The sequence below is a fragment of the Mixophyes fleayi genome, chromosome 7 (assembly GCF_038048845.1).
Source record: "Mixophyes fleayi isolate aMixFle1 chromosome 7, aMixFle1.hap1, whole genome shotgun sequence".
Lineage (NCBI taxonomy): Eukaryota > Metazoa > Chordata > Amphibia > Anura > Limnodynastidae > Mixophyes > Mixophyes fleayi.
Genome location: NC_134408.1, coordinates 1,627,299 through 1,699,387, shown reverse-complemented (window position 1 = coordinate 1,699,387; position 72,089 = coordinate 1,627,299). Strand labels below are relative to the sequence as shown.

Below are 72,089 nucleotides of genomic sequence, written 5' to 3'. Positions count from 1 at the left end.
AATATAAAAATTACATAAAACCAGGACTGACTGATTAGCTATTGTGAACTATTTCTCATGTGAGTTATTATTATTATTATTATTATTATTATTACTATTATTATACAGTACATACATTAAACAGGGAAATATAAGGTAGACAAAAGAAATTCAGACATGGAAACAATGGGTACGGAGGACCCTACTCATTACAGAGCTTACATTCTAAGTGTTACCATATATGAATTTTTTGAATTAAAATACATCATAGATGGTAATGAATTTATGTAACTCACAGTTGATTGTTTATATATTTTACAGTGAAGGTAGATGTGTTACGATATAGTTTATACACATAAATGTGTCGAAAAGAGAATTAGCTAAATAATAAAGTTTGTGTGTGTGATTCACAGTAAATAAACATATTAGAAATAGTTGTAACAAATTAGGCCACCAAACACGGGTGAACATCCATTGTACTCAGCTACCCCCAAAACGTCACTGACATTTACATTAGGGATCCCAAGAAAAATACTATTTACACATCATAGTCAGCCCAAAAGACAACTAGTGATGAACAGACGTCCTATGTTTTATGGTGCCCTCGTTCCTAAGCACCTTATTTAGGACATTTGCACTTATTTACACATCAAAGCCAACCCAAAACTTAATTAGGACGTTCTGGAAAATAACTCAGTCAAAGATTGATTAGACTATGGGGAAATTCAGGGGAGGTCTGGTATAAAAATTGGGCAGTTTGAAGTCAGAGTTCAGTAAGTTCAGCTGGTGAGGGGACAGAATGAAGGATTCTATGACATCTAAGGAAAGGTAATTCTGTATTAACCCTCATATCATTCTTCCAAGTATGTATTAATTGTTTAGTGCTCATACAATAGTTTTGTGTTTGTGTTACCATTGTGTTTCCTTATCTTGTATTCTGTATAACCTATAATAAATATATTAGTGAAACAGAGCTGAATTTTAATTTCTGAACTTACTTTGGATATATAGATAATATATTGTTGTATATAGTATATCTATTGTCACATACATATAATTCTTGGACTGTAGCTATATACAGTATTTCACATGAGCCAGTCACATGCACACATAGGTATAAATGTATTTATATAAATGTGTGATTGGATTAGTTATTTATGAGCCAACCAATTGTAAGCCTGATATAATATAGTTGAAAACATATATGTGAGACATATAAGATATATTAATATAGATATATATTATTTATATGGTAAATAGAATAAATATCGTATTGGAAGGGGGCACAACTGAAACAAGAAGACCCCCATTTTTCATTTCTGCCACTGCTGTGTGGCAATGTGTCCTAGATGTGCTAGGAACTGCCGTGTGTTTGAGTCATTGCTCTGTCGCTTACCATCCAGCCAGGTCGCTGCAGTATTTGTCCGAAAGTGTATGAAAATAATATTGTGATCTGTGTGGTGGTCAAAATTGACTGCAAATGACTAGAAATTAGTGTCATTGAGGTTAATAATAATGTAGAAACAAAAAAAGAGGAAAATTATGTGGTTTTAGCAAATTTTAGGATTGTTTCTAAAATATCCAAAACCAAAACCAAAACACACGAGAGTGGTTTTGCCAAAACCAAAGCCCAAACATCAAGCTAATCCAGATCCAAAACCAAAACCAGTTCACGGGGGTCAGTGAGCATCTCTAGTTAGAAGTCAATGACTCTGTCATTCAGTGCACTGGAAGAAACCTTTTTTAATCTGAAATTAAGCATTTCAAGCTTGATGAGTACCGTACTTCTGTCTGTGCGTCCATGATATCTCTCTGATAGCGGGTGGTAATATGCCGTTCACACATTTCCACGTCTATAGGGCTCATTTACTAAAACTGCATTTAGACGACATTTACTTCCTGTAAAATGTGAGCTGTTTCCTTTCTTCTTTAAAAGGAGCTGCAGCAATTGTTTATGTAGAATTATTTGGAGGAGGGAGGATTATTTTGTTAATAAAGCTGCGGGAGATAAATCTTACGATGTTGGCTGTGGTATTGGACAACTGGTTTCATGAGCACAACGCACAATAATAATCAGATAGACATTGATTGGATTATTCTGGGACGTATCGGTAAACAGGGATTAGTAGAGTGTTTGTCGATCTGCGAGTCTACTGGCTATATTCTAATTCTGCCTATAATATAATATGGTGAGACATTGGGGTTCCACCATATTATAGGGAGATATAATTTGTAGGCACTACCTTTGTCGGCAGGGTAAATCTAATCAAAATGATTACCTTTCTTAAAATATTGTACCCTTTACAAGTTCTTCTAGTATTTTTATCTATACGAGATGAAGAATTTTTGAATATTCTAGTTGTGCCTATAAAGACATAGGGTCCCACCATATTATAGACAGATATACTTTGTAGACCTTAGATGTAAAAAATAATCTCATTTAGAAAAAGTACATTGTAATTTAATATCTATTAAAATCATTTTGAGAGCATTGTAATTGTCTAAAAACCCTTTTTAGCTCATTTATGGTATATATGGTATTTATGGTATTTATGGTATATATGGTATTTATGGTATATATGGTATATATGGTATTTATGGTATATATGGTATTTATGGTATATATGGTATTTATGGTATATATGGTATATATGGTATTTATGGTATATATGGTATATATGGTATTTATGGTATATATGGTATATATGGTATTTATGGTATATATACACACTTATATATAAATAATCACAGGACACATGCACAGGTAATAATCAGTGATGACGGCCCCATTGTTATATAACAGTGATACCACACAACCTGTATCAGTATAATATACATACTGCTCTCTCTGCTGAACGGATACTGGCAGAGAACAGTGACAGCCAGGCTATATTTGTCCGATATGAGTAAAGATCCAGTAACAGCCGACAGTATGTTCAGAGTGTGGTGTAATGGAAGCATACAGAGTTCTACAGATGGAGGGAGATGTAGTGAAAAGGGCAGAGAGTCTCAATTGTAAGGCGCTACGGAATTTGCTGGCGCTATATAAATAAATGTTGATGATGATGATGATGATTAATTGCTCAGTAGTACTAAATAGGTGGTAGGGTTAGGTGAGCGGGGAGAATTCCCGGGGGTACCTCTATCACAGATTGTCCCACAGACAAATAGCTCTGGTTGTGATGTGGTGCAATGTTAGAGAAGTTACTCACACAGGAAGAGATGTTAGCGGATAATTGTAGGATTCTCTGAACACAAATCAAAGATCTGGGATGTACATATACAGGACCTGGACTCTGGGGGAATATTTACTAAACTGTGGGTTTAAAAATTGCAGATGTTGCCTATAGCAACCAATCAGATTCTAGCTGTCATTTTGTAGGATGCACTAAATAAACGATAACTAGAATCTGATTGGTTGCTATAGGCAACATCTCCACTTTTTCAAACCCTCTGTTTAGTAAATATTTCACCTGGACTCTGACTGTCTCCCTTGCAGCTTGTCTTATACAGGACCTTTGCATGTCTAATCTGTGGTATTAAAGTAATTTCATTGTCTTCCAATAATTATTGTCTATGCGATTTTTCTGGTTCCAATGCACAAGCAATTTATTTAGCAAAAGTATTACAGTTCAATAAATAAAGACAGAACAGCCGATACATACGCTGCGCGGTGCTGCGCAATGCTGGGTCCAGCATACAGTCATTTAGTCCTGAAGTCTGTGGTCAATGTGACTGCATGCTGGTCCCAGAGCCCCTGTTATATACACTCACTGATACAGTGAAAACAATACAGATGATTTGGCATGTTTCCATAGGTTCAGGCTTCAGGAGGGTCCTGTGTAAGGCAGTCCATAGATCAGTTCAAACGACACCCTCCAAGGGTGGGAGTCAACTTTCCAAGGGGGTGGGGGGGGGGGGATCAGCTCTCCAATGGATGAATACTAATTTTCCCACCAAGGACTAGTTTAAACTGGTCTATTAGCATTACACAGACATACATAGTAACATAGTAACATAGTTGATGAGGTTGAAAAAAGACACCATATCATTCTAACCATGTATTCCCTATCATCCATAACTAGCATAAAACATTACAATATTTCACTATAAACTAAATAACATTTGTTCATAAATGACTGTGGATTGGAACTATAATAAAAATGAACTATATACAAGTGAATGTGTAAATGCGAGTGTATGTGTTATTTTTCATGCGATTGCGACATGACACGTGGAGTACTGATTGCAATCGCAAAGTAAAACAATATTAATCAACATACTTTCATTCATCCAATTATTCGACTTTGACAGTGGCTATGGAAGGTTTATGTGATTAGTACTCCAATATAAAAGTCTTGCAGCATGGCCTCAAAGATTGATAGCCTTGTCTATTAGTGTAGAGGCTTTGTCTATGGTTATGGCATATGATCTCTGATATTGGAGACTGCAGGGTGTAATATGTCTCCTATCTCTTACTGTCTCTAAGGGTTAAATTTATCAAGCTGCAGGTTTCAAAAAGTATAGATGTTGCCTATAGCAACCAATGAGGCACCCATCAAGTGTTAAAGTGGCATTGATGTTCAGAAGTCTGCCTACTTAATAGACTGGCAGCCAATCAGAAGAGCCCTCACATTCTGATCAGGCTTAAAGAAGTCATGTGTCAAATAAGCTTGGTTAAGTTACATTTAAGCTGCATTTATGCAAGTAATTATTTGGCTTACAGTAATTGTCATTTATGTTATGGTCTCCTTTTGAGATAAGTCATTAAGCAATTAAAGACAGTGTCTGCTTTTGGATGAAAACTTAGTGACGACAAGATTTTGGGGTAGATTTGCTAAGGCTTCTAGAAAGGAAAAATAGGGGTGCTGTCCATAGCAACCAATCAGAATCTAGCTGTCATTTTCTAGATTGGACTATATAAATGATAGCTAGAATCTTATTGGTTGCTATGGGCAACACCTGCACTTTTCCTGTTTTTAGCAGATTTAATTTATCTACCACTTTGTGTTTAATACTGACTGTAAGATTAATTTAGGGGGGTGTTTATTCATATTTAGACAGAGCAGGTGGCTTTTTGTTGGTTAAGCTTTTCACACTCACAGCTCACAAATGCCCAGATGGGTCTTGTATATGTCTTACTCTGGACAAGTAGTTATAACAAATTGACATGCAGAATATAAATGTAAAACAGATTTGTAAAATAAAACAGGCATAAAATACACAAATGGAAAAACTGCACTCACAAATTATTCCATACAATCGGCCATCTACGGAAGGCTAATTGGCTGGACAATTTCCCAGCAGTAGATTGATCCCAAAAAGCTGAAAATTTCCTAAATCATTTCACTACTTTTAAAATGTTTCCATTTCTTGCCCAAATCACTTCTTTGACACCGAAAGATGTGTTCTAGTACGCTAATCTGTTTTACAGGGCTTTGTTGCCCTCTTGGAGAGTTCAAGTAATTACTAAAAATATTTCTTAACTCTATTGTTGAACAAAACAAGATATGGTCTTAATTCCACTAAACATGGTCTGGCTCTCTGCTCAGAGACATATAAAACATAGTTATGTTATGTGAACGCCTAGAAGAGATAAATCAACGCTATAAGATCCTTAGATGGCTTCTATATATCATGGATATGTTATTTGGTCAATTTCTGATGTTAGAAATGTGTACAGAGATCTTTGCAAACATGTATTAAAAATGTGTCATGGAACTGTCATTTGCAGGAGAGTTTTCATGGGGAAAATCATACTCAATGTTAATACTATCAGCATTTACAGTGGCATTGCCCTAGTTGTATGGTGCAGTGTATTTGTGTTCATTCTTCCTGGTCAGCCAGGTCAGGGTTTTGAGATCTGTGATCCATGTAATATGTGACTAATATTAATAGCATTGTAAGTCTTCATCTGCCCCGTCTCTGACTCATACTGACCCCTGAAACCATGATAACATATCTCTTCTGCGTTTTCCTTGGTGTGTAGTGGGAGAAGCCTGGAGGCAACCTCCTATGAACCTCTTGTACCTATCTTTACCTGATTCTCCTCCTGGGGGCCCTCCCCTAGACACCCCAGCACTAGTATCAGGTACAGCAGATTGATTTTAGTTTATTTTTTTCTGCTGGTTGTCGGGCCAGTTTGTCCATAATAGCCTTTTAGGACTCATAATGTGGACATAAAAGCCACTTGAAAATTATTTTATTTCCCATAAAGCCTTAACTTTGCTCTATAATAATCCATAATCACTACTTGGTCAACTGAATAAAAAAAAGTAAAAGTTTTTTGTGGTAATTACCTGAACAATCTCAGATTTTAAATAGAAATTTGAGCTGTTTTTAAAGCTCACGTTGACACCTGGTTGGATCTACCACCTGCGTCAGGCCCGACAATCTAAACACCTGAGTGATTTGCGTATCTTTCAAGACTATTATTCACTGTCGTAAAAAACACGTCTCAGTTTCACCTGAGAGTATCATCAGTTTGTGAAACACATCTTACAAGTCAGAGAGTAGGACGCCACAATGCCGTCTCTTTACTGGGAGGTTGTATTTGCCTTTTCAATCATTGAATCTGTTACTGGGATTCTTCTTAACTCCTTTATTGTAATAGTAAATATCTTAGACTGGAGACAGGGGGTCAGGTGGAGCCTGTGTGATAAGATGCTGGTTCTCATAGCTGGAAACAATATCTTCCTGCAGTGTGATTTGAACATCTGCACTTTTCTCTACATCGTATTCCCCCAAACAGTTCATCATACAAATATATATTCTGCAACTATTTCAGCACTTATCATATTTCAGGTGTACTTCAGCTTCTGGATTATGGCCTGTCTCTGCATCTACTACTGCTTGAGAATCGTCAGCTTTAAAAAGCGCCTCTTTGTCCATCTGAAACTGAAGATCTTTGTTGTGGTTTCACAGCTCTTGATGGTGTCTGCAGTGGGATGCTTTGCTATCAGTGTCCTGAGCATTTGGAATATTGACATAACATCTTTTGGGAATCTCACAAACACTTCTGAAATGACCAACATCAGCATCCACTTTAATCCATTCTTTAGAATTCTGACTATTTTGCTGGGCTGCTGTTTACCTTTTGTGCTTGCCATCCTTTCCATTGTTCTCACCTTGTCCTCTCTGTATACACATACCTGTAGTATGAAGCACCGGAATTCTGGTTTCAGCATCCCCAGACTGGATGCTCATTTGAGGGCAGCACGAATTATGGTTCTCCTAACAATCTTGTTTGCAGTCTTTTACATCTCTCAAGTCTACCTCCTGTCATCTTCAATGACTATTGACTCCTTCTGGGAAGTCATGGCATTGTTATTCATTTTAATCTATCCCAGTGTACAGTCTTCAACTCTCATCCTAGGGAACTCCAAACTCCGCTCAGCATGCATGAGGATCAATCGCTGTAACACGCGTTAGCTGTTATCTTCTGATACATAGACAAGGACTGACCAACTATTGTTGAGTGTTTCTCCTGTGAGCTGAAGTCTATATGATACTTTGGACTATGTGACAAGTTGGTCTATTTGAGAAGATCTGAGATTATAGATAGTTATAGAGATCAGTCACGTTGTCTTGTGCTATTCAGTAATATGATGTCTTAGTTATACCTCAGTCTGCATGCATTTTAATTGTTATAAAGAAATTAAAGTAGATGTAACTTCTAAACAGGAACTGTTTATGAAACAGGTAATAGTTGTATTTCATCAGCTAAATAATAACACTGCACTTGAATGATGGAGCAGAAAGAGTCATGACATTTAGAAAGACATTACTGTAAATAGGGAGACATGGTATAGTGACCGGTGGGTATAGGGAAACTAAGTAGTATTGATGGGGGTATTATGATATTGTGTGGAAATAGTTGTAGGAAGACAACGACTCCACCTTTGGGTTTGCTGGAAATATCATCATCATCATCATCATTTATTTATATAGCGCCACTAATTCCGCAGCGCTGTACAGAGAACTCATTCACATCAGTTCCTGCCCCATTGGAGCTTACAGTCTAAATTCCCTAATATAGACACACACTCACACACAAACAGACAGAGAGGGAGAGACTAGGGTCAATTTTGATAGCAGCCAATTAACTTACCAGTATGTTTTTGGAGTGTGGGAGGAAACCGGAGCACCCGGAGGAAACCCACGCAAACACAGGGAAAACCTACAAACTCCACACAGGAAAGGCCATGGTCGGGAATCGAACTCATGACCCCAGTGCTGTGAGGCAGAAGTGCTAACCACTACGCCACCGTGCTGCCCTAAATAAATAATTTTTGTAAGTGGAAATTAAGCATTTTACATTTAGTCATTTCCCTCTGTTTTAAAATCTAATATTGTGCCTCCATGATATTCCCCTGATAGGGGCAGATTTAGTTCAACGCGATGTGCCAGCGGGCATCTCCTCAATGTCCTGATATGAACATTCGCTCGTTTTTCACTGCACCTCTATGGGGCAAAATAAACGAATATTTCAGCTTGAGCATCATATCAATGTGTCTCCTCAGGGGTTGGAAATGTCGGCAGTTAACCTGTTGACGTGACAATGTTGGCAGCCTAAATACAAACACTTCCATTCTGGGGACAGCTTGAAAATGTCAACAGTGTGATTGTCGACTTTCACAATGCTGACATTAAAAGCCAATGTCGGCGGGTCCAGTGTCGGGACTGTGACCCCATCCCCTCCGCGGAATGATCCGGACACACATCACGCTGAATCTCCCCCTTAGTGTCCGGTAACATATTTTCCATGACTTTCCAATGGGCTCATTTACTACACTTTGATAACTAAATCAACCAATCAGACACTTGTATTCTCTACCCAAAATTTGAGCTGTTTTCTTTTTTTTAAAAAAAGAGCTGTAGCGATTGTTTGTGCAGAATATGTTATAAGAGGGGTAAATATTTCCTCAGTCTATAAAGAGAAACATCTTACGATATCGGCTGTGGTATCGGACAACCGGTCTGATGAGGTACAGCACAATAATAACCAGATAGACATTTATTGGATGATTATAGGACATGTCGGTAAACAGGGATTATTAGAACGTTTGTCGAGTCTGCTGAATATATTCTAATTCTGCCAAGAAGGACATAGGGGAGAAATATAATTTGTAGACCCAAAAGATATGAATGTGGGGAAAATAAATCATAGTTTAACATTTATTAAAATAGCATTTCAAATATTGTATTGTCTAAAACCCTTTTCAGTAAATATATACTGTGATATAAATCATACAATAACACAACACACTAATAAGTAATTACAATAGATACAATAAAAGTAAACAGCCAGAGGTGAGACAGCGTTACCCTCACCAAATACATAGAAAACAGAAGAAAACTGCATATAATTTACTATACACAGATGGACTCAAGTCCAAGACAAATATTCAGCCAGCCTTATAGAATTAATAACTGAAAATAGAAAGTAGTCCTTAGGAAAACGATCATATACAGTATTATACATAAATTAAAGCTAATCATTTAAAAGCACATGAATGAATTACACAGTACAGGAGATGAACTTTTTAAACTTTTTGAACAAAGCAAAATAGGATTTTGAAGGACAGAGAAACTGGCCATGTAAAATCTGTGCCACAAACATTGTCCACGTACGTGATTATTGTGGCTGCCGAGTAGGTTAAGATATGTCATACTTGCCAACTCTCCCGGAATGTCCGGGAGACTCCCGAAATTCGGGTAGGTCTCCTGGACTCCTGGGAGAGCGATCAAGTATCCCGCATATGGAACTCACTCATCAAAATGACGTGATTCGCGGTGAATCGTGTCATTTTGGCCCCGCTCCCGCAACAATATGATGTTTTTGTTGCTGGGGGCGGGGCCAAAATGACGCAATTAACCGCGCCCGCCCCTCCCACCCTCCAACCACGCCCCCTGACCGGGATCTCGCGGAATTGCCTTCTCAAAGGTTGGCAAGTATGAGATATGTGTAGCTCAAAGAGTGCGCTAGAAGATTTATACATCAAGAGCCTGATACTGCCTCACACTGGAGACCCCAGGTATTACCATCAACGTATTGATCAAAGTGACGATGATGACTAAATTTAAAACAGCACCCCCCATTCCAAGGTGTGGCTCTATGACAGGCTATCACACTATAAGAGGGAAGCTTGAACCATGAGGCTTAATTCCCCAGGAGAAACAGCACTAGGACTCATCCCAACACCCGTGTGGCACTACTGGTCTCAGCAAGCCTTGGCAATTATAAACTGCTTAGGTATGCTGGCGCTTGTAGAACTACAAGTGTCAGGATACCCAGGATACCCAAGGCTGCCAGAGAGCACTTGCAGAACTAAAAGTGCCAGCATGCCCTGGGATCCAGACCTGTACATAGTAGAATACTAAACAGTAAACACCCACAGCATATAAACAGTCCTTCAACTGAAATAAATGCTTTCCCAATCCCTCGTCCCTCTCTTTATTATCCTGCTAAATCCTAAGGGATGTTCTATTTTTCCATCTTCTTTATTCCTTTCTCTGGCAATACAAATGTTTAAAAAGAAAAATATATGCTAATAGAGGACAAAGACTTGGTCCTCGAGAGCTGTGACTGGCCGGGGAAAGTAACTTATCTAGATTGTCTCCGCTCTGACTGAACAAACTGTTTTAAAAATCTTTTGTGAGGGGAAATTCTGTACATTTATATCTATTAGTTTTACGATTTTATTTGGCACACCAACATGACAATCAGCATTTTAAACCGAAGGAGATACCTTTATACTAACATGTTTCTATTATCTTAGAAAACTGCTATCCTAATCCAGCTACTGCAATATTCATTCTCTACCACAAGGTGTCCTCATAGCTCTAAACATGAAATGAGAGTTTCTCTTCTACAGTAAGAAGAGTTATTGCAACATGTGATAATCTCTATAGGTGCAATAAAACAGATGTAAATTTAGGAACTACCTTCTACTGATATTATTATTATTATCGTTTATTTGTAAGGCGCCACAAGGTTTCCACAGCGCCATACACAGTACGAACAGTAGACTATACAGGGTAAAACAGTACAGAACAATAACACAAAGTACCAGTTCCCCAGAAACTCTAGGCAGGCAAATACAGTAGAGACAGAGCGGAAGAACAGGTATGGAGACAGAAAGGAAGAGGGGCCCTGCTCATACGAGCTTACATCCTAAGGGAGGGTAAACAAATCAGGCACAGAAGGGAGCCAGTGAAGCAATGGGAAGAGAAAAAAGGGGCCAGGGGAGAAACAGAAGAGATGAGAGGTTAAGTGGATGGTTGGTAGGCCTTGAGGACCAGGTGAGTTTTAAGTGCCCGCTTGAAGGTGCACAGATTGGGTGAGAGACGGATGGAGCGAGGGAGGTCGTTCCAGTGAAGGGGGGCAGCATGGGAGAAGTCTTGGATTCTGGAGTGGGAAGAGGTGATCAGAGTGGAGGAGAGGCAGTGATCATAGGCCGAGCGCAGGGAGCGGGCGGGAGTGTGAATGGAGAGGAGGTTAGAGATGTAAGGGGCAGTAGACTGGGAGAGAGCCTTGTAGGTGGTGGTAAGGAGTTTGAAAAGGATTCTGAAGGGGAAGGGGAGCCAGTGTAAGGTAAGACAGAGAGGGGAGGCAGAGGAGGAGCGGCGTGAGAGGAAGATGAGTCTCGCAGCCACATTGAGTATAGAGCGGAGGGGGGGAGAGGTGGGAGCAGGGGAGGCCAGTAAGGAGGAGGTTGCAGTAGTCGAGGCGGGAGATGATGAGAGCATGGATGATAGTTTTGGTGGCATCTTGAGAGAGGAAGGGACGGATGCGGGATGTTACGGAGTTGGAAGCGACAGGCTTGGGCAAGGGATTGAATGTGGGGGGCAAAAGAGAGAGAGGAGTCGAGAGTGACTCCCAGGCAGTGGAGTTGGGTGACAGAGGAAATAGTGGAGTTGTTAACAACGATAGAGAGGTTATGGTGGGAAGAGAGTCTGGGTGGGGGAAAGACAATGAGTTCAGTTTTGGATATGTTAATTTTAAGAAAGCGTGAGGACATCCAGGAGGAGATGGCTGAGAGGCAGTCAGTTACACGAGAGAGGAGGGAGGAGGAAAGATCAGGAGAAGAGATCTAGAGTTGAATATCATCAGCATAAAGGTGATACTGAAGACCGAACGAGGAGATGAGAGCTCCAAGGGAGGAAGTATAGAGCGAAAAGAGTAGAGGTCCAAGAACAGAGCCCTGAGGGACACCAACAGGGAGAGGGGAGGGAGTGGAGGAAGAAATAGACGTGGATACAGAGAAGGAGCGGTTGGCAAGGTATGAGGTGAACCAGGCATGGACAGAGCCAGAGAGGCCGAGAGAGAGAAGAGTTTGCAGCAGGAGGGGGTGGTCGACTGTGTCGAAGGCCGCGGAGAGGTCAAGGAGGATGAGTATGGAGTAGTGACCCTTGGATTTGGCTAATAGGAGATCATTAGTAACTTTTGCCAGGGCTGTTTCGGTGGAGTGGAGGGGACGGTAGCCGGATTGGAGAGGGTCAAGGAGGGAGTTGTCAGAGAGGTGTCTGGTGAGGCGGCTGCAGACAATCCGCTCAAGTAATTTGGAGGCATATGGGAGAAGAGAGATAGGGCGGTAGTTAGCAAGAGAGGTGGGGTCAAGATTTGGTTTCTTGAGAATAGGGGAGATAAGAGCGTGTTTGAATGAGGATAGGACAACACCAGAGGAGAGTGATAGGTTGAAGAGGTGTGCGAGGTAAGAGCAGGCAGTAGGAGAGAGAGAGCGAAGGAGGTGGGAGGGGATGGGATCGAGAGGACAGGTAGAGGGTGGAGAGGAAAGAATAAGGGAGCAAACTTCTTCACCTGATGTGGGGATGAAGGAGCACCACAGCTGGTTGATGGTGGGAGGTGAAGTGGTGAGGGTGGCGGGAGCGGGGTAGGAGGAGGAGATGTTCAGTCTGATGGCTTCAATTTTGGAAGAGAAAAAGGAGGCAAAGCCAGAAGCAGAGAGGGAAGGCTGGACAGTGGGAGGGGGGGGAGAGGAGGGAGTTGAATGTGGCAAAGAGGCGGCGGGGATTGGAGGACTGAGAAGAAATGAGTGACTTAAAGAAGGATTGTTTAGCGAGGGACAGGGCAGAGCAGAAAGAGGAGATGATGAATTTGAAGTGAGGGAAGTCAGCTACTGATATGCATCTAAGCCAAACACCCATGTCTTGACATCAGCACAATTAAATTAAACCTGTACAATTGAAACTCCGACTATTACCTGGAAAAATAGTCACATAACAAGAGATCCCTAAAAATTTAAAGAAGACATAAAAACCAAACAAATCTGTTGTTCCTGCCCATTTCTATAAACCAAGAGCTTCCAGTGCTGAGGCAGAGGCATCACCTATAACTTGAGATGCTCAGGATCGATTCTCAGAAATCCGAGCCCATCCAAACTTAGAAGATCCGAGTACCGTGCCTTTCGTACAGCCTCGGAACTGAGAACAAGGCAAAACGTCATTGTTGTGTCATCGGATCTCTAGAGTTTTCGATTCAATAAGTACCATCCACGGAGATCTGGCGCCATTTCACAGGCATACACAGAAGGGTCACAGGGTAGCAGCGTTCTTGGCAGTCTGCAGTGTAGTTGGCAAATGTCAAAGCTAAAACAGAAAGAGAAGAGGTGGCAGTGTTCTTGGCAGTCTCCAGTGACATTGCTCTGTGCCATTGCTCATACAGAAACTGGAGGGAAGGCAGTAATCCTCTTATTAGTCTCTCCAATGACATTGTGGTAGTGTTCTTATAAGTCTCCAGTGACATTGATCTGTGCCATTGGTCACACAGAAACAGGGTAAGCAGTGTTCTTGGCACTCTCCAGTCTCCAGTCACATTGTTCTTGTCACTCTCCAGATTCCAGTCACATTGCTCTGCGCCATCGATATGGATTCACATCAGTCCACAGAAGACCAGGAGCACCAAGCAGCTGCTGGCACCAGTCATGATGGTAGTAATCCCTCTACATCATCTGCTAAAGCCTATGTTAAAGTCCATAGTGGTTTTAACTCAGGGAAACATAAAAGTAAAAAAAGCTTTTGCCTTGGTAAAGAAAAGAACACCTGTAATGAAGGCAAAGTTAACTGCAGAAAAACATAAAATTGCCAACATGCCATTCTACACACGCGGTAGCAAGGGAAAGATTAAGGCCTTCGCAATTCAGAATGAGTGCTTGTTCTGCAACTGTCACTGAGGCATCTTCTTCTAAGGTCAGTCATGACAATGCAAGAACTTGTCATTCAGACTGAAAAATTAGTGCCCAAATACTTTTAAATGTAAAAGCTGAGCTGGAAATAAACAGTAAGGCATTAGAGGAAACTGTATATTCAGATTCAGAAATGACACAAATCCCTGAGGAGAGTCTATCCACGAGTGCTATGTGTAAGCCTGACCTGTCTGATAGTGTACTCATAAAGAAGCCTCCTTTCAGCATTTCTGCAGATGTGTGGATGAGCAGCTCAAGTGTAGCCAGTGATACACAAATTGAGGATGCCACTTTGGAATTGCAACAGGATGAGGGGGATATTTGTGTAGCTGATGAGGACGCTAATGAGGATGTTGATGACAATTATGTTGTTTGTGTAAGTCCTGCACCAGTGGAAGCAGTTCTTGCCAGTGATAAGAAGAAGGTCATTGTCATGCCTGGGCATAAAATCAAAAAATCCACCTCTTATGTGTAGAATTATTTTTACCCAAATCCAGACAACAGTTGTCTAGCCACTTGTAACGTTTGTAAAGCCACAGTCAGTAGAGGTAGGGACCTTAACTATTTAGGAACCTCATCCATGTTACGCCATTTGAAGCGAGTTCATGCAAGCTTTTAGGAAAATTGTAAACTTATGCTAGCAAAATAGCAACTTGCAGTCCAGCATCAGCTAGGTCCCTTCTCTCAGCTAGATCCCAGCACCCACAACACCGTCCTCGTCATTATCCTCAGCAGCGGTCGGAGTTAGACCTGCATCCAAGTATCTAAGGAGACATGACTCCTCCAGTATCCAGGATTCCTCAGAAGAATTATTTAGTGTTAGGCCCACTGTTGCTGCTGCTTCTGGGGGTGGAGCTTCATCCTAGAAGCAGACCAAGAAGAAGACTACTAGTAGTTTACAACAATTGACTGTGGTTCACAGACGCCATGGCGACTATGCTAGTATTCCATTTGCGTCTTATATCCACTATTAATGCAGCTGGTTTTAGACAGTTAATTGAGGTTTTGTGTCCCCATTGCCAAATTCCATTATGACACCATTTTACTAGAAAAACTAGAAAAGTTATTTCTCACCTCTAACAGAAGGTTCGTAAAAATGTAATTATTGGTCTAAAAAATGCCATTCTACCCACTGTACACGTAACCACAGATATGTGCACAAGCAGAACTGGGCAAACTAAAGATTATATGACTGTGACAGCCCACTGGGTTGGTGAATCGCCTTCAGCAGCAAGAACAGCAGCAGCATGTACCCAACAACGCCAGATTTTTCAGAGGCAGACTACTCTGTGTACCACCGCCTTCACTAAGAGGCATACAGTTGACAACCTGTTACAAAAACTAATGGATGTCATTGCAACATGGCTTATCGCATTTGGACTTTCCTTAGGATATGTCATTTCTGATAACGCCACCAATATTGTGATAGCATTATAGCTGGGTGAATTTCATCACATTCCCAGTTTTGCTCACACAATAAACTTGGTGGTGCAGAGCTTTTTGAAAAATGATAGGAACATGCAGGAGATGCTGCCCGCGGCCTATATAATTTCGGGACATTTCTGCATTCTGCAACAGCATGTAGGAAATTGCAGCAGCTGCAAGAACAAAGCATTTTGCCCTGCCACCAACCCTTTATATGCTTGTGAGGATGAAGGAACAGCAAAAAGCCATCCAGGCTTACTCCACAAACCATGACATTGGAAAAGGAGGGAGAATGTATTTTAGTCGAGCACAGTGGAGGACAATTTCCATGTTGTGCAAGGTGTTGAAATCATTCGAAGTAGTCACCTGTGAAGTGAGTTCAGAAACTGCTAGATTGAGCCAAGTGATTCCCTTAATTAGACTTTTGGAAAAACAGCTTGAGAAACTGAAGGACGAGATGAAACAAAGCAATTATGCTAAATTTGTCACACTTATAGAACAAGTACTTTATTTGCTTCATCAGGATTAACATCATGAAATCGGATCACTGCATTTTGGCGACAGTGCTTGATCCTAGATTTAAGAGCTATGTATTCTCTTTGTTTTCAACTGAACCAGATCTCAAGAGATGCAAGGAGCTCCTGGTGAGCAAAATGACAGGTCAAGTGGTACATGACATGACGGCATTTCCTCCTTCAGTTTCTCAGGCGACTGCTGCTCGATAAAAACTTAGCTTTCCCAAGAGACCCAAGGATTATGCAGATGACTCAGCACAACATTTTCACATCTGGCTTGGTCTAAAAGAATAGACCAAAAACCGTGACACCTCTGCCGTAACTCCACCTGATCTTACTATCAACATCCAAATGATAGTGGGGGATTATTTTAATGACAGCGCACAAATAGACACATCAGACAGTCCCTTTACATACTGGGCGGAAAAAAAGGCAATTTAGAGACCCATTTACAAGCTTGCTTTGCAATACCTAAGGTGCCCACCTTCCAGTGTGTACTCAGAAAGAGTTTTTAGTACAACTGGGAACCTTGTCAGCGATCAGTGTAGGAGGCTCCTTCCTAAAAATGTGGAAAAGATGATGTTCATCAAAATGAGCTACAGATTCCACGAGGAAGCCTTTATCGGCACTTACATCAAAGTCCAGAGACTTCTGAAATGTGGGATTCCAACGGTGATGAATTAATATTGTGTGAGGATGATGTACACCCTGATGAGGGTGAAGGATGATTTTTTTTGCGTATGTTTATTGTTATGGATAACAATTATGATATATTGATTTATGAGTGAGTGAATTTACCATAATGATACATTTCTCAAAGAATATTTCCTCTAATATTCATGAAATTCATGGCCCCTGTACAGCAACTTCATGGGGCTTCCCTTATAGTTGAGCGCTGAAGCTCCTTATTGGCCATCACCGGCTGCTTTGCTGAAGCTGCTTCAGTAATGAAGCAGATTCACTGTGGAATACTTCAGTTATGAAGCAGCTTCAGCAAAGCAACCGGTGATGGCCGAAACGGAGCTTCTGCGCATGCACAGAAGCTTCGTTTCGGCCGCCATCGGCTGCTTTACTGAAGCAGCTTCAGCGTCAGTGTGCCAGACAAAAGTGGTCAGCGTGCCAGGGGTTGCCCACCCCTGCTATAGAACAATGTACACCATATACCATTTTAAAATTACTGAAATTCAGCGATTTATATCTTCTATATTTTTCTCTTATGAAAATAATCTCAAGTCAATTTTTAATCCGCTACTAGGTCAGGACAGAGATACTTATTTAGTTGTATACAAAAATAATACACCTAAATCCAAGGGAAAAGAATATTCATTGGCCCGCTCCCTGCGCTCGGCCAATGATCGCCGCCTCTCCTTTGCTCTGATCACCTCTTCCCACTCTAGAATCCAAGACTTCTCCCGAGCTGCCCCCCTTCACTGGAACGAACTCCCTCGCTCCATTCGTCTCTCACCCAATCTGTGCTCCTTCAAGCGGGCACTAAAAACTCACCTGTTCCTTAAGGCCTACCAACCATTCACTTAACCTCTCACCTCTTCTGGTTCTCCCCTGCCCCCTTTCTCTCTCCCCATTGCTTCACTTGCTCCCTTCTGTACCTGATTTTGTTTACCCTCCCTTAGGATGTAAGCTCGTATGAGCAGGGCCCATCTTCCCTCCTGTCTCCATACCTGTTCTTCCACTCCGTCTCTACTGTATCTGCCTGCCTGGAGTTTCTGAAATACTGGTACTTTGTGTTTATTGTTCTGTACTGTTTTACCCTGTATAGTCTACTGTTTGTACCATGTATGGCGCTGCGGATACCTTGTGGCGCCTTACAAATAAACGATAATAATAATAATAATAATAATAATACTAGAGAAGGTTTAGTTAATGGAACTATTCATAATATTGGACCAGGGGTTCTATTTTCAGCTAACCAGTTCTGTATCGTAGCTTTTATTTCATTATAGTAGTTGTTTTGCTATTTATAGTATTACATGCACAGGGGCACAGTGTGATGAAGGAGGGCATAACACACTAGACACATATAACGTAACGTACATTATGTGTACTTGTGTGTGTTTATTTATTTAATTACATAGATTTCATTTTTCTCCTTTATTTCCACCAATAGAGCAGTGAGTAACTGTTGATCATGACGGCTAAACCTTAACCGCTAATGCTAATGTCATTACGCCCGAAATATTCAGTGAGAAGAGGCAGGAGAGAGGAGGTTGCTGGGTCCCGGGCGCCGCCGGATTGGTAAGTTTTTCTTTTTTTTTTTTTTTCTTCCTGTCCACGGCGTGATACAGAGAGGGCAGAGTTAGGGGGCACAGCGCGGATGCACAGGGGGCAGAAAGGATGCAGAGGGGCACAGAGTGTATGGATGCAGAGGGGCACAGAGTGTATGGATGCAGAGGGGCACAGTGTGTGTGGATGCAGAGGGGCACAGAGTGTATGGATGCAGAGGGGCACAGTGTGTGTGGATGCAGAGGGGCACAGAGTGTGTGGATGCAGAGGGGCACAGTGTGTGTGGATGCAGAGGGGCACAGAGTGTATGGATGCAGAGGGGCACAGTGTGTGTGGATGCAGAGGGGCACAGAGTGTATGGATGCAGAGGGGCACAGTGTGTGTGGATGCAGAGGGGCACAGAGTGTATGGATGCAGAGGGGCACAGAGTGTATGGATGCAGAGGGGCACAGTGTGTGTGGATGCAGAGGGGCACAGAGTGTGTGGATGCAGAGGGGCACAGAGTGTGTGGATGCAGAGGGGCAGAGTGTGTGTTAGCTGTAAATTATTCTTTGACAGAAATATAATTGAAAAAAATATATAGAAAAATATTCTTTTCCCTTGGATTTAGGTGTATTATTTTTGCATACAACTAAATAAGTATCTCTGTCCTGACCTAAATACTTATTAAGTTTTTTTGACTACTTATAAAACGGGATTGCTCGATAATTATTTTGCAGGGGTGCCTTGAAAAAATTATGGAGACTCTAAGGGTGCCGCGAACTGCAAAAGTTTGGGAACCACTGCGCTAATGGCTGACACCGCACCACTGTACCACATTACCCTTTTACCCTAAAGCTGTCAAACCTTCTATCATGACCTGAAATAATGACAGACACAAGTTTAAATTTTTGGCGCCCTAAGGTCACAGTTTTAATTGTTATAAAAAATGGTGGCAACAAAAGCAGATGCAGTAACCGCTAGCAATAAATACCAAACCGAACCGGCCCCGAACCCCGGCGCTATCTTAATGGTGTCAGAAAAACTCCACCCCTTCTGGCCTGGAAGTTACGCTTACACAACCGATACCCCAGACACCTACACAGGTGACCTTGAAGAGACAAGAGAAAGGGGGGAAGAACACCGGGGCCCAACACAACATTTGCGCCAATATATTAAACCGCCGGCTGCACTGCTTTCCCGCCGACTGCGCCTCATCTGAATTAGGAGAGAAAACAAGGTTAATAACAATACTCAAATGACAGTGCCAAACAACTGCTTAAAAAGTTAAAGGCATGCGGGCAATCCTGAAGAATGAGAGGGAAAATTCATGTCCCTCTTGCTCATGAAGGCTTCCTAACCCCGTCCCGTGAAATCTTATTGGTTACCTCCATATCCTGATATAACTTTAACCCTTCAGGGTAAGTGCAGTAGTGGGATTGCAAGACCAGCGTTTAAATACATTCGTCCCAATTCAGGTCCTCATTTCTCCAAACGTGGGGCACAAAAGCGCAAGGAGATGAAGGAAGAATTAGAGAAGAGTTCCAAACCACCAAAAATAAAAGGATAAAGAATGATATTGATGAAGAAATGAAAGCTGCACCATTTGTATCTATAACTATGGATACAATTCAGGATATTTCCAAAACTGATCAAGTAAAGACATCACACGAGGAGCCAATCAGAGCTCCTCTTGTGATGTTGCCAGGGAGACCTGGGCAGACCCGTGTTCAGTGTGAACACGGTCTACCCAGGTATTTGCCTGGGTGCCCTGCACTGTCACCCGGCAATATCCCGGTTCATAAAGCCGGGATATTGCCAGGGCGCAGTGTGAAAGAGGTATTAGAGACTGATAGTGACATTGCTTTAAAACAATTATGTAAAACGCGCTGGTCTTCAAGGAATGATTCACTTACTGCTTTGAGATTTCGGTATAAGGACATAATGAAAGACCTTTCAAAAAATAATTCTTCTCAGCAAAAATAGGGCAGAATGTAATGAAGCTGTTAGTCTGAAGGAAATGTTATGGTGTTTTGAGTTTCTATTACTGATCGTGCTTTCAATAAAAGATTGTTGGAACTGTCAATTTTCTTTCCAAATGGCTACTAGCCAAAGAAACACCCTTATAAAATACTGCAAAATTAATTTGTAATGCAACAGAGCAACTGAGGATGTTTAGAAATAATTTTGAGTAAGCTAAAAACATTGCTATAAACTTGATTAAAACATGAAGGAGCAGCACAGTGGCTCAGTGGTTAGCACTTCTGCCTTACAGCACTGGGGTCATGAGTTCAATTCCCGACCATGTCCTTATCTGTGAGGAGTTTGTCTGTTTTTCAACGCGTTTGTGATCTACTTGTACTTGAATACAGCCGTACATGTTAATTCCGAGTTTTCAAACACAATTTGTATAATTAGAAAAGGAGAAAAAATTGTTTAGTTGCTTTACTTTGATCACTTATACATAGCCAGAAAACAAATAATATATATGAAAAACAAAAAAAGCCTTTGATCATGTTCGGACTGACCAGAGTGGAAGGACGTTGGCGTGAGTTGGTCAGTGTAACATATATGGCAATATGTGGAACTAACATTTTCTGTTTTTAATATAGAAAAGTATTTAGTACAGCATTAATTATGTGTTTGGAGATTGCACAGTGTCCCTGTTTTTGTCTATGTGAGCTTGTAAAACATGTGTATCTTTGGATTTAACAATAATTTAATGACATTCAACAATAACATATGAGAACTATGTTTTCCCCTCAGGCCCATTGGCTTCTTGGTGAAGCAGAGCGATATATGCAAATGTTTAATCTTGTAATTACTTTCTTTACACCTTAGTTGAGCTTTGTTTAGATTAATTAAAGATATTTCCCAATTTTATTTTCTGTATTAAACTAGACGTGAGGTGTGTCGCACTTTGAATGTAAGTGACCTATTCACTGTTTATTGTTAGTTAACGTAGATGGCTTACCATAATGTAACCAAGACTTCTGCATTTTATTTATATTTTAGAGGCAAATTTAACTATTTGTGTTTGCTGGTAGCAGCTGAGAAATTGGAAATAAAATAAATATATATATATATATATATATATATATATATATATATATATATATAATCAGCTACTGAGGAGGCTCTTCAGGGCTATTTAAAAAGATGGCAGTCTGTGGTTGGCATTTCATACACCTAAATCTTTGCACATCCTCTTACATTGGCTCCGTGTCCTCCAGAATTCAATTCAAATGGTTATCGCTTTTGCTTTTTTTGTTAATTTGATCTGAAATCGATTGGTTTTGATTAGGAGGCTGAGTTGGTTCCAGATCTTAATGGAGTTCATTACAACGAAGAGGAATGAGACTGATAGACGTCATGAGTGGGTTAATGAATATGATTGGAATTCATTTTGATGTGGGATTTATTATTGATGCGGATACGGGAACTAACGTTTATAAAGGGGGTAATGCTGTGGGAGGAGTTGGTTATCATGAGGTTGTTCATTATATATGTGGGGTTAATTGGTGATGATATTTAATGATTGTGAGGAGGTTAATGTTTAAGGATGAGGGGACTGAGTGATAAGGAGATTATTATGAGGTGATTTGACAATTTTTTTTTATATTTTTATAATTTTTTATTTTTTCATTCTGGAAAAAAACACTATAAGTAAACACTATGAAGTATTTTTGGAATAAACTCTTTTATTCAAATATAAATATCTATATTGTAACGTCCAGTCTTGAAACAGTGAGCAATCATGGGGGACGCCTGCCTTCCCTGGGGGTGGCAGAACTGCCATGGGTTCAGGGGTGTGAGGCCACTACAGTGATCTGTGTTGTAATGCCAATATCCCCCATCCGATCAATGGCCCCATTGAGAGACCCACACCTCTACATCATCTCCTGACGCCTCTACATCATCTCCTGACGCCTCTACATCATCTCCTGACGCCTCTACATCATCTCCTGACACCTCTACATCATCTCCTGACGCCTCTACATCATCTCCTGACGCCTCTACATCATCTCCTGACACCTCTACATCATCTCTTGACGCCTCTACATCATCTCCTGACGCCTCTACATCATCTCCTGACACCTCTACATCATCTCCTGACGCCTCTACATCATCTCCTGACGCCTCTACATCATCTCCTGACACCTCTACATCATCTCCTGACACCTCTACATCATCTCCTGACGCCTCTACATCATCTCCTGACGCCTCTACATCATCTCCTGATGCCTCTACATCATCTCCTGACGCCTCTACATCATCTCCTGACGCCTCTACATAATCTCCTGACGCCTCTACATCATCTCCTGACGCCTCTACATCATCTCCTGACACCTCTACATCATCTCCTGACGCCTCTACATCATCTCCTGACACCTCTAAATCATCTCCTGACGCCTCTACATAATCTCCTGACGCCTCTACATCATCTCCTGACGCCTCTACATCATCTCCTGACGCCTCTACATCATCTCCTGACGCCTCTACATCATCTCCTGACGCCTCTACATCATCTCCTGACGCCTCTACATCATCTCCTGACGCCTCTACATCATCTCCTGACACCTCTACATCATCTCTTGACGCCTCTACATCATCTCCTGACGCCTCTACATCATCTCCTGACGTCACCGCTCTGTTCTCTAAGCAGCAGAGCAGACCCTTGTACTCTTCTCCGCACAGCCGTGTGAGTACCATGGAGCCGTGGGCCGGCCTCACATGAGCAGAGTGAGGGGCCCAGGAGGATACAACGACATGGGGCTACAGGGCCTGGTGATGTGGAGTCCCAGCCATGTGTGGGACTAACATTCAAGGTATGAAGTGAGACGTAGTTCTATAAGAATGGCTCTGGGTTATACCATAAAATCATTATCATCACCAATGAACAGTATGAACCAGGGACTGAACCATTCTTACATGAGATTCTGTCCGGACAGATTTACAGTACACAATAGGAACTGATCTCCTGTTACAGAGAGCTGTTAGTACGGGGATTGGAGGAGAAGGTCGGTGTCAAACACTAACCTGCTCCGGCTCCATCCGATATTACCTTGGACAACGCTAACTATAAACTGCGAGTTTGATGCTAAATATCTGTATTGACCCCTTGTGGGCTTCTTACGCAGTAACTAATGGAGAAAGGAATTTTGCAGTTCAGCACTTTAAGCTTTAGGAGAAAGGCTTCCTTGTTAATTATTTTTACTGCCTAATTATCGTAATAAGCTTTTACTGGTGAATGGGACAAATTCAGGACCCAGGAGGGTTTTATTTAGCGACAAAGCTCCAGCTAACAGTATCATCTTTTTAGGCTCAATTATATGCCACATAATCTTTCTTTGTTTGTTCAATGCAAAAATATCAGTATTTCCTGATTTTTATTAATTTATATATAAATATTTAGATGTGTTATATTCTTTGCATTATTGATCAATTTAAAAAATATACATTTACAATTTTATCATTTCTCTAGGTAAGTTTGATTGGTAAGTAAATAGATTATTTGTGTACACATTTGCAGATCTGTTCTGTGCAGGTCAGTGCTTTATAATTGGGTCTGACAGTCCCTTTATCTGAATAGCAGCATCTAGGATTCTGCTTTGCGGTATAAGTTTTCAGGTTATATATTAACTATTAGTTTTACTGAGCGCCTGAGACCATTTATTTTTCATTTTTTTTCACGTATGTTTTTTTGCATATTCTTATGAATAACAATTATGATATATTGATTTATGAGGGAGAGAATTTACCATCATGATACATTTCTCAAAGAATATTTCCCCTAATATTCATCTCACCTCAACACCATAGAACACTGTACACCCACCATTTACCATTTTAAAATTGCTGAAATTCAGTGATTTATATCTTCTATATTTTCTTTTATGAAAAAGGTCAATTTTTAATCCCCTACTAGAGAAGGTTTGGTTATTGGAACTATTTATAACATTGGACCAGGGGTTCTATTTTCAGATAATCAGTTCTGTATCGTAGCTTTTTATTCCAGTATAGTAGTTGTTTTGCTATTTATAGTATTACATGCACAGGGGCACAGTGTGATGACGGAGGGTATAACACACTACACACATATAACGTAACGTACATTATGTGTACTTGTGTGTGTTTATTTATTTAATGACATAGATTTTATTTTTCTCCTTTATTTCCACCAATAGAGCAGTGAGTAACTGTTGATCATATCGGCTAAACCTGAAACGCTAATGGCTGACACCGCACCACTGTACCACATTACCCTTGTACCTTAAATCTGTCAAACCTTAAATCATGATTTGAAATAATGACACAGACACAAGTTTATATTTTTGGAGCCCTACGGTCACAGTTTTAATTGTTATAAAAAATGGTGGCAACAAAAGCAGATGCAGTAACCGCTACCAATCAATACTAAACAAAACTTGGGGTGGCCCTCCGGCCCAGAACCCCGGACTATCTTAATGGTGTCAGAAAGACTTCACCCCTTCTGGCCTGGAAGTTACGCTTACACAACCGATACCCCAGACACCTACACAGGTGACCTTGAAGAGACAAGAGAAAGGGGGGAAGAACACCGGGGCCCAACATAACATTTGCGCCAATATATTAAACCGCCGGCTGCACTGCTTTCCCGCCGACTGCGCCTCATCTGAATTAGGAGAGAAAACAAGGTTAATAACAATACTCAAATGACAGTGCCAAAGAACTGCATCAAAGGGGAAGGGCGTGCGGGCAATCCTGAAGAAAGAGAGGGAAAATTCATGGCCCTCTTGCTCATGAAGGCTTCCTAACCCCACCCCGGGAAATCTTATTGGTTACTTCCATATCCTGATAGAAGCGTAACCCTTTATGGTAAGTGCAGTAGTGAGATTGCAAGACCAGCGTTTAAATGCATTCGTCCCCATTCAAGTCCTCATTTCTCCAAACGTGGGGCACAAAAGCGCAAGGAAATGAAGGAAGAATTAGAGAAGAGTTCCAAACCACCGAAAATAAAAGGATAAAGAATGATATTGTTGAAGAAATGAAACCTGCATCATTTTTATCTATAATTATGGATACAACTCAGGATATTTCCAAAACTGATCAAGTAAAGACATCACACGAGGAGCCAATCAAAGATCCTCTTGTGATGTTGCCAGGGAGACCCCAGGCAGACCCGTGTTCAGTGTGAACACAGTCTACCCGGGTATTTGCCTGGGTGCCCTGCACTGTCACCCGGCAATATCCCGGTTCCTAAAGCCGAGATATTGCCAGGGCGCAGTGTGAAAGGAGTATTAGAGACTGATAGTGACATTGCTTTAAAACAATTATGCCCAATGCGCTGGTCTTCAAGGAATAATTCACTTACTTTTTTGAGATTTCGGTATAAGGACATAGTGAAAGACCTTTCAAAAATAATTATTCTCAGCAAAAATAGGGCAGAATGTAATTAAGCTGTTAGTCTGAAGGAAATGTTATGGTGTTTTCAGTTTGTATTACTGATCGCGCTTAAAAAAAAAAAGATTGTAGAAACTAGCAATTTTGTTTCCAAATAGCTACTAGCCAAAGAAACACACTTAGAAAATGCTGCAAAATTAATTTGTAATACAACAGAGCCCCTGAGGATGTTTAGAAATAATTTTAAGGAAGCTAAAAACATTGCTATAAACATGACTAAAACATGAAGGGGGAGGCGTAGTGGCTAGCAATTCTGCCTCACAGCACTGGGGTCATGAGTTCAATACCAAACATGGACATGATTCATCAAAGTACGCAAACTCATGTTTCATACTTTGAGTGACGCAAACCCTTATATTTGCTTTGGAGTTTGAGATTGAGTTGATTTTGAGTGCCGTATCTGCTCTGTTTGCGCTGCGTATGTGGTGTTTAACGTAGCTCAAGTCCCGTTTAGCAGATGCATATGAGTTTGCGCACCTTGATGAATCAGGCCCCATGACCTTATCTGTGAGGAGTTTGTATGTTCTCCCGGTGTTTGCATGGGTTTCCTCTAGGTGCTCCGGTTTCCTCCCAAACTCCAAAAACAAACTAGTGGTGATGATGATGGTGATGAGGCGAAGTTTACAACAAAAAAGGATAAAGACCGTAAAAAGACAGTTTGATGAGTTATGTGAGGATAAAAGACAAAGAGAGATCCTATTAAAGTGAACATTGTCTATGATTGTTTGGATATAATTGTGGCCCAACTGTCAAATCTGAATGATACTGTCAAAATGTGTAAAGCCATTCTACCAAGTACACTTGTGACAGCATCAGATGACGAGCTTTGTGAAGATGCTAAACTGTTAGATAAACATTTCTGCAAGGACTTTTCTACTTCTTGCATTAAGAGCATGTTTTAAACCAGAAATATCTAAACCGTCTACAGTGCAAAACTTGGCAAAGCTACGCATTGCTGATAATAGTGTTTAAGCCTCCAGCTTTTCAGAAGTATGTACAGCGATTATTTTATTTCTGTACATCTCAGTAACAGTAATAACTGCTGAACGATTCTTCTCAAAACTAAAACTAATTAAGAATTACGCAGAACAATGGGACAGGAAAAGTTTCATAGATTAGTAATGTTGTCCACTGAAAATGAGAGGTCAAAGAATATTCAACTGGATAATATCATTGACAAATTTGCTGAGCGTCAAGTCAGAAAGATGGATTTCCAGACATAGTTTTAGCTAGAAAAATAAGCTATTGCTCATAGCCTCTATCATCGAGGATTCAAAACTGGCAGGCGGTGGCCTCTATCTTTGTCCATGGAGGAACACGCATACAGAAAGATTAACCACCTATACCTCTACTATGCCAGACAACTACCTGGTGCAATGCCCACTGCTCAGACCCAAATTTCTTCTCATTTACCCCAAGGTTTCATAGGTTTTGGGAAATAAATTCTACTTTGGAGTACTTCCTAGGTCTGTTTCAGAGAGGGCCCTGCCCCTGCAGTCCGCTTCAGAAAGGGTTCTGTCCCTTCAGTCCACTCCAGAGAGGGTCCTGCCCATCTAGTCTGCTCCAGAGAGGGTCCTGTCCCTCCCGTCCACTCCAGAGAGAGTCCTGTCCTTCCAGTCCACACTAGAGAGGGTCCTGTCTCTCCAGCCGCTCCACGGAGGGTCCTGTCCCTCCAGTCTGCTCCAGAGAGGGTCCTGTCACTCCAGAGAGGATCCTCTCCCTCCAGTCCGCTCCAGAGAGGGTTCTGTCCCTCCCGTCTGCTCCTGAGATGGTCCAGTCCCTCCAGTCCGGTCCAGTGAGGGTCATGCCTCTCCAGTCCGCTCCAGACAGCGTCCTGTCTCTCCAGTCGCTGTAGAGATTGTACTGTCCCTTCAGTCCACTCTAGAGACATTGATGATTATTCAGTCACAGTTGCCTTATAGTACTGTACACCCTGAGATGCCTTGTGGCCCCATCCGGTCACAGGAATCTCAAAGTGCCGTTCAATCTGAATTACAATCCCAGTCCGGGGCTCCTTCCAAGCTGTCTGCTCAGTCCGTCCGTCTTCTGCCAATGCTGCCCAGTGCGGGCCATCAGAGACTATGCACCAATTGGCTTTTCATGTGTATCTGCCTTAATAAACATACTGTGCCTGATTCATTAAGGAAAGTAAACCAAATATAATGAATAACTTGTTCATATTTTTATGTTATATATTGATATTTCTGATTCTTGAAATTGGGAAAGTTTTCTTTGTGTGTGAGGAGGGGGATGGGGGGTTGTTGCCAAAGCTAATTTTTACACCTGGTCCCACAACTCGCTAGTATCATCTCTGACTTTAGCTCTGCAGATTTACTAAAGTCCCAGTAAGTCAGTAATTTCTACAATAGATTTAAGGAACAATCACCCTATTTAACTCCTAAAATCATCAATAACACAGAACGGTAATCACAGGTCCACAGCACTCAGTGTCCCACAGCATGTGTGTGATGGGGGGGGCCTGCACACCTTTACAAGATTATACATAATCCAGACACATTATATGCAGAGTCAAACTCCTACATACAATGTAACAATATCCTTCTAATCACTTCTACTTGAGTATATTGTAAACATCACATAAATCTTTCCCAGGTCACTATATCCATAGAAACTATTTGTAACTCCTATTACTAACACAACACAATTATCTATGAACAATCACACAGTGTAGGACACATGCTCTATATGTGATATCATCATGATTACATAGTTAACCAATCTATATCCCCTTATGATCAGATATCACCACAGCCCAGAATGGGTTATGAATTATGTTTCTAGTTGTGTTATCCATGGTGGTCAGCGAGTGAATGTGTGTTGTCTGTGTCCAGCATGTCTGAGAAGTGACCAACACAAGGATATTCAAATCTGTCTTAAGATAAGTTATTTACAAGGGCCTCTGTCAGCGTAGCCCCTATGCAGCATGTGAGCCAGGCCTATTCACATGTACCCAAGAGGTCTTTAGTCGCCTAACAACTCCGCTTGGACACAGACTAGTATCATACTACATAAGGTGGGGAGGAAAGTGATTTGTGCGAATGTCTGCATGGAAAATGAAATATTATAGTCTTTTTCAGTTTTAAAGAAATGAATGTAAAATTATTTAATTTGATCAGAAACCAATTACATAGGAAATCCTCACGTCGTGCACAGAAGCTGCACTAAATAGATGTGCGAGGAAACAGAGCTAGCACTTTGTTGGCCAGAAAATGCAGCGGCAGAATAAGATATCTTATACCCCATGATGGCCCAAACATTTCCAATCCTCTAGGTATTGCCGATAGGTTTGCTAAATATTTTTTAGGTCTATAAAGTATAAATAAGAGCACACCCCAGTCTTCGGAGGAAAACATTCTCACATTCATGATCTAAACCTTCCTACAACTCACCGAGACTCTCGAGAAACTCACTCACATCCCCATGGACAGAAATACAGGTAATTACAAAGCTGCCTAAAGACAATGTGTTACATTACCAATTTCTACAATCCTCACAAAGCTGTATAATGCTTTCACCGAGAGGGAGAATACGCCACAATAAATGTTAGATGCAGAGATAATAATCAAGACTCCTTTCCTCCTCCTCTTTATTCCCACAATAGAACCACTAGCTGTGAAAAGCAGAAACACTGGAGGTTAGATCTACTAATGGCCAAACCGCCTGAAAACTGCATTCTAACAATGCGCCATATTACAAATCACCATCCCGATTTATAACATGATAGAAATACGAACCGTTAGATTTACTAAACTTTGTTAAGTGTCGGAAAAAACTTGGACGCAAGTGCATGCTGGTACTTGTAGTGTCATAGGTTCACTCTATCATAAATAATTATTACCCCCATTAGCAATCAAATATTATTTCCCTATTAATATAATTATATAATCACATTGCCACCATAATATTATAGTAATACAATGATATTATCTCCTTAATATAATGAAAAATAAAATTTGCCTCCATAAGTTAATTATAACTTTATTTTGTTCATAATCAATAAATAATGATTTCCCCCATAATTAGTTAATGGTGTCTCCTCTTATGTTCAGACCGGTAGGAATGCTTAGACTGCCCATTTAATCTATTTAGCCTATCAGAAGCAATGCCTTTTTCTGGCGTATTTTACTACCCCAGCGGGTTTAGGTGGCTTGAAACCACCAAACATCGTCGGCAGTTTCACATTCAAGACTATGGTAAATGCGTTGGTCTGAGGCATTGAAATTGGCAGAAAATTGTGGGGAAGTGCGGCCGCCAAATATAATATTTAGCAAATCTACCCCAAGGTTTCAACACCTCCGTTCTGCACAAGATCTGCGTCTCTCTTCCACTCTCATCACATCCCTGATTACAGGACTTTTTTTGGGCTGCATCCACTTTGTGGAATTCACTCCTTGACACAATAACACTTTACTGCAGTCTTCAAACCTTCAAGCGTTTTTTGAAAACCCACCTCTTCAGGCAAGAGTATAATATTCCTCAACCAGCATCTTAGACTTCGCCCAGATGCGCATAGTCTAACAGAGCAGAAGGTATTCACCAGGCATCCCCGCAAGGAGATTTGGACTTAGCAGCTTCCACCCTGCAGGTCGCAGCCCTCTAGAGAAGTTCCCAGTGAGACAGAATGGAGATGTAACTTGAGGGGTAACCTGAGACAGAGGAATGAAGCCCAATGAAGGGTGAGGCACATGAGTCTCTAGTTAACACTGGAAAGCAGGAGGCGATGATCCAGGGTAGACCTATCCATGGAGGGGTAGCTAGGCAGAGGTCAGCGGAATATAGAATATGCAGCAGATGGTGAACCACAGTTATTACCACTTGTAGGTGGAATGGATCATTGGAGGTCAACGGTGCATGCAGGATAGGTAGAGGCGTTGATCACAGCGATTACCACTTTCGAGTGGAACAGGTAGCAGAGATCAACAGGATATGCAGCAGATGGTGAACCACAGCTATCACCACTTGGAGGGGGAACGGATCAGCAGGCGTTGATCACAACGGAGAGAGGGGAGTTGCATCAGGCCAGGTGAAGACTCAAAGAGCTAGAACTGAAAGGTGAAGGGAGGAGCATTATAAAGGAGTACTGACCAATGACCAGATAGGCCAAGGTTACACAGGTGAGGCAGTTGAACAGGCGCAGACTGCTGCTGACAGAACAGCATGCACAAAGGGGAGAATCATGATGAGGTCAGGCATGCCGATCCTCGAGTGGAGATACCAGGGGACCGATGTATGACATCCTGAGGGCATCTGAGTACCAGAGGGAATCCGAGTACCAGAAGGCAGTGCTGAGGAGAGAGATGGTTTCTATTATCCAGAGAGCATGATGAGACCAGAAAATTGCTTCACCAAAAGTGGTTTATGTCCTGTCACTTCCATGTCCCTGTGTTATTCCTGCTTCAGTCTTGTCTGATTTTCTTTCATATCCCGTTCATGTCCTCTTTAACCCCTGATACTGACCACTGCCTGGCTTGCTTACATATTTTCATTTTGTACCTTTGCAATATGGCTGTCTCTGACTCGTGACCTTGGCCTGTCTGACTATTCTCTGTTTGTGACTTCCTCCCTTGTATACTTTATGTTTTGCTATGTCCATAATTCATCATTTCTTTTTGCATATTCTTCCAACCTACTCATCCTATCCATTTATGTCAGCTCCTGCTCTTGGAGTCAAGCTTCCCCTGCTGGTCATCACAACACCAGGGATATCTATACTCTGTTGGATAAGGTTTTACTGGACTGAATCTATGCTGTGCTCGGCCTCCATTCTGACAGGATATTGGGAAAGGTGGGACAGAGGATTGCTGAAATAGTGGTTACCATGTATGAGACAGAGCAGTCCTATCTACCTGTTGGGTTTGGTCCATAGGCACACGGAGACATACAGAATGACCTGCAGAACATCTCATGACTCGGACAGTGTATAGAATGAGGGGGAAGGAGAAGTAACAAGTTAGAGGGACCAAGTTTGATATGAGTTTAAATTCTAGTTAGCTTTTACATAGATTAGTAATAGGCAACCTGATGCACATCAGGAATCGCACGAGGGGCCCTCTAGCCTTCATAAGGGCCACATTACCCTTAATCTCAGTAATGAGTTAAGCATTACATTTAGTCAAAGAAAGAGACACCTGTCTGTAATAACATATAATCAGGCATATTATACAAGTGTTTGTAACACTGGGGGTTGCAGGCGAGGGCTTGGAGGGCCACATGCTGTCTTAGGGCCACATCACTACCATAGATATATAGACAAAAAAGGAAAGCTAGTAGTAACTAGAAGGGCTCCAAGCAATAGTGTAATGGGGTCTGCATCTAGGACCTGTACGAGAGTCCATGGCACCCTAGTCTATGTTCGCCTAGTAGTAGCATGTGAGTCACATTCCCTCCATCCATACACAGATGACAGAGTCACATGCAACAAGTCAGCGACTGATTTACTGACTGCTGAGCTTTAGTGTAAAGTAAGAACGAATCAGCAGAATCACGTATGTACCCATGATAGGTATGTGACTATAAGTCAGACTGTAACTCACACCAAAGTCACTACGCTCTCTGTCGTCCGTCACTCTGAATTTTCTATATATTTTTTTTTTCTTTCAGCAGCCAGGTCCATGTGTTTCAGTTTGCAGACACTAGACCAATGACCGGCTAGCCACATTAATTAGTTACCAGACTCCTTTCCTGGTTCAGCAGTCTGAGATAATTCAGCATGTCTGCTGTTTTCCCCATGATTATATGCAGCATGCGTGAAAACTAGCTGCAGTACAGCCATGAAAGACATGTAATCCTAAATTCTAACATTGCTGCTGGATACACATCCCCACTGTGGCCTGTATCTGACAAAGGGTATATCTAACAAGGGATGTATCTGACACGGGATGTATCTGACAACGGCTGTTTCTGACAAGGGCTGTACCTGACAAGGGATGTTTCTGACAAGGGCTGTACCTGACAAGGGATGTATCTGACACGGGATGTATCTGACAATGGCTGTTTCTGACAAGGGATGTATCTGACAAGGAATGTACCTGACAAGGGATGTATCTGACAACGGCTGTACCTGACAAGGGCTGTACCTGACAAGGGATGTATCTGACAACGGCTGTTTCTGACAAGGGCTGTACCTGACAAGGGATGTATCTGACACGGGATGTATCTGACAACGGCTGTTTCTGACAAGGGCTGTACCTGACAAGGGATGTATCTGACAAGGGATGTTTCTGACAAGGGCTGTACCTGACAAGGGATGTATCTGACAACGGCTGTTTCTGACAAGGGCTGTACCTGACAAGGGATGTATCTGACATGGGATGTATCTGACAACGGCTGTTTCTGACAAGGGATGTACATGACAAGGGATGTATCTGACTGCATCTGTTTTATTTTGTAATGACAGTAAAGACACCACACAAATAACATTACAGATAATCTTACAAAGATAACTTTCTTATGTAAGGAAGTAGAAGTTATATATAGCCCATAATGAGGTTCCAGAGTTTTGTGGCTTAGGTGCTATAAATACTCTTATTCTAATATCATCCCATAATAGTTTCATTGTCCTTTGGAGTCAAACTGTACAATATAGACTTTCTAATATGGTACAAAGCTAGCAGGGCCTGAGTAAGAGTTCTGACTGCCCTAGGCTAACACCCCGGAAGCACCACCATCAATGTGCTGCCATATAGGAACATATTCAGGAGTATTCTCCAGCACACACATTTAGACAGATTGGGACACATTCCTTAAGGAAAGTAAGGGAAAAAAAGTAAGTTTTTCTCTTGGATAAAACCATGTTACTAAACAAGGGGGTGGAAATTAGTTTATTATTGTGCTCATAAGTTAAATACTGTCTGTTTTCTCATGCAGCACACACAAATTTGATTGCTTTAATTGTACACTGGCATCTAAAGGTGATCTAGGACATGCCCTATCCAACTATAAATCTCTCCCCAAATTTTAAATTTATATCCCCCTCCAATGCAACATGGTTTTGCCAAGGATAAAAGTTACTTATTTTTTTTATTTACTTTCCTTAATGAATCAGGTCCCTTGTACTGTTCTCTTGTGCCTGTTCTTGCTCCTCTCTCTTGCCTGTTCTTGCTCTTCTCTCATGCCTGTTCTTGCTCTTCTCTCTTGTCTGTTCTTGCTCTTCTCTCTTGCCTGTTCTTGCTCTTCTCTCTTGCCTGTTCTTGCTCTTCTCTCGTGCCTGATCTTGCTCTTCTCTTATGCCTGTTCTTGGTCTTCTCTCATGCCTGTTCTTGCTCTTCTCTCGTGCCTGTTCTTGCTCTTCTCTCGTGCCTGATCTTGCTCTTCTCTTATGCCTGTTCTTGGTCTTCTCTCATGCCTGTTCTTGCTCTTCTCTCGTGCCTGTTCTTGCTCTTCTCTCATGCCTGATCATGCTCTTCTCTCATGCCTGTTCTTGTTCTTCTCTCATGCCTGTTCTTGCTCTTCTCTCGTGCCTGTTCTTCTCTCGTGCCTGTTCTTGCTCTTCTCTCGTGTCTGTTCTTGCTCTTCTCTCGTGCCTGTTTTTGCTCTTCTCTTGTGGCTGTTCTTACTCTTCTCTCCTGTCTGTTCTTGCTCTTCTCTCGTGCCTGATCTTGTTCTTCACTTGTGCCTGATCTTGCTCTTCTCTCTTGTCTGTTCTTGCTCTTCTCTTGTGCCTGTTCTTGCTCTTCTCTCGCGCCTGATCTTGCTCTTCTCTTGTGCATTTTCTTGCTCTTCTCTCGTGCCTGTTCTTGCTCTTCACTTGTGCCTGATCTTGCTTTTCTCTCTTGCTTGTTCTTGCTCTTCTCTCAATGCCTGTTCTTACTCTTCTCTCGTGCCTATTCTTGCTCTTATCTCGTGCCTGTTCTTGCAGCTTTGTTGTGTTCTACTGGCTTCGGGAAAGTTGTGGTCAAATGCAAAAATTGTATTATAATGCAAAATGTTATTAAACCCTGAAGGATTAGGCTCTTTAGTTCAAACACAACAGTCCATTATAAAACTACCCCACAGCATAGACATATATGAACAGTTGTGGTCAAAGAGCTATAAATTAATATAAACATCTACCAGCCCCATCTGACCAATATTTATCATTCTAGTGACCGCAGAGAACACAAGGATCATCCATATAGCTAACACACGGTACAGGGATCATCCATGTAACTGACACACGGTACAGCGATCATCCATGTAATGACCACATGGTACAGAGATCATCCATGTAACTGACACACGGTACAGGGATCATCCATGTAACTAACGCACGGTACAGGGATCATCCATGTAACTAACACACGGTACAGGGATCATCCATGTAATTAACACACAGTACAGGGATCATCCATGTAACTGCCACATGGTGCAGGGATCATCCATGTAATGACCACATGGTACAGAGATCATCCATGTAACTGACACACGGTACAGGGATCATCCATGTGACTGCCACACGGTACAGGGATCATCCATGTAACTAATGCACGGTACAGGGATCATCCATGTAACTAACACACGGTACAGGGATCATCCATGTAACTGCCACACGGTACAGGGATCATCCATGTAACTAATGCACGGTACAGGGATCATCCATGTAACTAACACACGGTACAGGAATCATCCATGTAACTGACACACGGTACAGGGATCATCCATGTAACTAACACACGGTACAGGGATCATCCATGTAACTAACACACGGTACAGGGATCATCCATGTGACTACCACACGGTACAGGAATCATCCATGTAACTACCACACGGTACAGGGATCATCCATGTAACTACCACACGGTACAGGGATCATCCATATAACTAACACACGGTACAGGAATCATCCATGTAACTAACACACGGTACAGGAATCATCCATGTAACTAACACACGGTACAGGGATCATCCATGTAACTAACACACGGTACAGGGATCATCCATGTAACTAACACATGGTACAGAGATCATCCATGTAACTAACACACGGTACAGCGATCATCCATGTAATGGCCACATGGTGCAGGGATCATCCATGTAACTAACACACGGTACAGGGATCATCCATGTAACTGACACATGGTGCAGGAATCATCCATGTAACTAACACACGGTACAGGAATCATCCATGTAACTAACACACGGTACAGGGATCATCCATGTAACTAACACACGGTACAGGGATCATCCATGTAACTGACACACGGTACAGGGATCATCCATGTAACTGACACACGGTACAGGAATCATCCATGTAACTGACACATGGTGCAGGGAACATCCATGTAACTGACACACGGTACAGGAATCATCCATGTAACTGACACACGGTACAGGGATCATCCATGTAACTGACACACGGTACAGGGATCATCCATGTAACTAACACACGGTACAGGGATCATCCATGTAACTGACACACGGTACAGGGATCATCCATGTAACTAACACACGGTACAGGGATCATCCATGTAACTGACACACGGTGCAGGGATCATCCATGTAACTAACACACGGTACAGGAATCATCCATGTAACTAACACACGGTACAGGGATCATCCATGTAACTAAAACATGGTACAGGAATCATCCATGTAATTAACACACGGTACAGGGATCATCCATGTAACTAACACATGGTATAGGGATCATCCATGTAACTAACACACGGAACAGGGATCATCCATGTAACTGACACACGGTACAGGGATCATCCATGTAACTAACACATGGTATAGGGATCATCCATGTAACTAACACACGGAACAGGGATCATCCATGTAACTGACACACGGTACAGGGATCATCCATGTAACTAACACATGGTATAGGGATCATCCATGTAACTAACACACGGAACAGGGATCATCCATGTAACTGACACACGGTACAGGGATCATCCATGTAACTAGCACACGGTACAGGGATCATCCATGTAACTGACACACGGTACAGGGATCATCCATGTAACTAGCACACGGTACAGGGATCATCCATGTAACTAACACACGGTACAGGGATCATCCATGTAACTAGCACACGGTACAGGGATCATCCATGTAACTAGCACACGGTACAGGGATCATCCATGTAACTAACACACGGTACAGGGATCATCCATGTAACTAGCACACGGTACAGGGATCATGCCCACCCCAAATCTGCTCTATTTATTAAATACCCCATCAGCCACATTCCTTACTCCCCTTCCAGTTTGGAGAATCAGAGGGTCACACAGGTGTCTTGTGATGGGGCCGCTCTTTGTGCTCTGTCTGCATTGAATAAGTTCGGTCCTTAGTCACGAAAAACATCTCAAAGTAAAAAACACCCGTTTATCTGAACTGCTTGAGATAAAGATCATTATAAAAACTTGGTGCTGATTTTTTACATTTTTTTATTTGTAGTAACAAATATTTCTGTTTCCTATTTAAAAAATGTTTAAAATAGGCACTAAAGTGATTGGAAAAGTATTACTGAATCCAACTTGCTGCACCCTCATTATTGTGCAAATCTGGAAATCCAAGTAGGACATATAATACACATATAATACACATATAATACACATACAATACACATATAACGCCTTCTTACTGTAAAGCCATATTCTATAGCTGCTCTGATTACAGGTTGGCAGCTCCGAGGATTCTGGGAAATGGCTGAGGATTAGATCCTGAATACTGTATGACAGATGCAGGTGTCAGCTCTCTAGGGGGTAACACAATAAACATGGTACAAAGGGAACAGATAAAATAACATGTTTTTTCAGTTATTTAGCTTGTTAACCCATTCTTGGCAGATAATTGCATTGTCTTGTTAGATTGTTAGCTCTTTGTCACATGGTTTCATTACCTTCTTGACCAGGTGCTATCAATTTTATTATGGGAGCAGATGGGGGTCACTCAACTCCATTAATGTTTTGTAATAAGACGGTTTCTCTGGTCTATTCACTGGAGAGGTCAGGTTAGTGCTTAGAACACAGCCTATTAGCTAACTTGTTCTAGCAACCAACACATAGCATATAAGGAAGTAACAGAGCAGCGGAGTTTAACACATCTGGGACTGGACATTTCACATCCTCTGGCTGAAGCTGAAGAGCAGAACACAAGAGACGCAGAGAGAAGAAGAAGATCATTGCCATAATGCTTCTCCTGACCCTCACAGCACTGCTCCTCCTAGGTGAGTTCTAGGTCCAGGTAATAGAGCAGATTTTGGAGGAAGATTCAGAGGGAAAAATAAATTCTGAAATGCAGGATTTTAGGGTTAATAAATGAATCAAGTCACTGATTAACATGAAGAAGGTTGTGAGGGCAGAGAGAGATGTGGACTAGGCACAAACACACACACATTCTTCACTTATAATGGGGTCATCTAAGTTTTTACTCTGGTTACTATGTAAACCCGACGTCAATGATTACCTCAATGTGATATTGTTGGATATATTTTTCTCTTTTGTTCTAATATGTGTGATTATATTCATTTCTGCCATTTTATTGCTATCCAGACCCAGGCATCCATGGGGATTTTGATGTCCAAATACACATGATTGGTGTAACTGGTTCAGTCTCAATCAATACAAAGACATGGACTCTCAGGACCAATCTGACCGGTGCATGTGGCGTTGTCAATATTTCCATACATGAGTTTCCAGTGAAATATGGAGCATCATTCAATCACTGTGATGTTGAAGCCATTGGACACTTGCGTTACAATGTCACTATGAGTGGATTCTCACAAGTGGCTATTGATAGTAACATTAGGTATGAAGGGCGCTCATTGGTTTTAAAGACCTGTGGTCAGCAGGGATGTGCAAATCTTGTGGAGAAAAATGGCTCCCAGAATGCCTGGCAAGCTATTTTCCATTCTTTCATTATTGGACAAGTCTACTTCCTGAAATCATCGACTCCAGACCTTATCACAGTGGCAGAGCTTGCAGTTTTGGAAGGGATGCCTACGTCTCATGCCTCATTGTTCTTCTCAGACACATGCCAAATGAACAATGGTCAAGTTTTGGGCAGCACAGAAGTTGGAAACAACCAAAAGTTTGTAAAAAAACGACTAGATGTTATAACTGCTTCCATTAAGCCTTTCCTTCTCCTACAGTACCAAGAGAGATGGACATGTGCAGAAGTGAGGTCCATACAGCCCAAAGAAGCAACTGCACAATTCAGCATGACAGGTATCACTGGATCTTTTAGATTCAGACAAGAGTCTCCCTTTTACCCAACACAGCTAAACATGAGCCTATCGGGGCTCAGGGGGCTTGCTGACCATTACGGCATTTACTCTCTACCTGTTCTTGCCCGTCAAGAATCAGGTCAGAATCTGTGCAGCAAAGCAAACATTGGACAGCTTTGGAATCCTTTAGAAGTGAACAGTAACTCTATGGCAGTGAAAAATGGCCATAGCTCTTGGCCAATGGGAGACTTGAGTGGTCGCCACGGCGCTCTTGAGGGTGATGAGAAATATGAGGCTGTTCTAATTGATTTTAATCTGCCACTTTATGGTAACAACAGTGTCGTAGGTCGCTCTGTTGCTATATCTAAGACAAGTGGTGACCAATGGGCCTGCAGCACCATACGGTTGGAAGGAGAAGTTGTTAGAGCACTGGCATCTTTCCATAAAGGTGTAATTGGTAAAGTAATGTTCCAGCAAGCTCCAAGCAGTCCATACAATGACCTTTCCATATACCTAGAGCTCTCCCATGAGTTAAACCCTTTTAGCTCAGGCCATAATTGGCACATCCACAAGTTTCCACTGCAAACAGAGTCAGTGAGCTGTACCAATGCCGGAGGGCATTTCAACCCTTATAATGTATCCACTATTGGAAATTACAGCCAGGAATGCAAGATGAGTCCCCTTCGCTGTGAAACTGGAGACTATGCCGGGAGACACTCGCCAATTTCCCTCTCTACGCCAACTCCAGCGCGGTATCTTTTTACCGACACATCTTCTTCACTCACAGGGCCAAATTCTATCATAGGACTATCTCTGGTTGTTCATGGACCAGAGGGGGCATCTATACGTGTTGCCTGTGCCAACATTCTACTCCAGCGTAATAGTGAAGGAAGGACCAGCATTTGGTTTGGTGCAGGCAATGCCCAGGGAGAGCTTACAGCATCACAAGCCTCAGATAATGACCCTACTTTGGTTGATATCAATTTCCAAGGGTTAAAAGGCCTTGCGGGAGGATTCCATATACACCAGCTTCCAGTGAGTGGAGGGGCGGATAACCCATGCTCAAATACGCTAATCAGAGGTCACTTCAACCCTTTCAATGTAAACGTGTCCACATCTCCGACAGCCGGCAATGGAACAGACGATGAGTATGAGGTGGGTGATATCAGTGGCCGACAGGGTTCTTTAGCAAATCGAGACACTATGAGTAAACAATTCACAGACATGAACTTGCCCCTATCTGGAACCAACAGCGTCCTTGGTCGATCATTGGTTATTCACTATGCAAATGGGTCAAGGTGAGTGACACAGACAACTAATTAAGATAATGAATGTATTCTATCATTTACTGTCATTGGAATCATTCTGTAATAAAGGTGACAGGAATACCAACGACAATAGAAATGATGTAGATAGACAATATATGTTGTAGAAATACAACTACATCACGGTTAAAGATTTTCCTTTAAGACTGTCATGTCCCTCTCCGTTCTATTACTACATTGAGGGCTCTCTCTACAGTCTTCTAATTCATGTATAATTTCTCGGTTGGTTCCGATATCTTTGTATCTGGTACTGATTTTTATATTTTTAAACAGTCTTTTAAATATAACTAAGTATTGACTAATCTTATGGTGTGACTAATATTTCATATAATATAGATTAACATTACTCTTCCTAGAGGAAAACCTAATTTAACAACTCAATGTAGCAGCTTGATGATGGATGTTTTTTATTGCATTAGGAAGCCCCAATATCAAGTTTATTGTTTAGGCTGATAGTTACAACATAGAGAATGACGACACAAGAGACCCAAACATACCTTAAACCACAGCGGTGGTTTTGCATTAAACACATGTAAGTCTGGTTTATTTGTGCAGCTCCCATTATAATGAAACTTGTGGATCTCTATCAACCCCTTTATCCCATTGTGAGTTTTGTTGTCAGTCAGACCTTTGTAGACGTTGAAGACAATGGACCTGATTCGTAAAGAAAAGTTAGGCAAAAAAAATGACTTTTCTCTTGGACAAACCATGTTACAATACAAGGGGTGCACATTAGTTTATTATTTTACAGAAGTTAAATACTGGCTATTTTTTCATCTAGCACACAAATACTTGATAGCTTTATTTTTACACTGAAATGTAAAGTTTATCTAGGAAATGCCCTACCCCAACTATAAATCTGTCCCCTCATTTTTCATTTAGCTCCCCCTCCAATGCAACATGGTTTTGCCCAGGTGCAAAGTTACTCATTTTTTTTGCTTTACTTTCCTTGATGAATTAGGCCCAATATGTTATTTAACTGCCAACAGTTCCTATTTTGGCAGAACTGGGTAAATACATCCAAAATTACAGGTAAGTGACTATTTGCAGCAGTTGCAAGATGAGGATGATGAGACACTAATATAACCCAATGTAGAAGTCACCTAAGAGGGATGATGAGGATGATGAGACACTAATATAACCCAATGTAGAAGTCACCAAAGAGGGATGATGAGGATGATGAGACACTAATATAACCCAATGTAGAAGTCACCTAAGAGGGATGATGAGGATGGGCATTTACACTCCTTACATCCTCTGGTCAGATGATGACTTTTATTAAGAGATAAGTCTAGCAAATCTTCTCAGACAACCTCACATAGTAATTACATTGTGCATGGAAAGGAACAAGGCTGGTGCAAGTGGTAATGAAGAAAAGGAAAATATCTCTCACACATCCTTATCCAAGTTATTTATTTATTTATTTTAAATGTAATGGATGCGAAACATCTGTCAGGTGTTCGTGATATAAAGTAATCTGTGTTTGTAGATTCTGATGTCACAACTCAAATTAGATTAGACAATCTAGTTTCATAAACTGCTTTTGAAGTGGCATCAAGAAGTGATGATTAAGGGCAAACAATAACATATCTAGATACACCGGCCATTCAGCAAATTCATGTGAAGCATGTAAAGATACCTGCACCATAGATTACCCAATCCTGCCCACACTGTCAAAAAAGTTGCAATGTGAAGTATAGTGTAAGTTATTATAGCATAATAAAAGACAGTGTCATGACTCTGAGGTCTCTATCACACCTGGGGGCACTACTATAATTCTGAGGGCCAGATTCCTTGAAGGTACATTTATTGGCCTGCCCAGCCCCTTCCTCTTTATGTCAGCCGTTCCTCTGTGAGCCACTGAGAATTACCTGTATAGAGAGGTAGGGAGCATCAGAGATCCCCACCCTTCTAAGCAGTACCCTAGACATCTAGTATACAGAACCAGAGAAGTGGTACTGTGCTGTTATACATATATACAGAGTAAGATCATATACTTAGATTACACCCAGTATACAGAATAAGAGAAGTGGTACTGTGCAGTTATACATATATACAGAGTAAGATCATATACTTAGATTACACCCAGTATACAGATAAAAGAGAAGTAGTACTGTGCAGTTATACATATATACAGAGTAAGAACAGATACAGGGAATTACACCTAGTATACAGAATAAGAAATGTTCATTTTATTAATATTATTGAATGAAATGGAGATTGTCAGGGAAAGAATCTTTAAATGAAATAAATAACTAAAACAGATAGTAACATACTCAAAAAAATAATTTTTTTCGGTGGTTCTCCTTGGCTGATGCCATCATGACCGGGTAATAATAGGACAGACATTACAATGCTGATAAATAAGGTCCTCTCTGCGACAGCATGGCGCTGGTGGGGTTATTGCCTGCTATAACAGCCTTATTTCTGGCAGTGACCCCATTAGTATATAAGGTGAAGTTAAATAAATCCTTCTGGCCATTTTGCCCTCTGATAAATGGGAAATTTATGTTTTCAATGGTTTAATTGTAGAAATATCAAAAGTCCACTAGGTGGCGACATCTTATCAAGAACCAACAACTGGGATCTTGTATTATTAGTGCAGAAATAATGTCAGGTTCTGGTGTAACATACTGGAGATCAGGGCACGGGGTAAGGTCCCTTTATTGGCACCAAAGTGCAGAGGGTTTGAGGAGCAAGATGGTAGCGTCTGCCGGGAAGAAGTTTGAAAGGAGGAGTTGGGGGAGTGGGGCGGTATAATTGCACCAATGCTCCCTGTTTTGCAGAGCAGGGCAAAAAGCAAATTAAATTTGCAGCTTGATTTTATAGCAATGAAATAAAGTGGTGGAGATTACATATTTAGGGGCTATCACTGCTATTCTGAGGGGTACACACCAATTTTCACTTCACAAAATGACTTTTGAACATGATTTTGAATGTGATTGGTTAACTCTGGACACAGATTCAACCTCAAGAAGAACGGGTGTGCATACTTATGCAACAGGGCAGTGTAGGTTTTTTATTTTAACTTCAGTTTCCTAACAATTGAAAATGTATTTTTCACTTGAATTTTGTTAGTTGCAAGGTCACAATAAAGGATGAGAACACCTTCAGCTTCCATAAGGGTTTGTAGATTCGTTATATCCACTGCGGAATAACAAGCACGAAGCCTGCATAGACATCGGACATATAGATATATAGAGGTCCCTGGGCATATGAGCTTACAATCTATAAACGACTCTGACAATCTGTAAGTTATCTAGATGGATCTACATATTAGGTCCCCTCCGATAACAGGATCTTCAATCACTTGTATCGCAGAGATAGAAAATCTTTTTTCTGGAAATTTATTAAGATAATGTCACCTGAGCAGCTGGGATCCTTCATGCCAACTATAGTCTTTACCGGCTGGGGGTTTTGGTAAATAACGAGTCGGCCTAAATACTGCAAATATCCCCTTTATACAGTATTTAGGGCTTATCTCCCTAGAATAAGTAGACCCCATAGTTACAGTTATCCTAGGTCTCACCAGGCCATACTGTTAGTCGAGTGAGGACTTGGTGTACTGATAAGTCTGGTATAATGGTGAATGGTTCTCTGATCCATATGTTGATATGTGATGTTCCATTTCTCTCCCAGAATGCAGTGTGCCAGCTTCCTGCCTCATTTGCCCTCAGATGGAGAGTGGGTTCGAGCTGCAGCAGAATTTTCCGGCAAGATAACAGGAAGAATCTCTCTGGTGAGGTCGTCAGGTGGTGATCTTAGAACATACTTGCCAAATATCCCACATACTGGAATTTACTTTGCAAAATGAAGCGATTCACGGTGAATCGTGTCATTTTGGCCCCGTGACAAAATGACGTTTTCGTCTCGGGGTGGGGCCAAAATGACGCGATTGACCGTGAATGGTGAATGGTTACTGAAGTGTATATGAAGTTCTAGTTAAAGATGAGGACGAAGAGATATGAAGATAATGGTGAATGATTACTGATATGTATGAGAAGATCTAGGTGAGGATGAGGAAGAAGAGATATGGAGATGAATGATTACTGAAGTGTATATGAAGATATAGGTGAGGATGAGGAAGTTACTTTCAAGGCCCTCTCCAACTCCACTGATCCCTACATCTCCAACCTCATTTCCATCCACGCTCCATCCCGCCCTCTGCGTTTGGCTAATGACCGTCGCCTCTCTTCCCCCCTGGTTACCTCCTCCCACGCTCGCATCCAAGACTTCTCCCGAGCTGCCCCCCTCCACTGGAACCAGCTCCCCCGCTCCATCAGAACATCCCCTAACTTGTCCAGCTTCAAACGGGCCTTAAAAACCCACCTCTTTCTTAAAGCCCTTCAGTCCCCCTCCTAACCGACCTCCTTCCAGCCTCCCACCTACCACCCTCCCTATCCTGCCCTCCTCCTACCTCCCTCCTCATCATTCTCCTCTCCCCCCTCTCCGTCTCTGCCTCCGTTCTACCCCTTTCCTCCTCCTACCCTTGCGTCTCTGTCCGTCCTACCCTCCCCTTAGATTGTACGCTCCTCCTGTTCTCCACCACCATAACTCTGCTCTCCAGCTCCTTGTCTCCTCGTGAGGTCCTCCTGCCCTTCTACCCTTCTAGCTACCCCGCTGGGGGCTCTCACCTCTCATCTAGCTGTACATTGAGCTTCCGAGTTACTGTGCTTTTTGTTAACTGTACCGTGCTGTCTCACCCTGTATTGTGTTTCTGTCTGTCCCTGTACGGCGCTACGGATACCTAGTGGCGCCTTATAAATAAAAATGAATAATAATAATAATAATAAGAGATAAGAAGATGAATGATTACTGAAGTGTATATGAAGATCTAGGTGAGGATGACTAAGAAGAGATATGAGGATATAGGTGAGTGATTACTGAAGCATATGAGGAGATCTAGTTGGGACTGATGAAGGAGTCTGAGGGTGACGGAACTAAGAGTATAAAAAGATTGATAGGGTGGATAATGCTAGAATTGTTTTTAAAACTAAATGGAAATGCCTTGTGTTAATAGGTAACAAAATTAAGCAGTTTTGGAACAAGACTTCCTTGAGTGTTGCAGAATATGGTAGATAGATCTTGTTAAGTAAAACAAGTAAAGATGATTCAGTCAATAATGAGAAGTGTGTGTTCTCTTATATTAGAGCCAGATTGTTTACCCTGACGGAGGGTCCAGTGATACCACAATTCTGGTGGATCTACAAACATTCTCCACCACTCCAGAAAAGGTAAAGAATACACAATCCGTGAAATAGTCATGGCCAGATGCTGGAACTCAATAGCACCAAATAAACAGTTTATATTCCCTACAGATAACCAGTCTTGAGTGGTCCATCCGTACAGAGGACAGAGGTGGAGAGCTGTACAATCCATATGAATTACCAAATCAGGTGAGACTTTCCCAGAATGGTAAAATCAATACCAACACCAATTAGGGCTGCCTACTGTAACTACGGTCACTCCTAATGAAAATTGATTTCGAGATTGCATTGTGTAGTCTCATGATGAATATGTGATTTGTTGGAGTTATGTTCATACTGCTGAGGAATTAGTGGAAATGGTGTCTGTCCTCTGCCATTACTAAGTGGTTCACAAATAATCTGAATGAATGAGGAAAGTTTGGTGCAGTGGGCAATAGAGATGGAAATCGGTAGAGTTGTACGATAACCAAGAACACCAGGAAAGCCTACAGCAGACAGAAGGGTCCAAGAGGGGATCATATCACATAGATTCCAGGCACTCTTTAAAGCATACATGTGACATAAATAACATTACATGAAGCTCTTTGTTTTGCTCTCCTATCTGTTATTTATGGGGGTCCTTTAACAGCATCTATTCGTTATGGCAGCATAGATTGTACATTCTTTCACACACTATACAAGTTGACACTGCAGGTTTTGTTTCACCCCTGAGAATCACAGTCCACCAGCAGGATTTGGAGAAAACACAGTAACCTCATGGGAATAGTGAACGTAGACGTTCAGTAGCCACAGGAGGGCTCCTTTTCATCTCTCAAACCCAGAAAAAGGCAACATGATAGTTTTTTAGGGCCTTCTACTTGGGCCCTAGTCAATCATGGAAGGGCCACACACTAAATTACAGGAGAAGTACTAGAGTTATTCTTTCAGCACAAGGAAGACACCAATATTCCATTACAGAACAGGCTGTAAGAATGGACCATACAGGAACTTTCATGACAAAAGAGGAAAATACTATTGGTCAGAACGGCCACAGGTCAGTCTCCCTAAGTCCTCGTATGACCCTGGAACACAAGCTGACCACCTCTGCTCTCACCTTTGGTCTCTTTTTTATCTTGTCTCCCTAGAGTGGAAACTGGTCATGGTGCACGTCACAGAGACCCCACCACTGTAGAGTGGGAGATCTGATGAGAAAACATGGACTTATAAGTCCAGGGAACAACGTTTTGGTGACTGATCCTAACTTACCTCTGACCAGGGACTTCACAGGTATAGTTATACGTAGTCCCATACAGGGGCATCACCAGTTATGTCAGGCAGGACTAATGCAAGAACTATTGGGATTGTGTACCCAGGCCCCCTTCTCCAAAAAGCCAATATGACTGTGGATTTATTATGTGCCTCCTTGGAAATATAGCATCAGTGTTACAGGAAGATTTGGAGAAGATTGCACTGTATAATATAATTATAGACCAATACCTGCAATATGTCCGCAGATCATATTATTAAATAGCCTAAAGCGTTATCTGTTCCTGCAAATATTGTTATACCAGAACTCTGCTTATTCTGTATAGTACAGAGGCAAATTATGATACATACATAGTTTCAGTACCAGAAAATGTGCCAGAAACTCTAATTTTATTTATAATTGTTCTTTGTTCTTCTTAATTATTTACTAAGTGGGAGTAGCCCACCTACCCGTGTGCTAACATGCCCAGCGCCTGCTCCCGTAGACTTCAATCTATATAAATATGATAAGTGTGGTGAACACATCCACAGACAGAAGAACGCAGTAGTCACAACTATAGGACCTATCAGCCACCGCGATGCCTGTCATGGTAGTACTGTACACACACAGGATGGACTATACTTGGTATGATCCTAAGACAAGTCTCCCTATATTGTGTTAGTCATCAGAAGGAGCATAATGGTCGCATGGGACAACCTGGAGCTCTCCGCACCCATTCTTCCTGATGTCCCTATCACATCTGTCCTGCTCCAGAGGGTGACAACATTTAACAGGTGAGTCCTTGTGCAATGGGTACGTGCAACATACACAATTATATCATACATGTGTATGACATGCAAATATCCATTCTCCATGTGTATGATTGGATTCTTTGTATGAGTGGCTATGAAGGGGATGGGACTGGTCGTACAGGTATGCCATAGAGGCCTTTAGTCCAGGCTGTGTGCTCCCTGTGCTGTGCTCAGTGGCAGGCTGGGCTGGGGGGGGCAGTGGGACATCTGCCCCCCCGGGCTGGTCCCATAGTGTGCTGCCTGTGCTGTGCTCAGTGGCAGGCTGGGCTGGGGGAGGGGCAATGGGACATCTGCCCCCCCGGGCTGGTCCCATAGTGTGCACCCTGTGCTGTGCTCAGTGGCAGGCTGGGCTGGGGGGGGGGGGGGGTAGTGGGACATCTGCCCTCCAGGCTGGTACCATAGTGTGCTGCCTGTGCTGTGCTCAGTGGCAGGCTGGGCTGGGGGGGGGGGGGTAGTGGGACATCTGCCCTCCAGGCTGGTACCATAGTGTGCTCCCTGTGCTGTTAGTTATGTGATCCAGCACAGTCAGGTCTGTGCTTTACTCAGATATGTATTAAATCGTTATATTTGCAGTGACTGGATTTTTGACAAATCCTAAGGATAGGAAGTGGTTTGGTGTTAATGCTTATAGGGGTCTATTTATCAAAATAATACCAATAAAAAGAAAGGTTAGGGACAACAGCGCTGCTCTGAGATATGTAGAATGTAAAGCGGCCCATGTGGGTCTGTAAGGGATGAACTCCAAAATTTCCCCAATAGGATATAATAAAAACAGACAAATCTAAAAAGGACCCACGGCGCAAAAATGTGATATGTGAAGGATAGAGCGAACCAATCCATATCCTCCAAACCAAATATTTCTAACAGATGACTTATTATAGGTTTGCTTGCTAAGCAGAAGTGGTCTGGATAAAACAATGCATAAAAAAGCAACAAGTATAAAACATAATCAGAATAGATTCTACTGTAGACAGAGAATTAATGCAAACTAAAAAAAATGACTAGATGATAAAAGTCCACAAGATTGTCCTTAAAATAAATGTCCAAAAAGGCTCCAATTTCAGTATACAAGGTAGATGCCAATATGCAACCGATAGGTGCACATTTTTAGTTTGTATTATTACTCTGTCTACAGTAGAATCTATTTAGATTATGTTTTATAATTGTTGCTTTTTTATGCATTGTTTTATCCAGACCACTTCTGCTTAGCAAGCAAACCTGTAATAAGTCATTTGTTAGAAATACTTGGTTTGGAGGATATGGATTGCTTCGCTCTATCCTTCACATATCACATTTTTGCGCCGTGGGTCCTTTTTAGATTTGTCTGTTTTTATCAAAATGATACCAATAAAAATATGACTTTATTGAGATTTGTATTCGAACACTGTAGCAGCTGAACATCACGCAGCTTTCATAACGTAAAGCTATCCAGACCGATGAGACTTACTTATCGCTCCAGGCACTTGCCCATGGCATTCATGGATCTGGGAACCAATTTAAAGCTCCAGTTCCACTGCTATTAAAAAAATGCTAACAAAACGTTTATATATTATATCTAAATCCCAATGAAAATAATAACAACTCTAATAATATTCACATTAGCTGGGTAACAAGTAGCCTATATTGGTTCTGATTTGCTTCAGGTCAGCGTTCCAGGAAGCCGTGTCTCTTGCTCTGAATGTTCCGCCATGGAAAGTTACATTGTTACCTGGCATTCAATACAACAATACATTGTGTCAGCAGATGGACTTCTTCATCATTGGTAATGTGATGTGATTGTATTTTGTCATTTCTGACAATCATCTGCTACACCTTTCTTGGTTGTCTCTGTGATCCTTCTCTTGCCTCTTCTTTCCCCCTCTCTCCATCTCTTCATCTCTCACCTGTGTGGACCAAACAGTCAAGGACAAGCCATAAATAGTGTTGGGGCTCTACAGTGGAACATATGATCTTTGTACAGAGATTTGTTTAAAACCATGATTTTCTTGCATTAGTTTTATTGCTGCCTCTCATCACTGCTATGTGCTATTGGGGGATGCCTCTCCTTCCACAGCCTTGTCCTCATTAACATATCATTCATCTCCTGATTTACTCTGTGCTGCTGGAGGACCCTGCTCCTTCCACTATATAACTCTCAGTCTGTGGCTTCCTGCTACCTCCATTCCCCTCCTCACATCATGTCACTGCCCCTGTCACATGCAGTCCTGTCCTCACTAACACATCACTCATCTCCTGATATACTCTGTGCTGCTGGGGACCCTGCTCCTTCCACTATATAACTCTCAGTCTGTGGCTTCCTGCTGCCTCTATTCCGCTCCGTACATCATGTCACTGCCCCTGTCACATGCAGCCCTGTCCTCACTAACACATCACTCATCTCCTGATATACTCTGTGCTGCTGGGGAACCTGCTCCTTCCACTATATAACTCTCAGTCTGTGGCTTCCTGCTGCCTCCATTCCCCTCCTCACATCATGTCACTGCCTCTGTCACATATAGCCCTGTCCTCACTAACACATCACTCATCTCCTGATATACTCTGTGCTGCAGGGGACCCTGCTCCTTCCACTATATAACTCTCAGTCAGTGGCTTCCTGCTGCCTCCATTCCCCTCCTCACATTATGTCACATACAGCCCTGTCCTCACTAACACACCACTCATATCCTGATATATTCTGTGCTGCAGGGAACCCTGCTCCTGCCACTATGTAACTCTCAGTCTGTGGCTTCCCACAGGGTTTTAACAAGTCCACGGCAGTTTGGTGAACTTGTTTAGAGAAATAAGGATAGCAGTTATTAAGTTTTAGATTTAATATACAAAAAGGTACAATGCTTACAGGTAATAAAAACAATTAAATAACAATTGACATGCAAATATAAAATTCATAACAGTTCTAAAAACAAATGCAATGAGTGTACAGAGCATAACTTACGTTTGATAATATGTATGCCTGGGGCAGGAAGAAGAAATGGACAGTCCTTCAATTAGATTGATCCCCAAGAGCTGACAATTTCTTGTAACTGGTCTCAGCTTTTTAAAGACACTCATACACCTTACCCTACCTCCAGGGGGTTGTGGTCTGTGACACTGTTTACAACCACAATTTGCATGTTCCCTGATTTAATACCCAATTCTACTATATGACCTAACTTTCCTGTGGAGTATCACGCGGACCCAATTTTATTATTAATAGATCCACTACGAATTTGCCAATTTATTGATACCAAACAGGTCTAGGTCCAGTGTATTAGTTGAGCTTATACTCATTCCCTCAATTTCTTTATGTGACAGAATGCTTTATTTGACGTATGGGCTGCCATTCATCATGCTATTTATAAATATGTGGTTGATGACTCCTTTTATTGATTTTAAGTGGTATTTTAAAAACTGAAATATATTTTCCTATACAAAATATAGCATCTGGCCTCCTTGTGTAGATCACAAGCTGTGAATGGCTCCCTCCCGTTTGTCCAAAGTCTCTTTAGTTGTCAAAAACTCTCCTATGTCAGGATGTAGCTCACCCCGGGGGCCTTTGAAGCTGCTCAGCTTCCCCTGAAAGCATAGAGGTGAACATTTATCCTGTATAAAGAACAGGCTACAGCCAATTGTAACATTGCAGAACTTTGAAATAAATAACAGTTTATTTGCAGTTAAACACTCAGTTAAAACATTTTACAGCATATTAGAAACAGCTTCACTCAGTGCAAAATATTGAGCTCAACCTTATTGTGACCTGGGATAGATTGGTTACTTCCCTGATGCCTGGGGAAATGTCATTCTATACCATGCTTTCCAACACTCCAAATTTCAGGTAGGTCTCCTGGACTACAGAGGGGGCAGGATGCGGGAGAATTGCACTCCCACCACGCCCCCTGACCGGCATCTCCTGGAGGGTCCCAACTGGAAGTAGGAAAGTATGTTCTATACATTTATGGTCAGAGCCCCCCTAGTGTCATAGGGACTGGTGCAGAGGGGATATCCGCCATTATGCATAGGATGTCTTGCATTAAATCACTCTGCCATGCCCAGAATGTGGGTACACATGTATGCAGACTTACTGCACTTGGAGAGGCGTGATGGAGGCGAGATACGGCGTTCTTATACAGTCTGAGTACAAAGAAGGTGTATGTACCAAAACACAGAGACCTACAGATACGCACATGGGGGCTAAGTCTTTAGGGAGAGCAAGACAAAGAGTAAATGTTCTCTGGGACAAACCATGTTACAATGTAAGGGGTGCAAATTAGTTTATTATTTTGCATATTAGTTAAACACTGGCTGTTTTTTCATGTAGCACACAAATACTTGATAGTTTATTTTTACACTGAAATGTAAAGTTGATCTAGGACATGCCCTATCCTAACATAAATCTGTCCCCACGTTTTAAATTTACCTACCCTCCAATGCAACATGGTTTTGGCCAGGTGCAAAGTTACTCCTTTTTTATGCTTTCCTCTCTTAATGACTTAGGCCCTAGGTCTTTATAGGAGGTGCAGTGGGGAGAGTTGTGGCTATTATTCGGGACAAATCTCACCAGTCGGTTGTATGATGTGTGATATAACGAGTCTGCTAAGCTGTGTTTGTCCGGCACAGTCGCCATATTACCATATTCAGTAGATGGTTTGCAGGTGACATTCTGGTTGTATACTCGGTATTCTTGGTGATCTATGAAGATAATCGGTTTTATCATTAGTTTTTGTAACTGCGCTGTTAATGTGAGCTTAGAACGACAGGTCGCAGCTTCTCGCACCTACTCGTATTTCTATCCATTAACACTTGTAATCTGCCCTTGTTTCTCGGTAAGAATTTCCTATCACTGTTTTGTTTTTGACTTTCCTTATTTTTTTTGCTAATCAATAGGACCTGATTATTTCTATTTATCGATTTGTAGCTGGAATGGGTTAAAGTCTGTCTGTTATGTAGTTGTTATTTTGTTGTAGGTCTTATTATTTGGTATAATGCTCTTTCTACTATATAACATGCTTGTGGCATGAATGGTGCCATACACACATACGTGACATCCAGGAAGAAGTCCACCGTGCTCCGTGATGGCTGGAGAGTGACACCATCATTACACAGTCCTGATGCTAATTTATCATCATATTGCTGTACACTTATAGACAAGTGGTTGTAACTACCTAGGATCTGTGTATGACACAAGCGCTCCTCTGTCACTCACTGATCCCGTCTCTATCCAGCTAGTTTCATCATTTTATAATTGTTTCTTCCATTAGCACACCACAATAGGAGTTAATCACCTGCGCTCTCAACAAGGCGGCATCTAGTGATCACTTACTCATATTAGTGATACATAATAAAACTAATCCTCAGCTCATCACACAGAACAATAAATGTGGGCTGCTGGGTTATTGTCACCTGAGGAAGTGACAATGACAGAGAGATGTTAGACATCCTGGGATTAGGGGAGGGTCGTAGTCCAGAGAGAAGGGACGATTTATAAAGAGCGTCACAGCTGTGACCTCAGCAGAGGTGTCAGTGTAATAAATTGTCACTGGTACCAACAGAATAAAACATATTTATGGCATAGGCATTATTAGTGTGATACATATGTGCAAGAATGTTGTCAATGCTAATATAAATTCCTTAGTATACAAGTTTAGCTGAATAGTTGGATCCTACACACATGTACGTTTGGGCAAAGTGACCGTTTAGTCCTATCAGGGTCTCTGTATGAAGATGATGGACTAATGATGAAAAAATCCATAGCACTAGTTTTTAGCATAACATATAGCCTTATTCAGGGCCTGGCTGGCAGACTTTAGCCCAGGGGTGCAAGCACATAGCACTGTCCCATAAGTAGGGGCCCATTTTTAAAGGTTGGTCTCACCGCCAGCCCAGGGAGGGCCCTCTGGGGACCGCTGGGCCCTAGGCAAGTGCCTAGGTTGCATAGTGGTAAATCCGGCCCTGCATGTGGGTCTATATATTCTACCTCTGTATATAAAACAGTGGCCATGGATAGTTCCTAATACTCCAATACGTGTCCCATATTTATGATATAGATTCTCCCGGCAATAGGGACTGTCCTTAGAATGTATCATTCAGTAACACATCGTTAATCCTGCTATGTTTTATTTCCACCTCTCCTGAGAGTTTGTACCCCGCCACCTCAGCTGGGAGGTGAATCACTGTCCCTACCACCCTCCCTGTAAGGTTACGTTTTCCACTGGATAGTGACAGGGATTTATAACGCACCTCTGGGTGTGACAACAAGATCACTAATCTCATGTAATTCCCAGGAACAAAAAAAGACCTGTTCCTCCGTTCCCCGGTGTCAATCACTCTCCCCACCCTCAGCCGCTTGTCTGTTGTCAGATGTCTGGCTTCTCTGTATAGAGAGAAGTATTATGTAGGGTTAGATGGAGACACAACAAACACCGTCTATCTATGTGATATCTGCCTCTAGGGTCCAATACTCTTCATGTAGGAGATACAACACTAGGCCATGTGATTACAGCACTGGCCTGGCACGGTAAGGGTTAAATGACCTCTTCGCTGGACCAGTCTCGCGCGCGGGACGCATCCAGCCGTGTCACACATGTGCAGCGCAACTTGAGCGCTCAGTTCCACTCAGCGGGGGGAAAAATAGATTTAAAATTTTTAAAAACTAACAAAAATATTTTGAAAGTATTCACAAATGAAAAAATACTTTATTTAAATAATAATAATAATAATAATATTAATAATGATCATTTTCCTCTTCACCCTCTTCTGCTATTATCATCCTGACATGGGCCTGTTACTCCGACCCCCCATGATCTCTGTCCCCCCACTTCTGTCATTCTGTTACCTGAATCAGATAAATACCTTCAATTCATTACTGCAGATACTGCAATGGGAAAACCAGAAGTAAAACTGCCCTGTGACTGATTGTGTAACTTCATCTCTACAGGGTATAATGACACAGCCGCCCTGGCCTTACTGCCAAATCAGGAGTCTCTGAAGCCATATTATGGGTCCTGTCTCGGAAATGAAGGTACGTCATCTAACACCTGTCTAAATGACACCAATAAATAAACACATTGGGCCTGATTCATTAAGGAAAGGAAAGCAAAAAAAAATAGTAACTTTGCACCTTGGCAAAACCATGTTGCATTGGAGGGGGTGGTAAATGAAAAATGTGGGGACAGATTTATAGTTGGGGTAGAGCATGTCCTAGATCAACTTTATACTTCAGTGTACAAATAAAGCTATCAAGTATTTGTGTGTTACATGAAATAACAGCCAGTAATTAATGTATGTGCAAAATAATAATCTCATTTGCACCCCTTGTATTGTAACATGGTTTTATCCAGGAGAAAATTTACTAATTTTTAGCCTTACTTTCCTTGATAAATCAGTCCCAACATGTACTGAGAACGTGATTGTGCAGAAATGCCCCATCCTGCCCCCTATATAACTCCATCATCTTGGGAACTGCCCCATCAGGTCATTCTGCCCCTACATTTGTGGATCCAGGTGGAAAAAGCCTGGTTTAATGTGTAATAAAACCACTTCTCAGTCCTTCCCACCTCAGTCTTATTGTGCCTGGTTTAGCCTCAGATACACTGTAACTTAATATCTTACTTTTGTGTGTTTCAATGTGTTTATCACGTGGGAATTACACGCTCCTGGTCTGTCCATTAAAGGTATCGGAAGACTCCTAATGTCGAGGAAAACGTCTCTACAGCCAACCACTGAACCAGGATAACCCCCTCTCTAATCCCCGAATCTCATGAAGGTCCCCCCTTCCACATAAGGGAATCTAGGTGGCATATGATCTGCATGAGGGCGGCTACCCACCATGCTGTCAGCCACTTCCTCCATCAGAGACCCAGCGATATAACAATAAAGATTATAATCATGTCCGCTCACTCGCATGCTTAGTATAAGCCCAGAAGGATTCAGTGTGGGGAAAGGACTTTGATGAGGGCCACACCTAGGTGCATGCCTAGCTCACATAGGAGAAAGGGTCATTATGTGCGCTGGGCAAACCATCCAAAATCAAGACACGTTGCAGTACGTATGGAGTGCACCCCGCGTACTCTCTTATGAATGCGCTATTTATCTCCTTACATGTCTCCTGCATGTTTAACAGTGACTGAAAGCTCTATAATGGTGGTATAATAACTAGAATGGCTCAGTCTGTGACTGCATGTATGATCTGAGTAATAAGTGTGGTTATGTTACATGTGTGATATCAAACATGGCTCAGCCTTGGACTGGATGTAGGAACTAAAGATAATTCTTGGAAACTCTCTAATCTCATGTTACTGTCCACTCGGTGACTCATCTTATTTTACCTTTAGGGTCATTACTGTCCAGAGCCAGCGTGAATCTGGTAAACATCACACAATTCCTGGTCATCGTATATGTCTTCTTCATGTCCTGATCCCTCAAGTTCCGGAGATCCCTCAAGTTCCGGAGATCTCTCAAGTTCTGGAGGCCTCTCATGTTCCTGAGGCCTCTCATGCTCCAGAGACCCCTCATGTTCCGGAGACCCCTCATGTTTCGAGGATCCCTCATGTTCCAGACCCCTATCACGTTCCAGAGCCCTATAATGTTCCAGAGAGCCTTTACCCTGTATGATAGTGAAAGTAAGAAATATTAACCTTTTATTCTGTAATCAGTGCCCTCTGTATAGACTGATTGTTACCATTAGCCCCACTCCCCATGTACTCCTGTCTGTACCCTTCTGACATACACTGCTCTGTAATAACTGAATAAAAGTTTAATTACGCTCATTGTTCCGGAGTTACACTGTTTAGGGCTGGACAACAGACGGAGGTGTCAGGTAATAGGGAAAGAAAATTGTCTAAAATGAGGACTTCTGTATCTAACCCGGTTAAGTTCATCCCGCAACATGAACAATAAAACCACTGACGCTACTCTGAGGTAATTTATTAGTTACCAGGTAAATCATTTTATTCACTTAAGATGACCTTAATTTATTGGCTTTAACTGAACGTATTTGTAACCGTTATTCTACAGTGAGACCATTTTATCCTCTATTTGCCTCGGGGAAAGAGCTGACCCTTACCACCCCGGGGCTGCTCAGGGTCACTCAACCTCATTTATTTTCTTAATAATTTGTGGTAAAGACTTCTTCTCTTGTCCGCAGATTGATAAATAGGCTCATAGTCATCATAATAGAGAGGAATAAAGTCAGGAAGTCACATGGTCCAGGGCAAGTGATGGATAGAAAACTGTCTTTGATGGACATGTAGAAAGAGGTGTTGTGATAGCTGTATATGTTGTATATGTATATAATATATATAGATATACACATGTGTATGTCAGTGATGTACGCTGACAGCTGTACACTCTATATCTATATACACAACATGACATTGTTATGTATGTTGTGAAGCTCACACGCTGTAACATGCTCTGCCTCTTACTATTAGGGACAGGTGTGAGGTGCCTGACCCCAATCTAATCCCTACTCCTCCCTAACTTGTTACAGAAACATAAAAAATGCCTCACTCACAGGGATGGGCTGAGGAGGGGAGAGAAGAATAGGAGACGTGTCCAATATTAAAGATGCAGAAAATGTCTCTAGTTCCCGGTTACACAGGCAGCCTGCACTGACATAGCACAGACTGGAGGGATCTATACATACCTGTCTATAGGTAGGTAGGGATCTACAGCTGGACACTATACACACCTCTATATAGGTAGGGATCTACTGCTGGAAACAAAACATAGCTCTCTATAGGTAGGGATCTACAACTGGACACTACACATAGCTCTCTATAGGTAGGGATCTACAACTGGACACTACATATAGCTCTCTATAGGTAGGGATCTACAGCTGGACACTACAGATAGCTCTCTATAGGTAGGGATCTACAGCTGGACACTATAAATAGCTCTCTATAGGTAGGGATCTACAGCTGGACACTACATATAGCTCTCTACAGATAGGGATCTACAGTTGGACACTACAGATAGCTCTCTATAGGTAGGGAACTACAACTGGACACTACATATAGCTCTCTATAGGTAGGGATCTACAGCTGGACACTACAGATAGCTCTCTATAGGTAGGGATCTACAGCTGGAAACTACAAATAGCTCTCTATAGGTAGGGATCTACAGCTGGACATTACAGATAGCTCTATATAGGTGGCGATCTACAGCTGGACACTACATATAGCTCTCTACAGATAGGGATCTACAGTTGGACACTACACATACCTCTCTATAAATAGGGATCTTGAATTGGCAATTACACACACACACAGCTCTCTCTAGGTAGGGATTTACAGCTGGACACTACACATAGATCTCTATAAGTAGGGATCTTCAACTTCAACTTGAAATTACACAAATATATCTTTAGGTAGGGATCTACAATGGGACATTACACACAGAGATCTTTCTAGGTACGGATCTACAACTGGACATTACACTATACACAGTCATCTCTAAGTAGGGATCTACAGCTGGACAACACACACACAGCTATCTCTAGATAGGGTTCTATAACTGGACATTACACTACACACAGCTATGTCTAGGTTGAGATCTATAAATGAACATTACACACACAGCTAACTCTAGGTAGGGACTTTACACCACACAAAGTTATCTATAGGTATATATCTATAACTGGACATTATGCTACACAGCTATCTCTAGTTAGGGATCTGCAACTGGATATTACACTACACAGCTATCACTTTCTAGAGATCTACAACTGGACATTACACAGCATAGCTCTCTTTAGGAAGGGATCTACATCTGGGCATTATACACATACACCTATCTCTAGTTTGGGATCTAAATCTGGAAATTACACTACACAGCTATCTCTAAATAGGGATCTACAGCTGGACATCACAGCTATCTTTATGTAGGAATCTGCAACTGAACATTACACACACAGCTTTCTCTAGGAGAGGATCTATAACTGGACATTACATTTCACACAGCTATCTCTAGGTAGGGATTTACAGCTGTACATCACACTTCACACAGCTATCTCTGGGTAGGGGTTACACTACACTCATTTACTGAACAGGGGTAGATACTTAAAATTGCGCTATTTTTTAACTGCTGTCTGATAACCATAAATGGAAGTATGTCAAACCACCCCAAAAAATGAATATCATTATAATAATATAATGGTGTCGTTGATAATCTGGATAATCTCACAAAGATACAGGTAAATGTTGCTTAAAGTCAGAGAAAAGGGAGTATTTAGTGTAAGAATTTTTGCTAATATTGATCTGTGCTGGAGTAAGTACGTTGTAGCCCAAACCACACTGTAGGGAACACAAATCTGTATTGTATTACTTTGTACCAATATGTTCCATGTGTACTACTGCTTTGACTTTGTAGATATATAGTATAATATCTGGACAAAAATCTGAATACTGTAGTGGGGTGACAATGCCGCCCAAAAATCTAGAGCTAGCCATCAGCAGAGAAATGCGTTAAGTGCTATATATCTGCATACACTTTGAGAGTTGTCTTACCTGCATCTGACCTCTATATCTATACACAGGATAAGCTATATGTTCCATTGATGTATACACATCACTATATAATATAGTGTTGCACTTATGTATTGATAAATTATACAGCAGCCCTGCTCTAGTTCCTATATACACAGCTCAGCTATGTCTCAATGCTGCATTCACATCACTATATATTATACTGTGACACTGATGTACTATAACATTGCAGTTCTACACTGATCCCTCTATCCATACACAGAATAAGTTATATGTCCCCTTGCTGTATGTACAGAACTGTACAGGTGTCATCTGCATGTGTCCACATTCAGGTTTGATAATCTGGTAAAATAAAAAGCCCTCTGTCAGGGAGTGGTACCCTCCTGGTCTATAGAAGGGGGTGAATCACTCAGGGAGGAGATACTTTTGGAGTTTATGAAGGGAGGAGGCTATAAGCATGATGTATAGGAGCTATGCATTGTAGCACATTCTAAAAGCCTTAACTCACCTGAGTGACAATCTCTGTCACCAACACACTGGTGGATTGGAAATCGATCTGTACATATCTCCAGTATATTTCTTCTCTGGGTACCAGAATATATTACTTTCTGTGGTGTCCTTCCATCCTGGTGTCTAGCCATCAAACATCTTTCCTCCCCACCGCTCTCTCTGAGCTGTGGAGGGGTCATTCACTTGGATCTTCCTGGTGTAGCTTGGATACTGCAAGAATACGGAGACCATGAGACATCACTATCTGTGGTTGCTGACAGTTCTCCTCATCACAAGTGAGTACACTCAATACTCCTGTCTTTGGATAAGATTACACTTAAGTAGGTGCATTCTAACTTGTCAATAACTATTGTAATTCAGTTCATTTTAACAATATTGGAAACCACCCTGGGCTCATAAAGAAAGAGGGACCACCTAGAAAATCATGGGGTAATTCCCTGCCACCAATGTGAAATCCTTGCCTGGGAAGTATTTCCCTCTCACTCCCTACCATTCAATGACTGCAATGGGACTGATCTGAAGTGAAATGATGGTAAAGGGGGTTTATGTGCAATAACCTCCATCATTGCTTTATCTCCAGGTAACTACACTCCTGGGGGTAATTTACAGGTGACTCAGTGTCACTTTTTACATATGAATAATGAAAATCTGTGTTAGATTATGTCATAAAACATAAGGACAATGAGCGGGCACATTACTAGGGATTAATTGAGATTATATCTGTAACCAGTCAGATCAGATCTGGTCATCAAACTCCATATCAAACATTATACATAAGAACTACAAAAAGAGGAAGAAGAGGGAGCAAAAAGAAAAAGCTATTACCACCAAAACATGAACTTTAACCTATCTATCTACACCTCAAACTTTTCTGACTAGTAAGGGACTATCCTTATCCTCCACTATTATCATTACTATTATTATGCTTTATTTAAAAGGCGCTGTACTCAGGGGCTAGAACATACAACACAATGACAAGATTACATATGTACAGATAATAACAATGGGTACGTAGAACCGAAGTGATAAATGCAGAACAAATCACCCATTATCCATAGACAGTTCAGCATAAGGAAACCCAGGGACAGCTAGGAGGATGGAGAGTGGGGAATACAATATGCTTCACTGATCAGCAGCCAACATCTGTTATAGCAACTTATAACAAATTCCTGTTTATGCATTTAGAAAACATAGTTGCACATACGTGAACAAGTTACAATGAGATGAGGTTCAGGTAAAAGAGAAGGAGAGTTGTAGCAGTTGATGTACTTCAAAACCAAATTAGCTTGATCTTTGTACAGTTACATTGGTGTATTAGGAATGTATGTTTAAAGCAATGTTTTGAATCCATGAACCTATATAAAAGGAGATACTGAGTGTATAAACAAGATAGATACTCACCGGGAGGAGAATAATTCAGAGACTATGGTGCTCATGAAGAGTTTCGACCAAATGCAGTAAAAGATATACGCATGGAAAAGCGCATTTACATGCAGCCGTGCACTCAGAGCATCTCCAAATGCATGAAGCTGTACATTAATAGCATTGCACCAGATTTATGTCGGGAGTAGCTAGTACGTATATCCCCCCTCCCCCCATTAGCGTAGTTATTGTTGTACACAATACAATAATGTAATGAAGTGTCACATATACAAGCTAGAATATTGTCTGGACAGTGTTAATTATAAATGTATATACACAACAGAGATTATGGTCAGTTATTTATAAATAAGACATTTGAATTTACCATATAAAATGTAATTAAATCAGATCACAATGCTGCTTTCTTTTGTATTGTTTTCTTAATTTAAATGCAAATACTTTCAGCTGAATCAGCCAATCAGCAACGGCTTCTTGTATAGTAATCCCACCTTACTCTCTGCTTTAATAATCATGGGTTCATCTTGTGCCATTGATCTTAACTCTTTCTGTTCCAATATGGCCAACATGGCCAGATTAGATCTGTGTTTTCTAAAGGGAGAGGGACAGTTCTCATTATCTGACAAGTAATGTTCTAGAACTGTACACCTACAGAAAGATATGACACTGAGTTTATTTTGGAATTATTTAGCTTTTATTTTAAAGCATACTTCTTTACATCTTAACCAAAAGTATTATTTGCAAACCTCATGGGACGGCCATGGGGACCAGATTTGCCTCAAGTTTTGCTATAAATGAGGCTATATAAGAATAGATACATTTGGAATGGCCCCTTTGCAAAAAACTAGTTATTTATGGCCAGTACTTTATGATACTTTCTTTATCTGGAGTTGGGATATCAGTTCTATCACCAGATTTGTATATAACATGAATAAGATTCAAATGGATCGATTAAAAAATATTTTTTCAAATAACTAAGAATAAGACCAGTACTGACTCACACTGGAGAATGAAAACAATTGGTTACCACCTATACCCTTCGGTTGTTATAGATGTAGCAATAACTTCTATATCACACTTAGTATTACACAAACTAGAATTTCCAAATTTAAATCTAGTGTGACAGGAGAATAATATAACATTAAAAGTTTAATTTATTGTGAAAATACAAATGCTATTTATTTGTTGCAGCGTAACTGAGGCTTACAATATGTCAGTTCCGCGATACACAAACTAAAGTGGTCATTTCTGGAACGTGGCCATTAATTTTAAAGAAAATAGAAACACACAGTATTATTATAATTTGATACTTGTAGTCTGTTTATGTTAATGATTTTTTTAAAAATATTTAGTTACATTTTCAAAGGAATTAATATTGATATAATTAAAGATATACACTTGGCAAAATAATTTGTGTACCTATTAATTTGGACCAATAATTTTATTAACCTGATTTATGTACATTGCACTAGAATTGAATCTTTTTAGATTAAAAATGTAATACTATTTTTAGTTAAAACAATTAATTTTAATATTATAATATATGCAACTATAATGATTTAAGGCTACTCACTCCAATTCATTAGGAAATTTAGATATAGAGAGGGTTAATCATTTACTGTGGTGTTCTCCCATTGGGTACCCTAGATGTAAAAGAGGTTCTATAGGAATGGTTCCTGTACACTTCTGTAGACTACAGTTCAACCTGTTCTGCTCCCTGGGATGAGGCCTAGTACGCCACCTCCAGTTGCCTGTCTCCAGGTGCCAGCTCCAGTTGCCTGTCTCGATGAGCCAGTTCCAGGAGCATGTCTCATGGTGCCAGCTCCAGCTGTCTGTCTCGAGACGCCAGTTCAGCCCCCTGTTTTGAGTCATCAGCCTCTGTAGTCTGCTCTGAGGTGCTCCATCTCCTGTTCCGAGGTGCCAGCCTCCGTTTCATGTTCCACACTGCCAGCCTCCGTCTTCAGTTCCACGCTGCCAGCCTTTGTCTCCGCTCAAGAGACTTTACCAGCTCCAGAGGAGTCGCTGCCCTTGCAGTCCACTCCAGAAGGGGTGCCGCCCATACAGTCCGCTCCAGATGGGGCCATGTCTGTCCAGTCCCCTCCAAACAGGGGCCCTGTCCCTCCACATTTCAGAGGGTGCCATGTCCCTCCAGTCTGCTCCAGAGAGGGCCTTTTACCTTTAGTCTGCTCCCTGGAAGCAGCAAAAGCCCCTCCTACTGTGGTTAGAGGGCGCATTTGGGAGAAAGAAAGGGGACAGTGGCCAGGCAAACCCTCCCGGTCGCCAGCAACACAACAGACAGGGTGTCATAGGATGTCCATCCTGTCACACAGTTAAATAAAATAAATAAGAATAATAATAATATATAATGAACAATACAATTAACGGGGAACCTCAACATTTTAACATATAAAATCCACACTAGTAAACAGTATAACACCTTTTAAGAACTTGGGGTAAGCTTAGCCTTCAAGTAATGGAGCACCCTGAAGATCTCAGGAACATTTCTTTAGTCCATGTTTTCTGAGAAACGAGGTACAGACAAAGTGAAAGCCACCCCCCTGTCTCCTCACAGGTTGTAAAACTCACACCCATTATAGGGGCCTAATCCCACTTATAATGTCAGTGTTGGTGCATCAGGAGTTTGAATTATGTCTATCTACCCCCACTCTCTCTCTCCTTCTTTCTCATATATATATATATATAATTTCTCTCTCGCTCTCTCTTTTTCCTGTTCTCTCTCTCTCTTTATCCGTCTTTCTCTCATTCTCTCTCTATCCCTCTCTCTTTCTTTCATTCTCTGTCTCTCATTCTCTCTCTCTATCTATATATATATATATATATATATATATATATATATATATAATTTCTCTCTCGCTCTCTTTTTCCTGTTCTCTCTTTTGCTCTCTCTCTCTCACACACTATATTTATATATATATATGTATATGTATAATTTTTTCTCTCTCTTCCTCTCTCTGTCCCTCTCTCCTTCTCTCTCTCTCTCTCTCTCTCTCTATATTATATATATATATATATATATATATATATATATACATATATATATATATATATATATACATATATAATTTCTCTCTCGCTGTCATTCTCTCTCTCGTTCTCTCTTTCCCTCTTTCCCTCTCTCTTTTTCCTGTTCTCTCTCTCCCTCTCTTTCTCTCTCTCTCTCTCTCTCTTTCTCTCATTCTCGCTCTCTCTTCTCTCTCTATCTTTCTCTCATTTCCTCTCTCTCTCTCATTCACTATCTCTCTCTTCTCGCTCTCTTTCTCTCATTCTCTCTCTAATTTCTCTCTCGCTCTCAATCCCTGTCTAGTTCTCTCTCTCCCTTTCTTTTTCCTGTCCTCTCTCTTTCTTTCTTTCTTTCTCTCTCTATCCCTCTCCTTCTTTCTCCCCCTCTCTCTCTCTCTCTCTCTCTCTCTCTCTCTCTCTCTCTCTATATATATATATATATATATATATATATATATATATAATTTCTCTCTTGCGCTCTATTTTTCCTGTTCTCTCTCTATCCTTCTTTCTCTCATTCGATCTCTCTCATCCTCTTTCCTCTCTCTCTTTCTACCATTCTCTCTCTCTCTCTCTCTCTCTCTATCACTCTCTTTCTTTCATTCTCTTTCTCTCATTCTCTCTCTCTCCCTCTCTCTTTCTCTATCTCTCTCTCCCTCTCTCTATCCCTCTCTCGTTCTCGCTCTCATTCTCTCTTGTATATTAGATATACATCTTGATTCAGACATCTGAGCTTAAGGATGTTTTGTTACACAGGACGGACATTGAACAACTTATTTCTCTTTCAGGTTTTCAGCAGATATTGACTTCCACAGGTAAGTCCACCACCCTCCATCCATATTACTCCCATCCTGAAATAGAACAGACCTCTGTTTCCCAGCCCCCCTTTCTATCCACTGTGGGTGATGACAGATGCTGGTTCTGTACAGGTTGTGGAAAACCAGTGATATCCGATCGCATTGTTGGAGGACAGGACGCTTTGCTAGGAGAGTGGCCCTGGCAGATTAGCTTGAGAAAGAATGGATACCACATCTGTGGGGGAGTCATGATTGACAACCAGTGGGTGCTGAGCGCTGCACACTGCTTCCCACGGTAAGTCACCTACCGTACTTGTATATATTATATAATTTCAGATGGGATGAAGAGAAGACGGAGGAAAGTAAAGAACAGAAAAAAAGGAAGGAGAAGGTATAAAAAACTATAATTCTGATATGTTTCCATGGTCCAGCTGAAGGGTCAGGCCCCAAATTGTGAAAGGTACACTGTAATTACAGTCAGTACCAGCCTAAAATAGGTGCAGGAAATATCTGAGGAGCAGATGGACATAACATCCTTATAGATGTTATTCAGTATCACATTTCAGGACCAATTCTGGCTGCTCCATAGACAAGTTTATTTAAATGTACACAAGGGGGTAAATGTATCAAGCTGAGAGTTTTCCGGCGAGTTTGAAAAACCAATGAGATTCTAGCTATCATTTATTTAATACATTCTACAAAATGATACCTAGAATGTGATTGGTTGCTATAGGCAATATCTCCACTTTTCAAACTCACTCGAAAACTCTCAGCTTGATACATTTACCCCAAAATATTTTACAGCTGTGTAATTAGACTTTTGGGTCCCTTTCTTGATCCACGTTGAGACCGTGTCTGAATTCATTCTGTGATTTCCTCATCTTCCTATCAGGCCCTTCTCAACCTCAGAATACACAGTAAACTTGGGTGCTTACCAGCTTGCTGTACCCACTGGGATCATGTCCACTGTCAGTGCCATCTATGTCTACCCCATGTATAATCGACCAGGGTCCAGTGGAGATATTGCGCTAGTCAAGCTGAAGAATCCTGTGCAGTTCACTGATTATGTGATGCCTATCTGCATCCCGACTCAGGACGTCCAGTTCCCTGCTGGCCTCAGCTGCTATGTGACTGGTTGGGGATCCATCAAACAAGGAGGTAAGACATAAGTCTATTCATAGATATAATTATTTACCTACAGATGCATTTAATGGGGGAAGACGCAGACATGGGACAAGTGCTTTACGCCATGAAATATTATGATATTTTAGCACAAAGACAACTCATTATTTTATAAAAAATGATTCTTAATAATATGCACTAACACAGTGAAATGAATGGAGACTGTTTATACTAGTTATTTGACCAGAGATTTTTATCTATATGTCCATGAAACCTCTCAGATCCTGGACACTAATTATAGGATTAATTTGTTGCAATGGAGGCTGTAGCCTCTTATTCTTCTATAAGAAGCAGGTTTGTAGATGGAGCCAAATGTATGTGACGCGGATGGGGCCACTGGAATTTCTGGGATCTAACCGAAACGATGTGTCCTTGCAGTAAGTCTGCCATCTCCACAGACACTACAGATGGTTCAGCTTCCTATCATTGACCGTGCAGCCTGTGATGCCATGTACCATATTAATAACCCTACGCTGGCTGCTAATGCCACCATTATCCAGTGGGACATGATCTGTGCAGGATACGCCAATGGACAGCAGGACGCATGTCAGGTAAGTCCTCACTAAAACCTGAACTGTCCTTCACAATTACTGGCCAGTTAAACACATTCATATGCTAAAGTGACACTCTTCATGTTTCAGGACAACTAAAGCCCTTAGATATGATTGAGATATATTGTTTTAGGGCTCATCTTTATCTTACTCGCAGCTGTAGGGGGCTCGGGTCACCATAAAAATTATCAGTAAATACTTCAAAGGCCTCAAACCTGAATGGGCACCTAAAACACCTCCAGTACAAGGAAAGCTATGGGAAGAGGGATTTTATATAGATTATTATTATTATTATTATTATTATTATTATTATTATTATTATTATTATTATTATTATTAAAGTCCAGTATCCATAAAGCTCCAAAGATTTATAAGAGGAAAACATACTAAACAAGTTAAAATAAAAGGAGGACGTGTGCCCTAATACTAGCTGGGGTTAAGAAGGATGAAACTATGGTGAACGGGAAGTGTACTATAGTGGTGGGAAACCCAATATACTTCAAGGGTAACCAACCTCCAAATGATACACACATTATCCATAAATTCAAGAATAGAAACAGCCCCAAAACAACTTCAGCTCCGCAACATCACTCATCCTACAATCCACCCACATCCCACCTGCTCCAAAATAGCCACACATGCCATTAGATCCCTCCATTTGTCCCAAAACACCCTCAGATTCTATATAGGCCCTGAAACTCCCCTACATGCCACTCTGACCTGCCTGCATATCCCTCACTAGCCATTTGGACATCCCTGCACAACCTTACCAGCCACTTAGAACTCCTCACAAGTAACACTCTCCAAAGGCTCAATCTTCCCCCCATGCCCCTAACATGCCATTTAGTCCTCATCTCATGCTGCTCAGACCTCTCCATACTTACCAACACAGCTGGAGCCCACAGAGGAAATAGGGAGAAAACATGGTGCAGCATGCACTGCACTATCTTCTCCCCTCCTTCTCTGATTGTGTTGAACTAATTCCTCATCTTTAGACTGGATGAGCTGCATGACCTCCCTGCAGTGTGCAGATAACAATGCAGAGAATGAAGTACATCTGGAGCAGGCAACTGGGGGCCATAGGAGAAGGGTTGGTGGGCCACCTGTTGTCCGCCACTGGTGTAATAAGAGGGTGGTGGACTAGTCTGTCTATATAGATTGTTTTACAGTGACCAGTTTGAGGTAGAGAAGTCTGGGACAGTGTAATGGAGTGAGGGAGAGGGTGGTAGAGAAGCCGGAGACAGTGAAATAGAGTAAGGGAGAGGGTGGTAGAGAAGCCGGAGACAGTGTATTGGAGTGAGGGAGAGGGTGGCAAAGAAATCGGGAACAGTGTATTGGAGTGAGGGAGAGGGTGGTAGAGAAGCCGGAGACAGTGTAATGGAGTGAGGGAGAGGGTGGAAGAGCAGAGAAAACAGGGACAGTGTAATGGAGTGAGGGAGAGGGTGGCAGAGCAGAGAAAACAGGGACAGTGTAATGGAGTGAGGGAGAGGGTGGCAGAGAAGAGAAGCCGGGGACAGTGTAATGGAGTGAGGGTGAGGGTGGTAGAGAAGCCGGGGACAGCGTAACAGAGTGAGGGAGAGGGTAGTAGAGAAGCCAGAGACAGTGTAATGGAGTGAGGGAGAGGGTGGTAGAGAAACCGGGGACAGTGTAATGGAGTGAGGGAGAGGGTGGTAGAGAAGCCGGGGACAGTGTTATAGAGTGAGGGAGAGGGTGGTAGAGAAGCCAGAGACAGTGTAATGGAGTGAGGGAGAGGGTGGTAGAGGAGCCGGGGAGAGTGTAATGGAGTGAGGGAGAGGGTGGCAGAGCAGAGAAGCCGGGGACAGTGTAATGGAGTGAGGGAAAGGGTGGCAGAGTAGAGAAGCCGGGGACAGTGTAATGGAGTGAGGGAGAGGGTAGTAGAGAAGCCAGAGACAGTGTAATGGAGTGAGGGAGTGGGTGGTAGAGAAGCCGGGGACAGTGTAATGGAGTGAGGGAGAGGGTGGCAGAGCAGAGAAGCCGGGGACAGTGTAATGGAGTGAGGGAGAGGATGGCAGAGCAGAGAAAACGGAAACAGTGTAATGGAGTGAGGGAGAGGGTGGTAGAGAAGCCGGGGACAGTGTATTGGAGTGAGGGAGAGGGTGACAGAGCAGAGAAGCCGAAGATAGTGTAATGGAGTGAGGGAGAGGGTGGTAGAGAAGCCAGGGACAGTGTATTGGGGTGAGGGAGAGAGTGACAGAGTAGAGATGCCGGAGATAGTGTAATGGAGTGAGGGAGAGAGTGGTAGAGCAGAGGAGCCGGGGACAGTGTATGGAGTGAGGGAGAGGGTGGTAGAGAAGCCGGGGACAGTGTATTGGGGTGAGGGAGAGAGTGACAGAGTAGAGATGCCGGAGATAGTGTAATGGAGTGAGGGAGAGGGTGGTAGAGAAGCCAGGGACAGTGTATTGGGGTGAGGGAGAGAGTGACAGAGTAGAGATGCCGGAGATAGTGTAATGGAGTGAGGGAGAGGGTGGTAGAGCAGAGGAGCCGGGGACAGTGTATGGAGTGAGGGAGAGGGTGGTAGAGAAGCCGGGGACATTGTATTGGAGTGAGGGAGAGGGTGGCAGAGCAGAGAAGCCGGAGATAGTGTAATGGAGTGAGGGAGAGGGTGGTAGAGAAGCCAGGGACAGTGTATTGGGGTGAGGGAGAGAGTGACAGAGTAGAGATGCCGGAGATAGTGTATTGGAGTGAGGGAGAGGGTGGCAGAGCAGAGGAGCCGGGGACAGTGTATGGAGTGAGGGAGAGGGTGGTAGAGAAGCCGGGGACAGTGTATTGGGGTGAGGGAGAGGGTGGCAGAGCAGAGATGTCGGGGATAGTGTATTGGAGTGAGGGAGAGGGTGGCAGAGCAGAGGAGCCGGGGACAGTGTATGGAGTGAGGGAGAGGGTGGTAGAGAAGCCGGGGACAGTGTATTGGGGTGAGGGAGAGGGTGGCAGAGCAGAGAAGCCGGAGATAGTGTAATGGAGTGAGGGAGAGGGTGGTAGAGAAGCCGGGGACAGTGTATTGGGGTGAGGGAGAGGGTGGCAGAGCAGAGAAGCCGGAGATAGTGTAATGGAGTGAGGGAGAGGGTGGTAGAGAAGCCAGGGACAGTGTATTGGGGTGAGGGAGAGGGTGGCAGAGCAGAGATGCCGGAGATAGTGTATTGGAGTGAGGGAGAGGGTGGCAGAGCAGAGGAGCCGGGGACAGTGTATGGAGTGAGGGAGAGGGTGGTAGAGAAGCCGGGGACAGTGTATTGGGGTGAGGGAGAGGGTGGCAGAGCAGAGAAGCCGGAGATAGTGTAATGGAGTGAGGGAGAGGGTGGTAGAGAAGCCGGGGACAGTGTATTGGAGTGAGGGAGAGAGTGACAGAGTAGAGATGCCGGAGATAGTGTATTGGAGTGAGGGAGAGGGTGGCAGAGCAGAGGAGCCGGGGACAGTGTATGGAGTGAGGGAGAGGGTGGTAGAGAAGCCGGGGACAGTGTATTGGGGTGAGGGAGAGGGTGGCAGAGCAGAGATGTCGGGGACAGTGTAATGGAGTGAGGGAGAGGGTGGTAGAGAAGCCGGGGACAGTGTAATGGAGTGAGGGAGAGGGTGGTAGAGAAGCCGGGGACAGTGTATTGGGGTGAGGGAGAGGGTGGCAGAGCAGAGATGTCGGGGATAGTGTAACGGGTTGATGGTGGCAGAGCAAAGAAGTCACTCTAGAATAAGTTCTGTAAATACGTGTTTGAGATGGTAACAACGGAGGTGGTGATAATCATAGTAGGAGTCTGGTAAAGAACAAGAAAATTAAGTTGCATATGTCGATTGGGGCAGAATTGTGAACATCTATATAGTTTCAGGAAAATAATTTTAACCTTTTCTGTTACAGACCTTTCAGTTCAATCAGAAAAAAAATTACAATTACAATAGGTGTGATCTATAAAAATGAAGATGTATTATGGATTTAACTAAACCACATACACTTTTACTCATTAACTTAAGAAGAGCAGGAAGTGGAGATATAACATTTTACAATGACAGACCATTGTGTAGCCAAGTTCAGGCTCCTCCCTTATAGTAAGCTCTATGGCCACTTACCATTAACAGGAACACAATCCTGCCTGGGTTTATCTGCTGTCAGTCACATTGCTGTTCTCTGAATCTCCGTAGGGTGACTCCGGAGGTCCTCTCGCTTGTCGATGGGATGGATCTTGGCTCTTAGCTGGAGTGGTCAGCTGGGGATTCGGCTGTGCGATTCCAGACCGTCCAGGCGTGTACACCAGAGTCACGGCATACTCAGACTGGATCCAACAATATGTGAAAGCCCAGCAGACGCCTGCTAACATCCCCTCTCCTAACCCCACCAACGGCTCAGTGGGCCCTTCATCATTCCTCACCCTTTTCCTCTTCCTCTTGGCTCTTCTTATAAGCAGGTTGGAGTAGTACTGATCCCTTCTCTATCAGAATCAAATATTTATACTAGACAATAGTGTGTATTTTATTTCTTAGCACAGCTGCCCCAGAAAAGGGCAATTAAGGATTTGAATATTATGTACGTGGCCTATTATAGAGGATTCAATCCACACTCAGCGCTATTCTGAGCCATTGCCTAGTAAAAAGATTTTTGCATTACTGAACTTTTATTTAAATAAACTTTCTAATGATAATCATTGTGTGTCTAATTAACCATCACAATATCCTATTTCCTACACACAGTGGAGGAGACAATTTGGGGATAGAACCAGTAATCAGTTCACCAAGGCCCAGTGATATCACAGAGGTGGGAGGAATAACATTGCTAGTGAATTAATAAGCCCCCTCCACATTGCCAACAATGACAATATAACTGATATTATGCATATGCAGGGGCTGGCTGGGCTGGGGGGGCTGTCCTCTGTGCTGGGGGGCTGCCCTCTGGTCTGGGGGCTGGCTGGGCTGAGGGCAGGAGGGTGGCCCCCTGGGCTGGGGGCTGGCTGGGCTGGGGGCAGGGGGGATGCTCCCTGGACTGGTCCACTATTAGGCTACTATATGCAGGGGCTGGCTGGGCTGAGGGCAGGAGGGCTGCCCCTGGGCTGGGGACTGGCTGGGCTGAGGGCAGGGGGCCTGCCCCTGGGCTGGGGGCTGGCTGTGCTGGGGACAGGGTGGCTGCCCCCTGGGCTGGGGGCTGGCTGGGCTGAGGGCAGGGGGGGCGGCCCCCTGGGCTGGGGGCATGGGGGCTGCCCCCTGGGCTGGTCCCCTATCAGGCTACTTTGGCCTGAGTCACCTGTATTTTCTTTCCTTTAAAATAATTATTCGAGTCTTACCCCCGGGCTAAAATTTGCCAGCTCTCCCCTGTGTAGATTCACACAGATCATCCAGGCTTTCACCAATCGTTCTCATTAACGGAAAGCAGACCTAAAATATCAGCTATTCTCTAATATTTACAGAGTTAAGTTGTCTGAAACTGAATATAATGGTGTAGATCAGTGTTTCCCAAACCAAATCCCCTAACATTCCATGTTTTCCATATCTCCTTGATGGAGCAAAGGTGTATTCATTACTGACTGACACATTTTGAAGGATCCACAGGTGGTGTAATTATTTCCCTGGTCACCTGGAAAACCTTCACTGTTAGGGGGCCCTGAGGATTGGGTTAGTAAAACACTGGTGTAGCTGAAGGTGGTGAATCATGGTCTGGACCATCTGTAACT

At 42.1% G+C, this 72,089-nt stretch overlaps 2 protein-coding genes across 4 annotated transcripts; both read left to right on the top strand.

Annotated features, from left to right (window-relative positions):
- The first annotated feature begins 37,771 nt into the window (after positions 1-37,771).
- LOC142097151 (uncharacterized) lies at positions 37,772-56,266 on the top strand. 3 transcript variants are annotated; one of them, XM_075178763.1, is made up of 10 exons: positions 37,782-37,961; positions 38,287-40,258; positions 43,925-44,024; positions 45,436-45,519; positions 45,604-45,681; positions 46,617-46,758; positions 47,400-47,511; positions 49,173-49,291; positions 54,440-54,523; positions 55,836-56,266. In XM_075178763.1, the coding sequence occupies exons 1-10, from the start codon at positions 37,925-37,927 to the stop codon at positions 55,916-55,918; spliced, it is 2,811 nt and encodes a 936-aa protein (XP_075034864.1). In that variant the 5' UTR covers positions 37,782-37,924; the 3' UTR covers positions 55,919-56,266. The 3 variants fall into 3 exon arrangements, 2 of the variants coding, with proteins under 2 accessions (XP_075034865.1, XP_075034864.1); XR_012678136.1 differs by lacking the exons at positions 47,400-47,511; positions 49,173-49,291; positions 54,440-54,523; positions 55,836-56,266 and adding an exon at positions 46,420-46,525 and having other exon boundaries at positions 37,772-37,961; positions 46,617-46,691; XM_075178764.1 differs by lacking the exons at positions 47,400-47,511; positions 49,173-49,291; positions 54,440-54,523; positions 55,836-56,266 and having other exon boundaries at positions 37,772-37,961; positions 46,420-46,706.
- LOC142098151 (serine protease 33-like) lies at positions 55,979-70,842 on the top strand. Its single transcript, XM_075180699.1, has 6 exons — positions 55,979-56,123; positions 64,688-64,714; positions 64,829-64,991; positions 65,589-65,854; positions 66,257-66,429; positions 70,570-70,842. Exons 1-6 carry the CDS (start codon positions 55,979-55,981, stop codon positions 70,840-70,842), a joined length of 1,047 nt encoding a protein of 348 aa, XP_075036800.1.
- The last annotated feature ends 1,247 nt before the right edge of the window (positions 70,843-72,089 follow it).

Coding starts and splice junctions, on each gene's coding strand:
- LOC142097151 (XM_075178763.1), top strand. CDS start 37,925: ATGCTTCTCCTGACCCTCACAGCACTGCTCCTCCTAG. Junction 37,962..38,286: donor CACAGCACTGCTCCTCCTAG/GTGAGTTCTAGG, acceptor ATTGCTATCCAG/ACCCAGGCATCCATGGGGAT. Junction 45,682..46,616: donor CATATGAATTACCAAATCAG/GTGAGACTTTCC, acceptor TTGTCTCCCTAG/AGTGGAAACTGGTCATGGTG.
- LOC142098151 (XM_075180699.1), top strand. CDS start 55,979: ATGTTCCTGAGGCCTCTCATGCTCCAGAGACCCCTCATGTTCCGGAGA. Junction 64,715..64,828: donor GCAGATATTGACTTCCACAG/GTAAGTCCACCA, acceptor GGTTCTGTACAG/GTTGTGGAAAACCAGTGATA. Junction 66,430..70,569: donor GACAGCAGGACGCATGTCAG/GTAAGTCCTCAC, acceptor GAATCTCCGTAG/GGTGACTCCGGAGGTCCTCT.